Raw genomic sequence first — 72,089 nt, 5'->3', positions numbered from 1 at the left:
CGCCGGTGACCCCCTTTATCGCCACGACCCTCTCGACCACTGGGAGGACCACCCTGGACTGGCAGATCCATCCCTGCCCTCGGAATCCCGTGGGGAGCCACCGTTCGTCGGCGGCAATCAACGGAGCTGCGCCTCTGCTCGGCCAGAGGAGAAAGAAGGCGCGGGCGACTGGTCAAACCTGACCAGTGGGCCCGATGGACCCACTGTCAGTGACCCAACGACGACCCACGCTAGCTTTAGTGGAAGCATAAAACCCAGAGTATATGTCCTCCTGTTCGAAAATGTATTACTCCCCGAACCGTTTTCTTTTTCTGATTTTTATTAAAAATAGATTTTGACTAAATTTTACTCATTGTAACTTTTTAAATATAAGTCCAATTGATTTGATTCTTTTTCTGTTGTTTCTCAAATTTTGTCTAGTTTATTTTCATATTTATTTGAAAATTTTACAAACAACTTTTTTGTACTGTTTTGAAACTATGTGTTAATTTGAAATTTTCTTAAATAGGATTTTTGGAGAGGGAAGCAACTTTCGAAAAGTGCACCCCCACTTGCATACTCTTGAAGTCAAGCATTCTGAATCCCTGGCATAATATCGTTGTGTGTTGTTTGATACAAATACGTCACCACCTCGACGCGTATGTGGTGCGATGATCATATTCATGAGTGCATAATGATGATTCCTTGCTATTGGGATTTTTATATGCTTATGATAGTAATCGCCCTCGTACGCCTTTCATGCCTACCGGAAGGAATTCGGGAAAGTCTCTGTCTTGGGTAGACGCGAGCTGGTCCCTAATTCTTCGTCAAGATGGTTATGTCCGGTAAGGCATGGTGAGGTATGATGAGTGGTGATTTTGTCTGATTCGTGTGAAATACATTTCTTATGCTTATCATGCAGGAAATGCTTTAACCTCCTGAGTCGACCATAGATCGAGTCTTGTTCCAGTAACCCCCATACTTGTTTCGTACTACCACTTGTCCCTGCCATAGGTAGGGTACAGTTTAGTAAGTTTTCAACCCCTTCCTAGCACACACCGTACAGAGAGGCCATGGTGGAAGATACATGATGCATCCGGTAGGCATGCCACCTGGTCCGGGGGCATGGGTGCTTCCGGTTGGAGCCGAGGGGATAGCTCCCCTAGTTTGCGCGCGTTATAAATTTTGTGATCCCATGCTAATTGAGGTTGTAGCCTCCCCACTTAGAGTTTCGCTTAACGGGTGTCGTGGGTGATTCCAGACACCGGTAAGTTAGGCTGGTGTGTGTGGTCAGGTGTGTTTTCAATTAAAAGACCGTAGACGGAGTTAGTCCCGATGGACTAAAGGAATCCGTTACTCATGGGTAAAGAGTACACCCTCTGCAGAGATTATATCTATTCGAATAGCCGTGTCCATGGTTAAGGACTACAGTCCGGGATGGGTCAAGTGTCGGTCTTAGTGTCGGCCTTCGGAGGAAAAGTTGCTAAACCAGAACATGGATCATGACTTGTGACTCATGATGATTATGATTACTATTATTATGAACTAACCATTTACATTACTTGAAATATTGAATATCCCAGGGACGGTCCTACCTCCTGGATATTCACTTTGATTACTCTCTTATAAGCCCTTTATGTGGTGTCGCTCAGACGCCCGACTGTGGCATGCTTGTTATTTGAATTACTTATAAGCCCTTTATGTGGTCTCGCTCAGACGCCTGACTGCAGATGCTTGTTATTTAAATTATTTATAAGGCCTTTATGTGGTGTCGCTCAGACGCCCGACTGTGCCCTGCTTGTTATTTAAATTATTTATAAGCCCTTTATGTGGTGTCACACAGACGCCCGACTGTGGCATGCTAGTTATTTCTTTTATTTATAAGCCCTTTATGTGGTGTCGATCAGATGCCCGACTGAGGCATGCTTTATATTATTATCCTGTCGAGGCGTCGCTTCAGACACCCGATCGGTGCATTCTATTTCTACTCCCTTATTGCTAATTCATCTGGTATATGAATAACCTGCTTGCGTGCATCATGAATTTTTATCTTGTGACTGACGTTGTGATCATAGAATATTTTAGAGCACGATTATCATTTTTATATTATACCCGTGTTCATAATGTTTGCGAGTACATTCAAAGTACTCACTGGCGTGTCCCAGGCTATTGTCTTGGCCAGATTTCTTGCATGGAGAGGAGCGTTGCGATGACAGCCCCGGAACCTACGCAATGGTGATAGCAGCCTCACGAAGATAGGAGTTATTATCCAGGTCAGCTGTTCCTGTGGGAAATGGAGTCCCATAGACGCTGATGAACCGCAAACCGCTTCCGCCGTCAACCACTAGAAACCATTTGTTGTACTCATAGCCCAGAATGGTCTTGTACTACACATTTTGTATTTTTCTTAGAGTTTTTGTATCAAGTTGGTGTCTCATTAGCTAACAGTAATCCTGGGGCTGGTGAGCACAAGGGCCATTTTCTTGGAAACTAATATCCCGAAAATCCGGTCGCTACATAAGGAGGAGATATGCATATCCGTATTGCCTAGATTGCCTTCCACGCCAAGTAGAGTCCCATCCGGACATGGGACAAAGTCTTCAATCTCGTATCTTCATAGTCCAATAGTCCGGCCAAAGGATATAGTCCGGCTGTGTAACACCCCGGATGTAATTTACCTTATCTGTACTCCAACTCTTGCTGTTTCCGGCACTAAGTTATTCTATTTCCACGTTGTCGGGTTTTTGTCTCCGTGTGTTGTTCTCTTTGTCATGCATCTTATATCATGTCATCATGTGCATTGCATTTGCATACGTGTTCGTCTCATGCATCCGAGCATTTTCCCCGTTGTCCGTTTTGCATTCCGGCACTCTTATGTCACCGGTGGTCCTTTCTACCTCTTTTCGTGTGTGGGTGTTAAACTTTTCCGGATTGGACCGAGACTTGTCATGTGGCCTTGGTTTACTACCGGTAGACCGCCTGTCAAGTTTCGTGCCATTTGGACTTTGTTTGATACTCCAACGGTTAACCGAGGGACCGAAAAGGCCTCGTGTGTGTTGCAGCCCAACACCCTTCCAAACTGGCCCAAAACCCACCAAAAACCCCATCCATCGTCTATAGCGTCCAATCACGATCGCATGGCCGAAAACCGCACCTCATTTGGAGCTTCCTAGCTCCCTCTACCTCTATAAATAGGTCCCCTTCCGAAATCCCGGGTCTCCCCTCCCCCTAAACCCTAAAAATCCGCTCTGCCGCCGGCCGGACATGTTCGTCGTCCGCCGAACGAACTGCGCCACCGCCCCGCACCAATAGGAGGGCGCCACGTGTCCCCGCCGGGCCTATCTCTCCTCCGGCCCGGAGAGCCCGGATCGGGCCCTCCCGGCCCGCGCGCCGCCGCCGCCCGGTTCCCTCGTCCGCGCCGCCTGCGCCCGCTCGCGCCGCCCGCCTCCTGGCATCGCCACTCGCTGCTACTCCGGCGCCAGCCGCCGTCTTCGCCCACCGCCGCCTCGTCGTTGCGGCAAGTCCGCGCCGCCACCGCCCGGCGCCGGCGACCGCGCCGGCGAGTGCCTCCTCACCGCCCGGCGCCGACCTCGTCCATGTTCGACTCCCCTCCATCTCCGGCGAGCTTCCTCCAGCTCCGGCCGCCGTCCGCGCTGATTCCGGCGAGTTCCGGTCATCCTCGAAGAACGTGCCGACCCAGATCTGAAAATCTCGAGGGTTGACCTAATTTTGCCCTAAGTCCCAGTTATTTTTAGCATTTTTCCACATGCCATAACTCTGCATCCGTAGCTCCGATTCATGCGTGTAGCATATCAAAATGTTCGTCTCGACGAGTACATCATTTCATCTCATTTCATCATTTTCATTTGAGCTCATCGTGATGCCCGAAATGTCGTTGGAAGAGGGCTATGTGATGAATTTGTCAGATCTGTTTCAGCAATTAGCCTTTTGTCATTTTTGCCATGATTTATGTGTGCATGCTATGATCCTGAGCTCTACATGTGTTTTGTAGAATGCCATGCCATCCTTACAGGGGTGCTTCCCATGTATTTTTGTGATCTATGTGGTGACTAGCACAAGTTTGCAAAGTAGCGTAATCGTTGATGCTGATTTCAGGGACTTAGAATTTCACTAAGTCCTTGTCCTGATTTTATTCTTATGCCATATGTTCATGTTGTTTCCTAGTGATCCGTGCCTCTTTTGACGATAACCAGTGAGGATGTTTTGTTAATATTATGGTGCTCTATCCATCCATGTCTTTGTTCGCAATTATGGAGCATCCTAGCTTGAGTCAATCGAGCTCTACTTTTGCTATAAAATGTTCCTGGCAGATTGTTGACATGTTTAGCGATTTTGCCGATGATGTTGCTATTGATCCGTGCATGCTATGTTGTTGTTCTTGACATGTCTAGCTTCTATGCCATGTCTTCTTCATGGGTGTATGCTTAGTTTTTCATGCCATGCTCTATAGTGAGTGCATCGAGCTTGTAAACATGCCTACTCGCTAACTGTTTTGCATGCTCCAGTTTTTCACAAAGTCTGAATCTATTTATGTTTTTGCTATGTTCACATGTTTGCAATTGTATTTTCTGATCCCTTTTGGCTCAAGGTCAGTAAGGGACTTTTGTTAAGTGCTTAGAGTAGCTTCATGCCATGCCTTGATTTGCCATGCTAAGTTCCTTTAGCATGTAGTTTTCATGCTCTAAAGATTGCTTCCTAATGATAAATTCCAGAGTTTTATTAATTTCACCAAGTCTGAAACCTATTATCATTTGCACTTTTGCCATGCTTGTTTGAATCTGTTAATGGATGAATTAGCCGTAGCTCAGTGTTCATCTTTTGTCAAGCTTCATGAGTGGATCCCTGCCATGTATTTTGTTGCCATGTTTGAGTGCTGTAGAATATTTATCTTGATGCATTTAGATGGCTACTTGCTGATTATCGCAGACCGGTGCCATATTTGTTTTGCTTGCCATTTCCAACCCGTGCATCCGATTCTGACGATCTTTATATCGGTTTCAACCGAAATCACCTCACCTTTCCAGTGGCACTCTTGGATTTCTATGTTGAGTCCAGGTTCAATCATTCCTTTGCAACTCATGCATATGCATCACATATCGCATCCCGCATATCATACCTTGTTTGCATCAGGTTGCTTGAGCATTGCACGTGGTTGATTGTGTTCCTTTTGCTTGTTGTACTTGCTTGGGTAGAGCCGGGAGATGAGTTCGTGAACGAGGATCCCGTTGAGTTCGCTTACGAGGATCAACTCTACTCTGAAAGCTTTGCAGGCAAGATGATCATACCACCGAAATCACTTCTATCTTTGCTTGCTAGATGCTCGCTCTTTTGATATGCCTATGCCATAGTACCTACCACTTGCTTATCATGCCTCCCAAATTTCCATGTCAAACCTCTAACCCACCATGTCCTAGCAAACTATTGTTTGGCTATGTTACCACTTTGCTCAGCCCCTCTTATAGCGTTGCTAGTTGCAGGTGAAGATTGGAGATCGTTCCTTATTGGAACATGTTTATTGTTGTGATATCACCATATTATCTTGTTTATCTTAATGCACCTATATACTTGGTAAAGGGTGGAAGGCTCGGCCTTATTCCTGGTGTTTTGTTCCACTCTTGCCGCCCTAGTTTTCGTCATAACGGTGTTATGTTCCCGAATTTTGCGTTCCTTACATGGTTTGGTTATAATGGGAACCCCTTGACAGTTCGTCTTGAATAAAACTCCTCCAGCAATGCCCAACCTTGGTTTTACCATTTTCCACCTAGCCTTTTTTTCCTTGGGTTTCCGGAACCCAAGGGTCATCTTTATTTACCCTCCCCCCCCCGGGCCAGTGCTCCTCTGAGTGTTGGTCCACCTCGTCAGCCGCCGGTGTCCACCAGGGGCAACTCTGGGCTGGCCTACCGGAAGTTGGGACAATCTGAGTGTGCCCTGAGAATGAGATATGTGCAGCTCCTATCGGGATTTGTCGGCACATTCGGTTGGTGTTGCTGGACTTGTTTTACCATTGTGAGGATGTCTTGTAACCGGGATGCCGTGTCTGATCGAATTGTCTTGGGAGAAGGAATATCCTTCGTTGACCATGAGAGCTTGTGATGGGCTAAGTTGGGACTCCCCTGTAGGGATTTGAACTTTCAAAAGACGTGCCCGAGGTTTTGGGCAGATGGGAATTTGTTAATGTCCAGTTGTAGATAATATGGAACTTAACTTTTAAAATGCACCAACCGCGTGTGTTACCGTGATGATCTCTTCTCGGCGGAGTCTGGGAAGTGAACACAGTGTTGGAGTAATGCTTGACGTAGGTTGTTCTAGGATCACTTCTTGATCATAGTTGTTCAACCGTGCTTTTGCCTTCTCTTCTCGCTCTCTTTTGCGAATAGGTTAGCCACCAAACATGCTAGTCGCTTGCTGCAGCTCCACGTTATACCTTACCTTACCTATAAGCTTAAATAGTCTTGATCGCAAGGGTGTGAGATTGCTGAGTCCCCATGACTCACAGTTTACTTCCAAAACCAGATGCAGGGACCGATGATACCGTTCCAGATGACATGACCGAGCTCAAGTGGGAGTTCGATGAAGACTCTCGCTGTTACTATGTGCCTTTCACAGATGATCAGTAGTGGTGCCCAGTTGGGGCGATCGGGGACTTTGTTGCATTTGGGGTTGATCTTTATTTTGGTACCGTAGTCGGACCATGAGTGTATTGGATGAATGTAATGTCTTATTTATGTATTTGTGTGACGTGGCGAGTGTAAGCCAACTATGTACCTTTCCCCTTTATTTATTTACATGGGTTGTTGTGAAGATTACCTCACTTGCGACATTGCTTTCAATGCGGTTATGCATCTAAGTGTTGCTTCGACATGTAGGAGATATAGCCGCATCGAGGGCGTTACAAGTTGGTAATCAGAGCCTTCCCCGACCTTAGGATCCCCCCTACTTGATCGAATCATTGGCGTTGTTGAGTCTAGAAAAATGTGTCGAGTCATCTAGGATTATATATATCGGAGAGTTCAGGAATTCTTTTTACTCCCCAGTCCCTTTGTCGCTCTGGTGAGGCAAGCTAACGTAGAGTTTTGACTCTTCTCTTCTCAAATTTCACTAAAAAAAATTTTAGGATCATGCAGGTATCTTGGAATCGTTCCGATGGTTTTGTGACGAGAACATTGTTCTTGGTGCCTCATGTCATTTAGGGGTTGTGGCAGTGTCCCGGGGAGTTGAGCTCCGAGGTGTTGTCGCCACAATTTTATCGTTGAGATTCTGGAATACCTGAGTTTCACCGACATCAAAAATCTGTTTTATGCAGTTGTTGGTGAGATAACCTCAACGCCACCCAGTACTGGGGCGGGAGTTCGGGAGTATTGTCTTAACTTGTATAACGGATGCTTTTCGAAGGTTGAGGTAAATGATTTCCGAAGGTTTCTCGGTTATGTGTTGAAGGACGGATACAGCTGGATGTAGGATTTGCTAGATTTGGGTGAGATATTATGCTTCCCCTGTATCCCCAACACCTGATTGCATAACCGAAAAGGTTCGGGAGTTTCATAGGTGGGAATTCTTGTAGCTCTAGTTCTTCTTCTGCGGATATTTGGTTTGGGATTTGGGTAATCCTCACCAATTATTCGTTCTTGTCCGTACCTTGTTTTTATTCTTCTATCTCAATTCTAAGTGGCTTCTCAATTTATGGAAATGTGACCATTTCAATTGGAATGCATTCGTTCATTTTGTTCGGATGTGAAGACTTTAGGTTGCAATTTCAACCTTTTGATTCAGCTTCATATTTGCCTGTCAATATGCTAACGGATGTTTCCCTCTTCAGGATGGCTCCTGCTAAGGGCAACAATCAGAATCAGGATCCGCCACCACCACCTCCGGAGGCATGGCAAGCTGTGATGGCCGCTACCAATGGAAACACGCAGCTGATCATGCAAATTCTTCAAGAGCGCAACCAATGGAATCATGGCCATGGCAAAAATCAGAATCAGTTTGCTACACTCAACCAGTTCCTTGCTAACCAGCCAAAGACCTTCAGCAATTGTGTTGAGGCAACAGACGCTGATGATTGGCTCGTGGACATATGCAAGCATTATGAGTGCAGTAACGTCAGGCCTGAGGACTTTGTAAAGTTTGCCTCATTCCAACTCAAAGACCAAGCTGCAGAATGGTTCCAGCAATACAAAGATTCTAGAGGAGGCCGTGCGATTACCTGGGATGAATTCCGTCAAGACTTCAAAGCTCATCATATTCCTCAGAGTGTGGTTGGAAGCAAGCGTGAGGAATTCCGCAACCTGAAGCAAGGCACTATGTCTGTTTACCAGTACAACATCATGTTCCAGAAGCTCGCCCGTTTCGCTAAGCATGACGTCCCTGACGAGAAGAGCATGATATACCAGTTCAGGGGTGGTCTCAGAGAACAACTCCAGCTAGCTCTCGTCCTTTTTGAGCCCAAGAAGTACCATGAGTTTTACAACATGGCAATGAAGCAAGAGGCTTCCCAACTGAAGTGCGATGCTTCCAAGAAGCGAGTCAGAGATGCAACTCCTTCTTCATCAACTCAAGTGGCTAAGAAGCAAAAGTATTGGCTTCCTCCTCCTTCAGCCTTATCAGTGGAAGAGCAAAGGTGGCAGGGGATCTTCCCACCCACCCAACCCTGGCTTTCAGAACAAGACTTCGTCTCAAGCTCCAAGATCAAGTGCTCCGTATCACCGTCCGCTCTCGGAGGTCACGTGCAACAAGTGCCAACAGAAGGGTCACTATGCCAACAAATGCTTCAATCAGAGGCGTCTTCCTCCTCCTCCTCCTCCTGTGAGATCTGCAAGTACAGCTGTGGTCAAGCATAACAACAAGCACGCCAAGGTCAACTTGATGAATGCAGCCCAGGCAGAGGACTCGTCAGATGTCATCATGGGTAACCTTCCTCTTAACGATGTTCCTGCAAAAGTACTTTTTGACACGGGTGCATCGCATTGTTTCATCTCGAGACCTTTTGAATCTAAGCATGAGTTGTCTTCTCAAGTTTTGCATAAACCGTTAGCAGTTGTATCACCGGGTAAATGTTTGCTCGCAAACTATGAGGTTCCGGATATTTCTATCATGATGGGTGATTTCAAGTTTCTGGCTTCTCTAATGGTCCTTGGTAACTCGGATATTGATCTTATTCTCGGAATGGACTGGCTTTCTAAGCACAAGGCTCAGCTTGATTGTGCCTCCAGGCAGATTCAATTGACTCATTCGTCTGAGGATGTAATTGTCTTTGCCGCTCAGGATAATACCATCCTTCTGTTTTCTCTCAATGAGAAGGGTGAGTTGGATGCCATCTCTCAAATTCCGGTCGTTTGCGAATATCAAGACGTCTTTCCATAAGAGCTTCCAGGAATGCCTCCGCACCGGCCAGTTGAATTCGTCATCGATCTTGAGCCTGGCACGGAACCTGTTTGCAAACGTCCTTACAAGCTTGGACCTGAAGAGTTGAAGGAGCTGAAGAAACAACTCGATATTCAAGAGCGACTGGGTCTCATCCGACCTAGTTCTTCTCCGTGGGGTTGTGGAGTTCTTTTTGTGAAGAAGAAGGATGGAACGGACCGACTTTGTGTTGACTACCGTCCATTGAACAAGAAGACTATAAAGAACAAGTACCCACTTCCCAACATCAACGAGCAGTTTGAACAACTCAAAGGTGCTCAAGTATTCTCCAAGCCTGATCTCCGTATGGGCTATCACGAGATTCGAATTCTTGAGAAAGATATCCCCAAGATAGCATTCAGAACAAGCTATGGTTCATATGAATACACTGTCATGTCTTTTGGCCTCATCAATGCTCCGCCAACATTCTCTCGCATGATGAACTTCATCTTCAACCCCTACACAAATGACTTCGTCTTGGTCTACCTCGATGACATTTTGGTCTTTCCAAGAACAACGAAGATCATGCCAGGAACTTGCGTTTGGTGCTGGATAAGCTCAGAGAACATAAGTTCTATGCCAAGTTTTCAAAGTGCGAGTTTTGGCTCGATGAGGTTCTCTACCTTGGACATATCATCTCTTCCAAGGGCATAGGGGTTAACCCTGAGAAGGTGTCTGCAATTGTGAATTGGGAACCACCTCAGAACGTGAAGCAACTCCGCAGCTTCCTTGGTCTCGCAAGCTATTGTCGAAGGTTCATCGAGAACTTCTCAAAGATCATGAAGCCGCTTTCCAACCTTCTCCACAAGCATGTCAAGTACGTTTGGTCTCCTAAATGTGACATCACTTTCAACACCCTGAAAGAGAAGTTAGTCACTGCTCCAGTTCTGACTCCTCCTGATGAATCCAAACCGTTCGAGGTCTTCTGTGATGCCTCTCTTCAAGGTCTTGGTGCAGTGTTGATGCAAGAGAAGAAAGTTGTGGCTTATACCTCTCGCCAGTTGAAGCCCAATGAAAAGAACTACCCCACTCATGACCTCGAGTTGGCGGCAGTTGTCCATGCTATTTTGACTTAGAGACATCTCTTATTGGGAACAAAAGTGGACATCTTCACTGACTGCAAGAGTCTCAAATACATCTTCACTCAGCCTAATCTCAACCTCAGGCAGACTCGTTGGGTCGAAATGATTCAAGAGTATAATCCGAGCATCGAATATACTCCAGGCAAGGTCAATGTAATTGCTGACGCATTGAGCAGGAAGGCTTACTGCAATAGTTTGATTGTCAAGCCTTACCAACCCGAGCTTTGTGAAGCTTTCCACAAACTCAATCTGCAAGTTGTTCCTCAAGGATTTCTCACAAACCTCCAAGTCTCTCCTACTTTGGAAGATCAGATTCGCGAGGCTCAACTTCTTGATGCTATGGTGAAGAAGGTGAAGATTGGGATTGCTAAGAGTCAACCCAAGTACAAGTGCTATCGTCTTGATGACAAGGATACTCTATTCTTCGAGGATCGCATTGTTGTGCCTAAAGGTGACCTTCATAAAGTCATTATGAACGGAGCTCACAATTCACTCCTCTCTATCCACCCTGGAAGTACAAAGATATACCATGACCTCAAGCAGTCATATTGGTGCACTCGAATGAAGCGTGAGATTGCTCAGTTCGTGAATGAATGTGATGTCTGCAGAAGAGTGAAGGCAGAACACCAACGACCAGCTGGCCTCCTCCAACCTTTTGCCATTCTAGAATGGAAGTTTGACCACACTGAGATGGACTTCGTGACGGGATTTCCAAAGTCCAAGCGTGGCAATGATGCTATATTCGTTGTCATCGACAAACTCACTAAAGTGGCTCATTTCCTTCCTATCAAAGAATCCATCACAGCAGCTCAATTGGCAGAGCTATATACCTCCCGGATTGTCTCTCTGCACAGCATTCCGCAGTTGATTTCTTCATATCGTGGCAGCATCTTTACCTCCAAGTTTTGGGATTCTTTTCAGAAGGCCATGGGCACCAATATCCATTTCAGCACAGCTTTTCATCCCCAAACTAGTAGCCAAGTCGAGCGTGTCAATCAGATTCTTGAAGATATGCTCAGGGCTTGCATTATCTCTTTCGGTATGAAGTGGGAAGATTGTCTTCCATATGCCGAGTTCTCCTACAACAACAGCTTTCAAGCGAGTTCGGGCAAGGCCCCATTTGAAATTCTCTATGGCAGGAAGTGTCATACTCCTCTTAACTGGTCAGAGATTGGTGAACGTCAACTTCTTGGAAATGACTTGATCACAGAGGCAGAAGAGATGTGCAAAGTCATTCGTGATAATCTCAAAGCTGCACAATTGCGCCAGAAGAGCTACTATGATAGTAAGCATCATGATTTGGCTTTCGAGATCGGAGACCATGTTTACCTCCGCGTCGCTCCAATGAAAGGTACTCGTCACTTCGGTATCAGAGGGAAGCTTGCCCCTAGATACGTGGGTCCTTTCAAGATCATCAGCAAGAGAGGCGATCTCGCCTATCAACTTGAGCTTCCCTCCAACTTTGCAAACGTGCACGACGTGTTTCACGTGTCGCAACTCCGCAAGTGCTTAAAGACACCTCACCGCACCGTCAACTTCGAAGACATTGATCTCCAAGAAGACCTTTCTTATCGTGAGCACCCAGTTGCTATTCTTGAAGAAACTGAGCGCAAGACTCGCAACAAGTCAATCAAATTCCTCAAAGTCAAGTGGTCACACCATTCCGACCGTGAAGCCACCTGGGAACGCGAGGACCACCTCCGTTCTGAGTACCCGGAGTTTTTACTGTCCTAGATCTCAGGATGAGATCCTTTCGTAGTGGTGGAGTGTTGTAACACCCCGGATGTAATTTACCTTATCTGTACTCCAACTCTTGCCGTTTCTGGCACTAAGTTATTCTATTTCCTTGTTGTCGGGTTTTTGTCTCTGTGTGTTGTTGTCTTTGTCATGCATCTCATATCATGTCATCATGTGCATTGCATTTGCATACGTGTTTGTCTCATGCATTCGGGCATTTTCCCCGTTGCCCGTTTTGCATTCTGGCGCTCCTATGTCACCCGGTGGTCCTTTCTACCTCTTTTCGTGTTCGGGTGCTAAATGTTTCCGGATTGGACCGAGACTTGTCATGCGGCGTTGGTTTACTACCGGTAGACCGCCTGTCAAGTTTCGTGCCATTCAGACTTCGTTTGATACTCCAACGGTTAACCGAGGGACCGAAAAGGCCTCGTGTGTGTTGCAGCCCAACACCCTTCCAAACTGGCCCAACACCCGCAAAAAACCCCTCCATCGTTTAGAATGTTCGATCACGATCGCGTGGCCGAAAACCGCACCTCATTTGGAGCTTCCTAGCTCCCTCTAGCTCTAGAAATTGGTCCCCTTCCGAAATCCCGGGTCTCCCCTCCCCCTAAACCCTAAAAATCTGCTCCACCGCCGGCCGGACATGTCCGTCGTCCGTCAGACGAACCGTGCCGCCGCCCCGCACCAATAGGAGGGCGCCACGTGTCCCCATCGGCCCTCTCTCCTCCGGCCCGGAGAACCCGGATCGGGCCCTCCCGGCCCGCGCGCCGCCGCCGCTCGGTTCCCTCGTCCGCGCCACCCGTCGCCCGGTGTTGCCCCTCGCTGCTACTCTGGCACCGGCCGCCGCCTTCGCCCACCGCTGCCTCGTCGTTCCAGCAAATCCGCGCCGCCACCTCCCGGCGCCGGCGACCGCGCCGGCGAGCGCCTCCTCATCGCCCGGCGCCGACCCCGTCCAAGTCCGGCTCCCCTCCATCTCCGGTGAGCTTCCTCCAACTCCGGCCGCCGTCCGCGCTGATTCCGGCGAGTTCCGGTCATCCTCGAAGAACGTGCCGACCCAGATCTGAAAATCTCGAGGGTTGACCTAATTTTGCCCCATGTCCCAGTTATTTTTAGCATTTTTCCGCGTGCCATAACTCTGCGCCCGTAGCTCCGATTCGTGCGTGTAGCATATCAAAATGTTCGTCTCGACGAGTACATCCTTTCATCTCATTGCATCATTTTCATTTGAGCTCATCGTGATGCCCGAAATGTTGTTGGAAGAGGGCTATGTGATGAATTTGTCAGATCTGTTTCAGTAATTAGCCTTTTGTCATTTTTCCATGATTTATGTGTGCATGCTATGATCCTGAGCTCTACATGTGTTTTGTAGAATGCCATGCCATCTTTACAGGGGTGCTTGCCATGTATTTTTGTGATCTATGTGGTGACTAGCACAAGCTTGCTAAGTAGCGTAATCGTTGATGCTGATTTCAGGGACTTCGAATTTCACTAAGTCCTTGTCCTGATTTTGTTCTTATGCCATATGTTCATGTTGTTTCCTAGTGATACGTGCCTCTTTTGAGGATAATCAGTAAGGATGTTTTGTTAATATTATGGTGCTCTATCCATCCATGTCTTTGTTTGCAATTATGGAGCAGCCTAAATTGAGTCAATCGAGCTCTACTTTTGCTATAAAATGTTCCTGGCAGATTGTTGACATGTTTAGTGAATTTGCCGAGGATGTTGCTATTGATCCGTGCATACTATGTTGTTGTTCTTGACATGTCTAGCTTATATGCCATGTCTTCTTCATGGGTGTATGCTTAGTTTGTCATGCCATGCTCTGTAGTGAGTGCATCGAGCTCGGAAACATGCCTACTCGCTAACTGTTTTGCGTGCTCCAGTTTTTCACTAAGTCTGAATCTGTTTATGTTTTTGCTATGTTCACATGCTTGCAATTGTATTATCTGTTCCCTTTTGGCTCAAGGACACTAAGGAACTTTTGTTAAGTGCTTAGAGTAGCTTCATGCCATGCCTTGAGTTGCCATTTTAAGTTCCTGTAGCATGTAGTTTTCATGCTCTAAAGATTGCTTCCTGATGATAAATTCCAGACTTGTGTTAATTTCACTAAGTCTGAAACCTGTTATCATTTGCACTTTTGCCATGCTTGTTTGAATATGTTAATGGATGAATTAGCCGTAGCTCAGTGTTCATCTTTTGTCAAGATTCATGAGTGGATCCCTGCCATTTATTTTGTTGCCATGTTTGAGTGATGTAGCATATTTATCTTCATGCATTTAGATGGCTACTTGCTGATTATCGCAGACCGGTGCCATATTTGTTTTGCTTGCCATTTCCAAACCGTGCATCCGATTCCGGTGATCTTTATATCGATTTCAACCGAAATCACCTCACCTTTCTAGTGGCACTCTTGGATTTACAAGTTGAGGCCAGGTTCAATCATTCCTTTGCAAATCATGCATATGCATCACATATCGCATCCTGCATATCATACCTTGTTTGCATCATGTTGCTTGAGCATTGCACGTGGTTGATTGTGTTCCTTTTGCTTGTTGTTCTTGCTTGGGTAGGGACGGGAGACGAGTTCGTGAACGAGGATCCCATTGAGTTCGCTTATGAGGATCAAGTTTACTCTGAAAGCTTTGCAGGCAAGATGACCATACCCCCGAAATCATGTCTATCTTTTCTTGCTATATGCTCGCTCTTTTGCTATGCCTATGCTACGGTACCTACCACTTGCTTATCATGCCTCCCAAATTTCCATGTCAAACCTCTAACCCACCATGTCCTAGCTGTTGGGGAACGTAGCATAAATTCAAAATTTTCCTACGTGTCACCAAGATCTATCTATGGAGTCATCTAGCAACGAGGGAGGAGTGGATCTACATAGCCTTGTAGATCGCGCGCGGAAGCGTTCAAGAGAACGGGGTTGATGGAGTCGTACTCGTCGTGATCCAAATCACCGATGATCCTAGCGCCGAACGGACGGCACCTCCGCGTTCAACACACGTACGGAGCAGCGACGTGTCCTCCTTCTTGATCCAGCAAGGGGGAAGGAGAGGTTGATGGAGATCCAACAGCACGACGGCGTGGTGGTGGAAGTAGCGGGATTCCAACAGGGCTTCGCCAAGCGCTGCGGGAGGAGGGAGATGTGTCATGGGAGGGAGAGGGAGGCGCCAGGGCTTAGGTTTTTGGTTGCCCTCCCTTTCCCCCACTATATATAGGGCCAAGGGAGAGGGGGAGGGCGCAGCCTTGCCCCTTCCTCCAAGGAAGGGTGCGGCCAAGGGGGGGAGGAGTCCATCCTCCCCAAGGCACCTTGGAGGTGCCTTCCCCCTTTCGGACTCTACCCTTTTTCTCTTCTCTTGGCGCATGGGCCTCTTGGGGCTGGTGCCCTTGACCCATATAGGCCAAGGCGCACCCCCTACAGCCCATGTGGCCCCCCGGGGCAGGTGGCCCCACCCGGTGGACCCCCGGGACCCTTCCGGTGGTCCCGGTACAATACCGGTGACCCCGAAACTTGTCCCGATGGCCGAAATAGCACTTCCTATATATAAATCTTTACCTCCGGACCATTCCGGAACTCCTCGTGACATCCCGCATCTCATCTGGGACTCCGAGCAACTTTCGGGTTACCGCATACTTATATCTCTATAACCCTAGCGTCACCGAACCTTAAGTGTGTAGACCCTACGGGTTCGGGAGACATGCAGACATGACCGAGATGACTCTCCGGTCAATAACCAACAGCGGGATCTGGATACCCATGTTGGCTCCCACATGTTCCACGATGATCTCATCGGATGAACCACGATGTCAAGGACTTAATCAATCCCGTATACAATTCCCTTTGTCTAGCGGTACGATACTTGCCCGAGATTCGATCATCGGTATCCCGATACCTTGTTCAATCTCGTTACCGGCAAGTCTCTTTACTCGTTCCGTAACACATCATCCCGTGATCAACTCCTTGATCACATTGTGCACATTATGATGATGTCCTACCAAATGGGCCCAGAGATACCTCTCCGCTTACACGGAGTGACAAATCCCAGTCTCGATTCGTCCTAACCCAACAGACACTTTCGGAGATACCTGTAGTGCACCTTTATAGTCACCCAGTTACGTTGTGACGTTTGGTACACCCAAAGCATTCCTACGGTATCCGGGAGTTGCACAATCTCATGGTCTAAGGAAATGATACTTGACATTAGAAAAGCTTTAGCATACGAACTACACGATCTTTGTGCTAGGCTTAGGATTGGGTCTTGTCCATCACATCATTCTCCTAATGATGTGATCCCGTTATCAATGACATCCAATGTCCATGGTCAGGAAACCGTAACCATCTATTAATCAACGAGCTAGTCAACTAGAGGCTTACTAGGGACATGGTGTTGTCTATGTATCCACACATGTATCTGAGTTTCCTATCAATACAATTATAGCATGGATAATAAACGATTATCACGAACAAGGAAATATAATAATAACTAATTTATTATTGCCTCTAGGGCATATTTCCAACAGTCTCCCACTTGCACTAGAGTCAATAATCTAGTTCACATCGCCATGTGATTAACACTCACAGGTCACATCGCCATGTAACCAACATCCAAAGAGTTTACTAGAGTCAATAATCTAGTTCACATCACTATGTGATTAACACTCAATGAGTTCTAGGTTTGATCATGTTGCTTGTGAGAGAGGTTTTAGTCAACGGGTCTGAACCTTTCAGATCCGTGTGTGCTTTACAAATCTTTATGTCATCTTCTAGATGCAGCTACCACGCTCTATTTGGAGCCATTTCAAATAACTGTTCTACTTGGAGTTATTCTAAATTGTTGCTCCATTATATGTATCCGGTATCTCTACTCAGAGCTATCCAGATAGGTGTTAAGCTTGCATCGTCGTAACTCTTTACGTCGAACTCTTCATCACCTCCATAACCAAGAAAATTCCTTAGTCCACTAGTTACTAAGGATAACTTTGACCGCTGTACTGTGATCCATTCTTGGATCACTCTTGTACCCCTTGACTGACTCATGGCAAGGCACACTTCAGGTGCGGTACACAGCATAGCATACTGTAGAGCCTATGTCTTAAGCATAGGGGACGACCTTCGTCCTTTCTCTCTATTCTGCCGTGGTCGAGCTTTAAGTCTTATCTTCATACCTTACAACTCAGGCAAGAACTCCTTCTTTGACTGATCCATCTTGAACACCTTCAAGATCATGTCAAGGTATGTGCTCATTTGAAAGTACCATTAAGTGTTTTGATCTATCCTTGTAGATCTTGATGCTCAATGTTCAAGTAGCTTAATCCAGGCTTTCCATTGAAAAACACTTTCCAAATAACCCTATATGCTTTCCAGAAATTCGACATCATTTCTGATCCATAACATATACTCATCAGAAATTCTATAGTGCTCCCACTCACTTCTTTGGAAATACAAGTTTCTCATAAACTTTGTATAAACCCAAAATCTTTGATCATCTCATCAAAGCATACATTCCAACTCCGAGATGCTTACTCCAGTCCTTAGAAGGATTGCTGGAGCTTTGCATACTTATTAGCATCTTTCAGGATTGACAAAACCTTCCGGTTGTATCACATACAACCTTTCCTCAAGAAAATCGTCGAGGAAACAATGTTTTTGACATCCTATCTGCAAGATTTCATAAATAATGCAGTAATCGCTAATATAATTCCAACAGACTCTTAGCATCGCTATGAGTGAGAAAGTCTCATCGTAGTCAACCCCTTGAACTTGTCGGAAAACATCTTAACGACAAGTCGAGCCTTTTTAATGGTGATACTTACCATCATTGTCCATCTTCCTTTTTAAAATCCATATGTACCTAACAGCCTTACGACCATCAAGTAGTTCTTCCAAAGTCTACACTTTGTTTTCATACATGGATCCTATCTCGGATTTTATGGCTTCAAGCCATTTATCGGAATCCGGGCCCACCATCGCTTCTCCATAGCTCGTAGGTTCATTATTGTCTAGCAACATGACTTCCAAGACAGGATTATGTACCACTCTGAAGCAGTACACATCCTTGTCATCCCACGAGATTAGGTAGTGACTTGATCTGAAGTTTCATGATCACTATCATAAGCTTCCACTTCAATTGGTGTAGGTGCCACAGGAACAACTCCCTGTGCCCTGCCACACACTAGTTGAAGAGACGGTTCAATAACCTCATCAAGTCTCCACCATCCTCCCACTCAATTCTTTCGAGAGAAACTTTTCCTCGAGAAAGGACCCGATTCTAGAAACAATCCCTTATTGCTTTAGAATATGAGACAGGAGGTATACCCAACTGTTTTGGGTGTCCTATGAAGATGCATTTATCCGCTTCAGGTTCGAGCTTATCAGCCTGAAACTTTTCCACATAAGCGTCGCTGCCCCAAACTTCTAAGAAATGACAGCTTAGGTTTCTCTAAACCATAGTTCATACGGTGTCATCTCATCGGAATTACGTGGTGCCCTATTTAAAGTGAATGTGGTTGTCTCTAATGCCTAACCCATAAACTATCGTGGTAATTCGATAAGAGACATCATGGTATGCATCACATCTAATAGGGTGCAGTTATGATGTTCGGACACACCATCACACTATGGTGTTCCAGGCTGTATTAGTTGTGAAACAATTTCCACAATGTCTTAATTCTGTGCCAAACTCATAATTTAGATATTCATCTCTATGATCATATCATAGATATTTTATCCTCTTGTCACGACGATCTTTCAACTTCACCCTGAAATTACTTGAACCTTTCAATAATTCAGACTCGTGATTTATCAAATAAATGTACTCAACATCTACTCAAATCATCTGTGAAGTAAGAACATAACGATATCCACTACACGCCTCAGCACTCATTGGTCTGCACACATCAAAATGTATTACTTCCAACAAGTTGCTTTCTAGTTCCATTTTATTGAAAACGAGGCTTTCAGTCATCTTGCCCATGTGGTATGATTTGCATGTCTCAAGTGATTCAAAATCAAGTGAGTCCAAATGGTCCATTTGCATGGAGTTTCTTCATGCATATACACCAATAGACATGGTTCGCATGCCTCAAACTTTTCAAAAACGAGTGAGCCCAAAGAACCATCAACATGGAGCTTCTTCATGCGTTTTATACCGATATGACTTACGTGGCAGTGCCACAAGTAGGTGGTACTATCATTACTATCTTTTGGCATGAACATGTGTATCACTACGATCGAGATTCAATGAACCATTCATTTTAGGTGCAAGACCATTGAAGGTATTATTCAAATAAACAGAGTAACCATTATTCTCTTTAAATGAATAACCGTATTGCGATAGACATAATCCAATCATGTCTATGCTCAACGCAAACACCAAATAACAATTATTTAGGTTTTAATACCAATCTCGATGGTAGAGGGAGCGTGCGATGCTTGATCATATCAACCCTGGAAACACTTCCAACACATATCGTCAGCTCACCTTTAGCTAGTCTCCGTTTATCCCGTAGCCTTTTGTTTCGAGTTACTAACACTTAGCAACTGAACCGGTATCTAATACCCTGGTGCTACTAGGAGTACTAGTAAAGTACACATTAACACAATGTGTATCCAATATACTTCTATCGACCTTGCCAGCCTTCTCATCTACCAAGTATCTAGGGTAATTCTGCTCCAGTGGCTATTCCCCTTATTACAGAAGCACTCAGTCTCGGGTTTGGGTTCAACCTTGGGTTTCTTCACTAGAGCAGCAGCTGAATTGCCGTTTCATGAAGTATCCCTTTGTTCCCTTGCCCTTCTTGAAACTTGTGGTTTCACCAACCATCAACAATTGATGCTCCTTCTTGATTTCTACTTTCGCGGTGTCAAACATCGCGAATATCTCAAGGATCATCATATATGTCCCTGATATATCATAGTTCATCACGAAGCTCTAGCAGCTTGGTGGTAATGACTTCGGAGAAACATCACTATCTCATCTGGAAGATCAACTCCAACTCGATTCAAATGATTTTTGTACTCAGACAATCTGAGCACAAGCTCAACAATTGAGCTTTTCTCCCTTAGTTTGTAGGCTAAGAAAATCGTCGGAGGTCTCATACCTCTTGACGTGGGCACGAGCCTAAAATCCCAATTTCAGTCCTTGGAACATCTCATATGTTCTGCGATGTTTCAAAAACGTCTTTGGTGCCTCAATCCCAAACCATTTAGCATTACGCACTGAACTATCATGTAGTCATCAAAATGTGTATGTCAGATGTTTCGTAACATCTACAGACGACGCTCGAGGTTCAGCACACCAAGCGGTGCATTAAGGACATAAGCCTTCTGTGCAGCAATGAGGACAATCCTCAGTTTACGGACCTAGTCCGCATAATTGCTACTATCAACTTTCAACTAAATTTTCTCTAGGAACATATCTAAACAGTAGAACTGAAGCGCGAGCTACGACATAATTTGCAAAGATCTTTTGACTATGTTCAGGATAATTAAGTTCATCTTATGAACTCCCACTCAGATAGACATCCCTCTAGTCATCTAAGTGATTACATGATCCGAGTCAACTAGGCCGTGTCCGATCATCACGTGAGACGGACTAGTCATCATCGGTGAACATCTTCATGTTGATCGTATCTACCATACGACTCATGCTCGACCTTTCGGTCTCTTGTGTTCCGAGGCCATGTCTGTACATGCTAGGCTCGTCAAGTTAACCCTAAGTGTTTTGCATGTGTAAAACTGTCTTACACCCGTTGTATGTGAACGTAAGGATCTATCACACCTGATCATCACGTGGTGCTTCGAAACGACGAACTTTAGCAACGATGCACAGTTAGGGGAGAACACATTCTTGAAATTGTAATGAGGGATCATCTTATTTACTACCGTCGTTCTAAGAAAATAAGATGTATAAACATGATAAACATCACATGCAATCAAATAGTGACATGATATGGCCATCATCACTTTGCTCCTCTAGATCTCCATCTTCGGGGCTCCATGATCATCATCGTCACCGGCATGACACCATGATCTCCATCATCATGATCTCCATCATCGTGTCTTTATGAAGTTGTCTCGCCAACTATTACTTCTACTACTACAGCTAACGGTTAGCAATAAAGTAAAGTAATTACATGGCGTTTATGTTGACACGCAGGTCATAAATAAAAAAAGACAACTCCTATGGCTCCTGCCGGTTGTCATACTCATCGACATGCAAGTCGTGATTCCTATTACAAGAACATGATCAATCTCATACATCACATATATCATTCCTCACATCCTTTTGGCCATATCACATCACATAGCACACCCTGCAAAAACAAGTTAGACGTCCTCTAATTGTTGTTTGCATGTTTTACGTGGCTGCTATGGATTTCTAGCAAGAACGTTTCTTACCTACGCAAAAACCACAACGTGATATGCCAATTGCTATTTACCCTTCATAAGGACCCTTTTCATCGAATCCGATCTGACTAAAGTGCGAGAGACAGACACCCGCTAACCACCTTATGCAACTAGTGCATGTCAGTCGGTGGAACCAGTCTCACGTAATTGTACGTGTAAGGTCGGTCCGGGCCGCTTCATCCCACGATGCTGCCGAATCAAGATAAGACTAGTAACGACAAGCATATTGAACAAAATCAACGCCCACAACTACTTTGTGTTCTACTCGTGCATAGAAACTACTCATAGACCTAGCTCATGATGCCACTGTTGGGGAACGTAGCATAAATTCAAAATTTTCCTACGTGTCACCAAGAACTATCTATGGAGTCATCTAGCAACGAGGGAGGAGTGGATCTACATACCCTTGTAGATCGCGCGCGGAAGCGTTCAAGAGAACGGGGTTGATGGAGTCGTACTCGTCGTGATCCAAATCACCGATGATCCTAGCGCCGAACGGACGGCACCTCCGCGTTCAACACACGTACGGAGCAGTGACGTCTCCTCCTTCTTGATCCAGCAAGGGGGAAGGAGAGGTTGATAGAGATCCAACAGCACGACGGCGTGGTGGTGGAAGTAGCGGGATTCCAACAGGGCTTCGCCAAGCACTGCGGGAGGAGGGAGATGTGTCATGGGAGGGAGAGGGAGGCGCCAGGGCTTAGGTTTTTGGTAGCCCTCCCTTTCCCCCACTATATATAGGGCCAAGGGAGAGGGGGAGGGCGCAGCCTTGCCCCTTCCTCCAAGGAAGGGTGCGGCCAAGGGGGGGAGGAGTCCATCCTCCCCAAGGCACCTTGGAGGTGCCTTCCCCCTTTAGGACTCTACCCTTTTTCTCTTCTCTTGGCGCATGGGCCTCTTGGGGCTGGTGCCCTTGACCCATATAGGCCAAGGCGCACCCCCTACAGCCCATGTGGCCCCCCGGGGCAGGTGGCCCCACCCGGTGGACCCCCGGGACCCTTCCGGTGGTCCCGGTATAATACCGGTGACCCCGAAACTTGTCCCGATGGCCGAAATAGCACTTCCTATATATAAATATTTACCTCCGGACCATTCCGGAACTCCTCGTGACGTCCGGGATCTCATCCGGGACTCGGAACAACTTTCGGGTTACCGCATACTTATCTCTATAACCCTAGTGTCACCGAACCTTAAGTGTGTAGACCCTACGGGTTCGGGAGACATGCAGACATGACCGAGATGACTCTCCGGTCAATAACCAACAGCGGGATCTGGATACCCATGTTGGCTCCCACATGTTCCACGATGATCTCATCGGATGAACCACGATGTCAAGGACTTAATCAATCCTGTATACAATTCCCTTTGTCTAGCGGTAGGATACTTGCCCGAGATTCGATTGTCGGTATCCCGATACCTTGTTCAATCTCGTTACCGGCAAGTCTCTTTACTCGTTCCGTAACACATCATCCCGTGATCAACTCCTTGATCACATTGTGCACATTATGATGATGTCCTACCAAATGGGCCCAGAGATACCTCTCCGCTTACACGGAGTGACAAATCCCAGTCTCGATTCGTCCTAACCCAACAGACACTTTCGGAGATACCTGTAGTGCACCTTTATAGTCACCCAGTTACGTTGTGACGTTTGGTACACCCAAAGCATTCCTACGGTATCCGGGAGTTGCACAATCTCATGGTCTAAGGAAATGATACTTGACATTAGAAAAGCTTTAGCATACGAACTACACGATCTTTGTGCTAGGCTTAGGATTGGGTCTTGTCCATCACATCATTCTCCTAATGATGTGATCCCGTTATCAATGACATCCAATGTCCATGGTCAGGAAACCGTAACCATCTATTGATCAACGAGCTAGTCAACTAGAGGCTTACTAGGGACATGGTGTTGTCTATGTATCCACACATGTATCTGAGTTTCCTATCAATACAATTATAGCATGGATAATAAACGATTATCATGAACAAGGAAATATAATAATAACTAATTTATTATTGCCTCTAGGGCATATTTCCAACACTAGCAAACCGTTCTTTGGCTATGTTACCGCTTTGCTCAGCCCCTCTTATAGCGTTGGTAGTTGCAGGTGAAGATTGGAGATCGTTCCTTATTGGAACATGTTTATTGTTGGGATATCACCATATTATCTTGTTTATATTAATGCACCTATATACCTGGTAAAGGGTGGAAGGCTCGGCCTTATGCCTGGTGTTTTGTTCCACTCTTGCCGCCCTAGTTTCCGTCATATCGGTGTTATGTTCCTGGATTTTGCGTTCCTTACACGGTTGGGTTATAATGGGAACCCCTTGACAGTTCGATTTGAATAAAACTCCTCCAGCAATGCCCAACCTTGGTTTTACCATTTGCCACCTAGACTTTTTTCCTTGGGTTTCCGGAGCCCAAGGGTCATCTTTGAGTGTTGGTCCACCTCCTCAGCCGCCGGTGGCCACCAGGGGCAACTCTGGGCTGGCCTACCGGAAGTTTGGACAGTCTGAGTGTGCCTGAGAACGAGATATGTGCAGCTCCTATCAGGATTTGTCGGCACATTCGGGCGGTGCTGCTGGACTTGTTTTATCATTGTCGAGGATGTCTTGTAACCGGGATGCCGAGTTTGATCGGATTGTCTTGGGAGAAGGAATATCCTTCGTTGACCGTGAGAGCTTGTGATGGGCTAAGTTGGGACTCCCCTGCAGGGATTTGAACTTTCGAAAGCCGTGTCCGCGGTTATGGGCAGATGGGAATTTGTTGATGTCCGGTTGTAGATAACATGGAACTTAACTTAATTAAAATGCACCAACCGCGTGTGTTACCATGTTGGTCTCTTCTCGGCGGAGTCCGGGAAGTGAACACAGTGTTGGAGTAATGCTTGACGTAGGTTGTTCTAGGATCACTTCTTGATCATAGTTGTTCGACCGTGCTTTTGCCTTCTCTTCTCGCTCTCTTTTGTGAATAGGATAGCCACCAAACATGCTACTCGCTTGCTGCAGCTCCACATCATACCTTTCCTTACCTATAAGCTTAAATAGTCTTGATCGCGAGGGTGTGAGATTGCTGAGTCCCCGTGACTCACAATTTACTTCCAAAACCAGATGCAGGGACCGATGATACCGTTCCAGATGACATGACCGAGCTCAAGTGGGATTTCGATGAAGACTCTCGCCGTTACTATGTGTCTTTCCCAGATGATCAGTAGTGGTGCCCAGTTGGGGCGATCGGGGACTTTGTCGCATTTGGGGGTTGATCTTTATTTTGGTGCCGTAGTCGGACCATGAGTGTATTGGATGAATGTAATGTCTTATTTATGTATTTGTGTGACATGGCGAGTGTAAGCCAACTATGTACCTTTCCCCTTCATTTATTTACATGGGTTGTTGTGAAGATTACCTCACTTGCGACATTGCTTTCAATGCGGTTATGCCTCTAAGTCGTGCTTCGACACGTAGTAGATATAGCCGCATCGAGGACGTTACAAGCTGTCCGGAGACCCCCTAATCCAGGACTCCCTCAATGGGGAAACTTGGGGAGATGCTAGATCCACTTGAAACCAAGCAAATCCATGGATCAAAATCAACAAAACTTCCTCAAACCAACAAATCACAAAAAAAAATTGGGGCTATTTTTGGTGGGGACTTTCGAACTTAGGGAAGAACATAACAAAATTAGGCTAGAAAACAAAGAGGGGAGGCTCCAAAATCGTGATCAACGTGGCTCATGATACCAAGATGTTGTAGGGTGGAACCCTATACGTCCGATCTTTCACGAAAGGAGCGGATCCAACTAAGAACACGAAGAACACGGGGAAGAACGGAGAGAAAACACAAGGGGAATGACTCAAGAACATGCTCAATCACACATCCACTAGACAATCAAACACACAAGATCCACAAGGTACCTGAACAACAAAAGGAAAGATACAAGGTAAAGTTCATCTCCATGAGGAGGTCTTGAAGGGGCACCCAAGAGGGAGTCTTGAATCCAACGTGGATCTTCTCCGAAGAGGTGTCGGTCCCTCGCAACGGAGTAGGTCCGGATGGATGAGCGAAGCTCTATCTCACATATGAGCTAACACAACGCTAACCCTAGAAAGGAGGTGGTGGTCTATTTATATTCTAAGCCACGAAGGGGTAAGTGCGAGAGGGATACAAGGCCAAAGGCCTAGCTGCACACAGGCAGTGTCGGACGTCCGGTCAGGGTCGGACTTTCGGTCGCTCGCGGGGGTCCGGTCGTCCGGAGGAGGCCGGACTTCCGACGTTTCGGCTCGGTTGAGGCGGGGCAGGATTTCCGGACGATGCCGGTCATCTGGTGGCTGATACTTGTCGGACGTCCGATGGTCATCGGTTGTATGGGCACTGTAGAGTGTCGGACGTCCGGTGGCACATCGGACGTCCGGCCGCTGTAGACTTTGCAGCTCCGTCTTCTTCCGTCTTCGCTTCCACGCTTCCCTTGCGGATGGTGTAATTGTACACTTGTGCTCGCACTCCTCCTCATCGTCCGTAGTGTTCCGACAATACCTATGCATGCACACGAGTGGAGCATCAAGTAGTATACCATCCTCGAAGGGGTCAAGTGGGCACGTGTAAAGGAGATGATTCACCTTTATGTATGTGAAGTAGATGTCGCATGTGTCACTTGCCAAACGAACTCTTGACATGGTCATGTCCACAAGATCCTCCGCATCATCGGTGCTTCAGATCAAAATGACGACAACTGCGCCTCCGGGGCATGTGCATGAAGAATTCTCGACAGTCATTGATGTGGTCAAGCCGGCTCCGGTAGACAAAAGAAAACTACTCCACTATATAGGCAGGAGCCTCCGCGCTTGCTTGCTAGTGTTGCTCTCTTCACACTGTCTCATCCTCTCCAGTTCTAACCACGACAGTTGTGGCCACACTCTCTCTCTCTACTCACCGGTGGTCACAGATCCAGCAGGATCCTCTCCGCCGGGGAAGGTGATAAGGTGCAACGTTCACGCGGTCATCCTCAGCGACGGCTCTTACCCACTGCTGGTGCATCCCGATCAGTGTGCCTTGTCCTTCTCTCCCAAGAACCGCTGGCTAGGGAGGGCCTCCAACCCCTTCTTCTTCGCTGTTGTAGTGTGGGCAGATCCGGCCTCCCGCCACCCACCTAGTGACATCCCGGCGACCCTCAGGTATAACTTCCTTCAAAACCGGACTTGCTCTACTTCCCGAGCTCCTGACGTCACTACATTTGTACCTTTTACTATTTCTCAGGCACCCTCATAGATAGGATCGATTGGTAGTTCGAAAGGCACCTAAATTTTTACTGTTAAGAGGTAAAACTAGTTCATGCACTCGAATCTAGTACTATTTGGTTCAAACAACGAAGAAAGGGGGTGGGGTGGGGGAAGATTTGTTATGTGAATCTAGGACTTCGTCCAAAGAGGAAATAATGGGGGCGAAAAGTAGTAGAGACTAGCTATCCAACTGGTCTCTTGGTCTAATAGGGAAATAAAGGGAAACGCAGTACAAACTCAATATAAACCTGGTCTATTGGTTGAAAAAGGAAAGAAAGTGGGGACTGGGGGCAAGTCAATAGAGTATGTCCAACACTAGATTTGCTAGCCTCACACAGTATAAGGTGGCTATACCGAACATAAATGGGACCAACCCATATATCCTGTTCTAATGTTTGTTGCCCCGAGCCACTCTTATGTAATGCCACTGGTAAAATGTAGCAGTCGCACTATTAAAAGTAAGGAAATGTTAAACCAATGTTGTTTCCAATTTAATGCCTCAAGTAATATGAATCTATGGCACTTTTTTTCATGTCCTGCTAAATTTCCCATTTAGATAAGTTGCTTCTTTTCGTTAGAAATGCAACTATCTTGGTCCGCCTACTCTCCCGTGCCCAAACACCAACTCTGTAGCAGGTGTTAATATAATGTTGCTAGTAAAATGAAGCAATGCCACCATTAAAGTAATGTTGTATTTAATGGTTCTCATAGTTAATCCTAATACCCACACTAATATCTAGCAATGCTGCTGCTTTAGAAATTGCTACTGCCCTTGTAGGATCACCATTCAGGTAAGGAACATGTTTCCTTTCATTTGATGTATGTTTCATCACTTGTTAGTCACCCTTCTTTCCACCTTTTTTGTGCAAATAGATATATACATTTCACGCTTGATCTTAGTTGAACTACACAAATTATATCCAAATTATAGTTGAACATTCCAGGAGCTTCACAACCAACCTTGGTGTTGCTCAATTTTATTGCAACTAATGAAGAAGAAGCTCTATTGGTTTCATTTTCTGATGGAAATGGAACCGGGGCTGGAGCCCTTTTCTTTAAAAAAATGAAGAAGAAGCTGCTAGCTCATGGGACATTGCTTCATTTTTGGTGAATTGCACCAAAAGGTCCCATAAATTGAATCATCCATGTTGGTGACTGGTGTCATCCCTTCTACGATGGCGTTGACTATAGATATGCTTCCCATCACGAGGTATGTTCCTTTTTGGTCTGACCCTTTGCCAAACATCCTGCATGTTGAGTCTGCTCTTGTGCTACTGTTTTGGTAGTGCCATGATAAAGCAGTAATGTTATTATTTTGCACCTAAATCTCGTGGCACTATTAATTTGAGGCAATGTTTTGGCACCTCTAGTGCCGCTGATTTTTTATATATATTTAAAGAGGGGGTTTCCTACGATTTCTTTAAAGTAACCCAACCATAGAGAACTATTTTCCGACAACATCTCAGTATAAATGGGCAGTTATGCTACTTCTACTTGAATGGACTGAGTACTAGCAGGAGACAAGTTCGCCATATAAGCTAGGCAGGTAGGGTGATGCAGCACCAGCTTGACCAGGTTTGGATTACAACCCAAATGCCACCACAGAAACATCAGGGGGGAAGATAGGGACTGAAAGACCCAGCTTCAACATCCCAATCTAAGCACCCTCGGCCTCCATCCTTGCGATGCATGGTACACCTTGTTTGCCACCTGTTCGACCCTAGTGCCACTGATAAAATGAAGTAATAATACAGTTAAAATAGAGCGAGTGTCCTCTCTATCATTTCATTTCCAATGTAGATAAAGAAAATGCTTCTCTTTGTTAGTATATGTTTCATCAGCTAGTCCCATTGTTAATGTTTAAGCGTTTCTGCAAACTGGGGTGCTTAATTTTAGTTGATCTGCACAAAAATAGAGATTGGAATGTCTCAGGGCCCCTCGTTATAATACCGTTGTACACTGATGTTCATCACAGGTAGAAGGTGTATCGGGGAGACTTGGGTCAATTTCCAGTATGAGGCCTACCATATGAGGCATCGCAGGACCCATCTCACCCTCGCACCATGGCATACTATGATACTTTCGCAATATTTTCTTCTATTTATTAGTGTATGTTTAATAAACTAGTGCTGCTATAATGTAATCACGCTTTTTCATTACCTGTGCAAATAGGGTTATTCAGCTGCATTTTGGTGGAACTGCTCAAATGTACAGATGGAACCGGCATATATGCAGAGTGCGAGGTGTGCCAAGTAAAAATTACCGATACCAATGATGCTTCATGTATGCATTGGCATCCACCACCACCAGTGGGATGTGTGGCACTCTCTGCGGATGGATCTTTCTCAGCAGCAAATCCTCTAACCAAATACTAGTAGCTTAAAATGGCAGTTTTCTAGGGAGTACTATTTTCTGAAAGAAGCACCAATCTATTTTTCGTTATTTGTACACAGTGTCACAACTTTGACCCAAAGGTCCAAAGCTATTTTAGGGTGATTGGCGTAGTACTCGGAGACTAATTGTGAGCCTGATTTTCATTAGGTGTCACACTGATTGTAAGCATGAGCAGATGGAAGATTAGGTTAGTGCGAAGCTTACCTTAAACCCTACCGCTGTAGTCAAAATGAGGCAAAGCGTCAAGGGAACTGTGGAGAACGGCGGGGAAGCGATGTCGTGCCATCCGGCCTCCTCTTGCTGTGGGAGAACGAATACTCCTATGGCTCCGACTGGCTCTGCACCCTCAAGAACGACACACCATACTCAATCGATTCGTTATCCTCTAGATGCTCGACCTTCGACCTGTACGCCCACCACCTGTGCCGGACTTCCGCCGCGGGCAAATCTGTGTGCTCCATCGCCCACAGGAGATACTTGATGAACTCGAAGGACTGCGTCGTGCCTGTCGCGGAGGACTACATCGCCGCCTTCATCATGTCTGTCTCGCTCTTTCACATACATTGCCACATGGCCCTCGCCGTCCTCGAAATCTCCCACTCATTGTCAAACAAGGTAAGGATCTCCTTTCAACCTGGCTAACTTTTCCTGGTCATCACCGGCGATCTGCCGGATTCGCTGCTGCATCCTCTCCATATATGCTCTTCTGAGAGGTCCGGTGCTAGCTTAGGAATATGGGAGGAGAGACGGTGGTCTTGCAATAGAGAAGAGGGAGAGGCGAGATGGTGATTTTGCAAATTGAGAAGATGGAGAGGATAGGGGTGGTTTTGCAATGGAGAAGAGGGAGAGGCGAGACGGTGGTTTTGGAATGGAGATGATGGAGAGGAGAGGAGGTGGTTTTGCAATGGAGAAGATGGAGAGGGGTGTGTGGCAGCGATTTAGGATTGGAAGAGAGGGCCCGTGCATTGTGACTGGATCAAAATCAAAATCAATTTACCCTTCAATTAAGAAAGCGACCCCACATTAACTAGTATCCATTTTATTATGGGTCATAATTGACCATGATTTTCACAAATAAAATATATATTATATGTTGCAAAAATAATATAATTTGAAAGTACATTCAGGTACAAACCAAATGATACAATTCTTGGTGACATGCATTCACATTTTTCTTTTCAAAGACAGTACCTGTTTAAACTTTGACCCAAAATACGCAAAACAAAAAAAATACTTCCAAGACCAGCACGACTCCTCTCCTCTTAAACCACCGCCACTCCTCTCATGTTCCAATCTAAATCCAGCACCGCTCCTCTCCCATTCTAATCCAAAACCAGCGCCTCTCCTCTCCTCTTCCATTCAAAAACCACTGCCAGTGAGTGAAGGTGTTGTGGAGAACTAGATCGATGGAGGAGTACAACTAATACATGAGGATCATAGATGATGACCCTGTGAAGCTAGCTATGATGGATATAGTCTTGGTTTGACAAGAAGGACCAACTAGCGGGGACGACGACATCCATGGCCAAATATCTGCAACAGAGCAAAAAGGCGGCGATACTCCCAAAGGGAGTCACGCCGGAGTACATAGAGCTGCTGCTCTGGGCCATGGAGCAAATAGATTCATCGAATCTGATCATGAGGCAGTGGTGGTGGGAGTATCGATCCTAGATGGAGCATCCACCAGAGATTGAAGGATCGAGCATCTACAGGGCGCCGTTTGAGAGGGTGCCGTGCCAGAGCGAGCCGGTGGAGTCTTCTTCGACCGAACCCAATTGCAAGAGGAGAAAAGCAGTTGGCTCGACGATGCTTCCCCGCCATCCTCTCCCTTGCCGTTCACATCGTCTCACGGGGCGGTTGTTTACCGCTGAGGAATAGGAGGGGACTGCCCCCAGCCCAATAGTTGAGCAGGTTTTGAATTGTCGGGAGGAGCTTAGGGTTGTCAGTATTTGTAGGTTGTGAATTGTGTTTTGTGTTGTGTATTTTGAGAGTACTTTCAGATATGAATGTCTTTTGAATTTCAGATGTGTAGTATTGAGCATGAAGTATTTTATGAATTCTAGAGATCTATCTTTAGCACTTAAGAAAATGTAGTTTCATAGGAGTATAAAAGTGCAGACAATGTGATTCTCAGTAAAGAAACTGCAAGTTTCAGTTTTAGGTAAGAAACTGCAAGTTCAGTTTTAGATAAGAAACTGCAACTTTCAGAGGCAGAGCATTTATATTAACACGGCCTTTTCAAACAGGGATAACATCATGTTGGAAGTTTTATTCATGGTCGTAAATGGAACTACCAGCCAGTTAACATCATGCTGCTCAACATTCATGCATAGCACATCTTCATATGATGCACAGTCAAAAAGATATGCTATTTTCAAAGTGCCCACACAATGTCTAGTGTGCGAAAAATAAAGCAAATGAGGGACGAAGTTTTTGCAAGTGTTGGACGTGGTGTACGTAGATGACAATGGGGACCCACATGTCAATAATGGGAGAGGCAAAAAATTTGGAGATATTTTCCCTGCATCAGGTGGAATCGAACTCGGGTGGAACAACGGTCAGGTAGTGTCACTTGGCCACTAGGCCAGTTCAGTAGGTTCGGTACAAATAAGGCACTGCACTTTTGTGCGCTCGCTGCGGCGCCACTGTCTGCTGTTGTGAACATGCTCAACAAACGAGAGGAATCTGGAGAGGACTGTACGTGGAGAGGCGGACAGTGAGGACACACTAGGTCTATGCCCGTACGCAAGCAAGTGCCACATCAAAAAAATACTTCCTTACGTTGGGGCCCACGGGTTTGTCAACATAGTTACATTTTCTTAGGTGCTTCAACGTAGTTACTAAAGGAGATAAATTTACAATGAAGTCAGGGAGCTGGCAGGTATCATTTATTATCACTGGGGCAGCAAGTATCAGCTAGGTTGTGGGCTGCCCCATCTAGGCTTTATTTTTTAACATGCACAACCCACGACATGCCGGTTTGTATTTTCTTGAGGGCCGTCATGTATCGACTAGCCTATGGATCTCCCATCCGAGGTTTTATTTTTCCTGAAACATCAGCAGACCAACTTATGTATTCTTTGAAGAAAACGGGTTCGTTCTATTTTACTATACTAGCGCATGTGCCCGTGTGTTGCAACGGGAGACAAAATTGATGGAGGATGCAGCGGGAGAGAAAATTCATGGAGCGGCTTATTCATTTTCCATATAACTTGCAAACATATATAAACTAATGAACTTTAGTGTAAAAAATGAGAAGCGGTTATTTAATTTGATAACTAAACAAACCCTCTCATCTCGATTTAAAGCGCCCGAGGGCCAAAACTCTACGGCCAAGAGACAACCTCGTGTGAAGATTAAATGCATCTAACTGTAGTCAGTAACCACGTGAAGAAGCAATTTCCATGTACATTACATTTTAGCTGCCACGTGGGATAATTGGCCTGGAAACAATGCACCAATTGGAGGAAAGAAAACGCATCACATGCATTGGCTGGTGCTCTATAACGATCTGTTGGACAGAATAAATCAAGCATTTTTATCGAACGAACCAAAAATAATGGACGTACTCATTGTACCTGGCTTAATAATGATGGATGGAGGTAATAGAGAGAAGTACGAGCTAGTCCAATTTACTCACTCAAGGTTTTTTTTCTTTTTTCAATAAATGTTCGGACTCTTAAAAATTGTTTACATTTTTCAAAATTAGTTCATTTTTTTTAAAAAAAATAATCATGTTTTCAAATTTGTCCATAAATTCAAAAATAGTTTAGTATTCCAAAATTTGTTCACTTCTTTTAAAAAAATGTGTGAAAACTTTAAAAAGTTTAAATCTTTCGCTGCAATTTTTAGAAAAATAAAATAAAAAAACTACAGTGGCTAGGGACGTTGTTAACTCATGGGAGGTTATGTGATTGGTCCCATTCCATGCACAACTTTTTGCTAACTGTTGTCGTGTTTTGCCACTGCCATTCTTTTCTTTAACAGCAGCGCTGCAAATTGTCCACTGAAGTTACCCTAGCGTACTGGCTATGTATGCGGTTGTTGCAGCTGTAGGTTGTGGGTTCGAGTCCCACCTTGGCACTTTGTTTTTTTGATTTTTTCATCGGACGAAAAGCAAACTCGCATGAGAGGATTTGTGATAGATGATAATAAACATTAATTGCACGACGGACGAAAAAACATGTGAGTCCCATAGCAAACCAAAAAAAGTGGAGAAACAATCCTCCCTTTAATATTAGGTAAAGATAAGAATAGGAACGCCTCGTCCAACTTATGTTTCCCTTCTAACTATATTATATATATCTAAATTATTTCATATATTATTATATATTATTATTATTGTCATCATATATTTAACAGATACATACGTATGTAAGAAAACAATATCCCACATCTTATTAACTTATAAAATAATTTCTTAACAATGAAATGCTGGATTTCTTTGGCAACGAAAATCCTGGTGATTGTTTACAAAAGCTTGGTAAGATTTAAGAAACAATGTAATAATAAATCACTTATTATTTAAATATATTTATAACATAATGCTCAGCCCCTGTTTATTTTTTGATAACATTGCTGCGCCCAACCCAACATTATAATTAGAATTAGCCCAGCAAAATCGTGTATTTCGAGAAAGTGTAAATGGCCTGTAATTTTTTAGGAAAAAAATAAATGAGACGCATGGACGCTACATTATTTGTCCACTCAACCTAGCAAATGGACTGTAATTCTTAAAAAAAAGATCAAATTGACTATAAATTCTGAAAAAATGGGTTGACTATGTGCCACATTTTTGGAGGCTGAAATCTGGGCCAATAGTTCGAAGCCAACGCAAGTCGTTGTCAACTTTGTCAACAAATGATTCTAACATCGTTAGCCGTTGGATTTACATCCAACGACCGGCATCCATCTTCAATCTCTCTTCTCCTTCCTCCAGCACCAAGGGACCACCTGCTCTCGCCTCGTGCTGCTAGCAGCTCAACTTAGCACGCTTTGCTGTGAAGTGCTACCCCACTGCCGATCAGGCCATCCCTCCACCCCTCCACACCTCCTGTTCTTCTCCACCGACTGCTGAACCACACCGGACCAGAACCAGTTAACCCTCATACACCTCTCCGTCTGCGACTCCACTCTCGCGTCTTCCCATCTACGGCTCGTTGCTGTCCGGGGCCTCGATGTCGTCCACCAGCTTGGATGCACTCGGCTCGGCATGGTCAACGTGGTCAACAAACGACATCCATTGGAAGTGGACAATATGTGGAGAGGCTGACAGCTAGGACCACGGCCACACCCAAGGAAATGCTTCCTTATTACGCACAAAATAATGATTCCTCCACCTGACAGCTAGGACCCAACGGATGGGCCTCTGTATTTCAGGAAAAAAATGTCCCCCCCGCTGACAGCTTGGACCCACCAGCTATATCTTCGAACGCAAGGAAGTGCCTCCTTATTACGCACAAAAAAATGAATACTCCCCCTGCTAGCTAGGACCCACCATAGTGGGTGGCTGAGTTGTGGGCCTACTAAGTTGACCCGGATGAAGGGCTTTGTCAACTTAGTCAATATGAACGATTCTAGCTCCAGTGACCGTACGATGTCCATCCAACGGCCGTAGTGCTTCTTCAACCTCTGGTCTTCTTGCTCCAGCCGCCCAAACTAAGGCTAGTCGTGCCACCTGCTCCTGCCTCCCATGGCCGGTTGAGTTGTCGTGGAGGCCTCACCGCCCTCTACTATTCCCACTGCTGGCCAGGCCCTACGGCGACGGCAGCCTAACACCGCAGCCAAACCAGTGACCCCTTGTACTCCTCTCTGTGTGGGCACCCACTGTCGCGTCTTCCCAGCTCTGCGTTGTCCCCTTCCTAGGCCTCGCCATCGTCCACCGCCTTGGTGCTCTCAGCGCGGCATGGTCAATGTGGTCAACGAACGACTTCAATCGGAAGAGTACTATACGTGGAGAGGCTGACAGCTGGGTCTACTACCGCAGCAAGGAAGTGCCTCCTTATTATGCGGAAATAATGATCCCTCCACCTGACAGTAGGGATCCACCAGAAGGACAACCATATTTCACGAAAAAAGGATCCCCCTTACTGCTGGGACCCACCAGCTACATCTTCACATGCAAGGAAGAGCCTGAGAGTCGGGACCCACCTGGTCGAAGCGTACGTAGTGTTGTCATTGTGGTCGCGAACGTGTGCGTACATACGACCGGTCTGTCTACAGGCTGCAGCGATGAACCGTGGCCGTGTAAGGAGGGCACGTGTCATAATATAGACGCACACGTGTCTAAGTAGAGGTGAGCACGTAGCATGTCACGCAGTCTCGTTAATATCGTGTACACATATGTACAGCCAGGGTGCAATAAAGTAAATAGAGCCATGTACGTACATACGGGCGGGGTCTCAATGCCTACTCGCGCATACGTATGGCCAGGGCTCGTGTACATGGCTGGGTCGGAATAGAGAAACTGTGTCGTCATCGTGTTCATCGGGAGCCAACCGACTTCAATGGAACAGCCGATCGAAAGAATGCCTGGCGTACCGCTGAACAGGGGAAACGGCCTTGTGTTCGAACGGCCATGGTCGAAACGGGAGGGGTCTGGCGTACTGCAAAATGGAGGAAACAGACTTCTCTTGGACCTCCTACGGTCAAAACGGGGTCCTGTTGATCGGGAGGGGTGTGGCGTACCGCAAAATGGAGGAAACAGACTTGTGTTGGAGCGCTAGGTCAAAACGAGGGTCGTGTTCATCGGGAGGAGTGTGGCGTACCGTAAAACGGGACTCCACAAGATACTGTTCATCTCCACCGATGACTGCCTCCACTGGCTAATGTTCATCCACCGTCGACCTCCTCCAGCCTCCACCTGTGACTGTTCATGCACGAGCTCCTGTTCATCCAGCCTCCATCACTCCTCCACCGGCTACTTTTCAACCAGCCCTCTTCACGGGGCCATGTTCAACCACCCCTCCATGGGCTACTGTTCATCCAGCCCTCTGCCAGCTAGTGTTCAATCAGCCCTCTACGGGGTCATGTTCATCCACCCCAACCGGCTCGATCGGGGTCCTGTTCATCTAGCGACAACGGCCTCTACTACCACGGGGTCCTATTCATCCACCCCCCATCAGGAACTGTTCATCCACCCCCAACAATGCTCACTGTTCATCAACAGGCAGCATCGATCGGCTTTAGTTAGCAGCAGTTGCAAAGGAATCACTCGGTTTCAGTTAACAGTAAGGGATCGATCAGGGTTTAGTAATGTAGCTAGTGCAATCGCTCGGGTTTAGTTAGAGCCCAATGCCACGCTCGGGTTCAGTTAGAGCGCAATGCCTCATGCACACGCGCGTACGTGTACGAGAGAAACGCGCAAACCTCCGTGCATCACTCGGCCCCGACCACCCACCGTAACCGGGAACTCCCCGATATTTTCCTCGCACTCGCTTCTAGCATGTTTTTTTCGTCATGGATGGCCCAAAGAATGTCATGCAGCTGCGTCTCCAGCCCACCCAGGACGAAAAGCCCATTTTCTGGCATGATTTTTTGTCATAGAGGTAGCATCCCACCACATCTATGATGATGCCGAGTTTTGTCACAATTATTGTCATAGAAGTGTCATAAGCATGACAAAAAAATTTTGTTCGGCCCAAAATATGACGGATGTGTCTTTTTTTTGTAGTGGCGGTGGAGAGCATGCCCTTGAGATCCCGGAAAGCTTCATCCGCCCTATCGTTCCACTTGACCGACGATGTCTTCTTCATCATCTGAACCAGGGGAAAGGCCCTCTCACCCAGGCTGAGAAACCGGCTGAGAGAGGACAAGCAGCCTGTAAACATATGTACATCGCGCAGCCGGGTCGGCTTGCGCATGCGCTCGATGGCTAGATTTTTTTATGGGGTTGCTTCAGTGCCGCGCTCTGCGAAGAGGAAGACGAGTAACCTTCCAGCTGGCACGCCGAATACACACTTCTTCGGGTCGAGCTTGATCTTGTACCTGCGCAGGTTGGTGAAAGTTTCCTTGAGGTTGGCTAGGAGTGTGAGGTGCTGCTTGGTCTTCACCACTATGTCGTCGACGTAGGCATGCGTGTTGTGACTGAGTTGTTGTAGCAGGCACTTTTTCATGCAGCGCTTGAAGGTGGCATCAGTGTACTTCAAGCCGAACGACATGGTGATGTAGCAGCAGGCCCTAAAGGGCGTGATAAAGGATGTCTTTACGGCATCAGCCGGGTCCAGCTCGATCTAGTGGTAGCTAGAGTAAGCGTCTTGAAAGCACAAGAGCTCGCAGCCGGCCATGGAGTCGATCACCTGATCTATCTGCGGCAGGGCAAAAGGATCCTCGGGGCATGCTTTGTTGAGGCTGGTGTACTCGATACACATGCGCCAAGTGTCATTCTTCTTCAGGACGGGGAGTGGATTCACCAGCCACACGGGGTGAAAAACTTCCATGATGAAGCCGATGCCGAGCGGCCGGGCAACCTCTTCACCAATGGTTCTTTGCTTCTCCTCAGGAAAGCAACACAGTGGTTGATGGACAGGATTGGCATCCTTTTGGACATGTAGTTTGTGCTCAGCCTACTTCCTCGGAACACCCGACATGTCCTTTGGGGACCATGCAAAGATAATCCCGATTCACATGGAGGAAGTCGACGAGCTTGCAATGCTATTTGCTATTGGTCGGGTCGGTCTGGTTGCGCGAGATCTTCTTGGTGTCCTTGGACGGCTAGAATGAGGCCTCGCCAGCTGACTCCTTGGCCAGAGCCGGCACAACCGGATGCTCGCCGGCCAGCGCCACAATCCGGTCGAGATGGCGCCGCTCCTCGGCATTACCGGCTACTCTACCAGCTTGGCGCTGGCTCGGGCAGACTCCAAGGATTTCTTGTAGTCGTCAGAAATAGTGATGAGGCCCTTGGGACCCGGCATCTTCATCTTCAAGGAGGCGTAGTGGGGTACCACCATGAACTTCACCAGTGTGGGCCGGCCTAGAAATGCATGGTAGGGGCTAGATAGGTCCACCTCCTCGAACCAGATGGGCTAGCGTCGGAAGTGGTCACTAGTGCCGAACAGAATGTCGGGCCGGACCGGCCGATTGGGGAGCAGGAGAGACTCGACACGATGCTGTGGAAAACTGTCTGGGTTGGCTCTAGCTGCCTTGCCTCGATGCTGAGCTGGGTCATGGTGTTGCGGTAGAGGATGTTGATGCTTCTGCCGCCATTGATGAGGACTTGTGAGAACTTGCAGGTGCGCTTTTCAGCGGTTATGGTGGGGTCGAGGACGTGGGCGTAGGCATGATGGCCGGATGATCCTCCCGGGTCCAGCTGACCGAACGCCCCGACTAGTGCATGTATTCAGGCACAACCGGGACGACGGTGTTCACCTGCTGTCAAAGGAGGCGCTGATTGTGCTTGTTGCCACCCATGCTGGTGAAGACGACGTAGCAGTCATTTGTGTTGGGGAAGGCTTCATCACGCATGGCGCCGACTGTCAGGGGTGGAGGCGGCGGCGGGGCGACTGCCCAACACCCGGTGCCGGAGGAGGAGGAAGATGGATGTCGCCCCTCATGATGCGCTTGGGTGATGGCGCACTGCCGGAGCGTGTGCGTAGACGGCCTTGCGCCGCTGTGCTGTTTGCAGGGGCATCGAGCATCTCTTCAAAACTCATGGCGGGTTGCCAGGTGGTCTTGGCGGTTCGCTGATGCTGGTTGCCGGCCGGCTCAGCCCGGGGTGCCATGATGAGGCGGTTGTCATATCGGGGACCTAGCTCCTCAGCCTTGCGCTTGTTGTTCTGCTAGTTGTTCTGGTTGTGGCTGCTCTTGTTAGCCGGCTTGGAGGGCGGTGCCATCAACACCTTGCTGGTGTCGTCCAACACAACTTGAATCTTCATGGAGGTGTCGGCCGTGGCATACTTGTCCGCCGTGTCCATGAGCGTGGCCATGGTGGTCGGCTTGGAGCGCAGGAGCTTGTGCTTCAGGAGGGTGCCATCTCTGTAGCCACTCACAAAGTACTCAATGGCCTGGACCTCTTGGACTCCCTCGTAGTTGTTCAGGAGCTTGGTCCATCGTGCGATGTACTGGCGTCCAGTCTCATCCGGCCATTGGACGCACATGGCGAGCTAGCGAGGCCGGTCAAGCCTCTTGTAGGTGCCGGTGAAGTTGTGCACAAAGGCTTGCTCAAAGTTGAGCCACGAGTTGACGTTGTCTGCCGACAGGCTATTTAGCCACGTCCAGGTTGAGTCCTGCAGCATGAGCGGGGCATAACGCATGGCCAGGCACTTGTTGCCGCCCATGATGTCGATGGCGGTGGTGTAGTCGGTGAGCCAATCCTCCGGCTTGGCAGTCCCGTTGTACTTGGGGGTGTCCCGGGGGAGCATGAACCCCTTGGTGAAGGGTTCGTCTCGGATGCATGGCCCGAAGCAAGCCATGCCGACTATATTCTCCTCCAGCTGGAGGGAGAGAGCCAGCTGCTCGATGCGGAGGCTGGCGTTGTCGTTGTCGATGTCGCATAGGCCCAGCTGGCTGGCAACCGGGTCGCGGGGATCCGGCCCGGCGGAAGCTAGGCGGGCACGCCGGCCGGATGGCGGGGGGAGATCTTGCCGGCAACACTCGTCTGGAGCCGGCTTGTTGCCCAGGTCGTCGCCAGCTGTCACGGTGTGGTCACGTCGGGTTCGTCTGCTCTGGGTTTTCCCAGACTGGGCCTCGTTGGGGCGTGGAGAAGATGCATGCTGGGTGTCCCGGGGCTCATGGTCTCGGGCGCGATGCGAACCGGATGCCGTGGGAGTACTGAGGTGGTTCTCCTGCGTGTTCACAGCGGCGAGAAGCTCGTGCATGCACTCCTGCAACTCCTCACCTTATAGGAGCTTTAAGCCATCGGCGGTCGCCTCTGTGGCGCGCTTGTTCTTGACGGGGGTCTCATAGATGGGCGGGACCATGCCAACTTTTGGTTGATGGCGCCGCCATGCGTCCACACCTCGGCGACCTGGCTGGGCTCGACCGCGGCCGGCATGAAGCTGTACGTGCGTCGCGCTCCCACTGGGCAGACTCCAGTCGGCGCTGTGTAGCAACAAGCACCGTGGCCTCGTCCTGCAGGAGCACGTGCTCCTTGTCGAGCCAGGCCCTGGCCTGGGTTGCATCAATGTCAGTGGTGACGAGGATGCTAAGATTCTGCAGCGTCGCGTGTAGCGGATCGGTCGGGCTGGCGTCAGTGGCTATGGCCTTGGCCACGTCGGCCTTCTTCGCGGTGCTGTTCGAAGAAGAAGTGGAGCCAGTGGTGAGCGCCACCACGCGGGTGCAAACATCCGCCACGTCACTGGAGATGTTGTAGTCGAGGGGGACGGGCGAGTCGGCCACGTAAAGCACCCCGCTTGGGTACTCATTGGGACGAGCGCGACGTAGACACGCAGCACGCCGAAGGGCACGACGGACGAGCCGGCGAAGTACCGAGCGCGGGGACCAAGCCATGCATGATACGCTCGCCGGATTCGATGAAGGGCCTCGTCTGAAAGGTGACGCCACTTGGTGCCGCGAGCTGCCCCACGATGGGAGCCAACTATCGTGGTGATCTCATGGCAGATGCCATCAGATGGTTAAAAGACGGGACAGACACATGGGCACCAGTGGGTTCCAGAGGCAAGGTTCGCACGACAAATGCGTGACACGAGACGTACCCAGGTTCGAGGCTCTTTAGAGAGATAACACCCCTAGTCCTGCCGAGTATGTTTATATGAAGTGGATACATGTTTTCTCCTAGAGCTGTTCGAGGGGAGGAAGACAGACCAGTGCATGCGCTGCTTCTCCGGTGTGGGATGGATGTGTGTGCACGTGAGTGTTCTAACGAAGGACTCAGCTGAACCCCTCTGCATGGAGGGGCACCAGGAGGTCTTTTAGGCTGGCGCCTGGGGTTACAATTGTAATGTTACATGTGCCCAAGGCCCTGGTGTCAACTCTGGGAGCCGGCAGTGGGTGCTGCCGGGTCTGCCGGGCACGGGTGTCGCCGGGACCTATCGGATCACGGGTTCCGGCAAAACCCTTAGGTTCGAACACTTGGGTGCGCATGAAGGTCTCCCCCCTATCGATCCGCGTCCTAACTTAGCCTAGATCTCACGAACTAACTCGACGAACTCGCAACACAAAGGACACAAGATTTATACTGGTTCAGGCCACCGTTATGGTGTAATACCCTACTCCAGTGTGATGGTGGATTGCCTCTTGGGCTGAGGATGAACAGTACAAGGGGAAGAACAACCTCCTCAGGTTGAGGTGTTCTTGTGCTTGGTGCACTTGTGCGGCTGTGGATGAACTCAATGATCTATCTCCCTGCCTATGGTGGTGGCCAGTTCTATTTATAGAGGCCCAGGTCCTCTCCCCAAATATTGAGCGGGAAGGGAGCCAACAACGGCCAATTTGAAAGGGGACAGCTACTACAAGCTATCCTGACAAAAGGTGGTCTTCACGTGCCAAAGGTTCTGGTGGTGATGCCGTCCTGGGCTCCATGGTGACCTCCATCTTGCCGTCCTTCTAGTCTTGGTCTCATTACACCAATATGGAAACCTTTGCTTGATGCCTCTGTACTCCGCGCCTACGCTTGCCCCCTTAGCACTAAAGTTGAGACAAGGACGCTACGCGCGCTGGCGCCCACCTAGTCTCGATCGTCATGGCTTACGTCACGAGAATCTCGCAAGGTTTGCCCTACCTTGAATTCTCGGCCTGTCACGAGCCGGCATGGCGAGGCCGCTCCTGAGGAGGTCTTGTGTCGTCTGCCTCACGAGGCTCGGCCCCTCGTGAGGGTCTTGATTCCTTGTTGATGAAGATGGGCCGTATAGGCCTGCTAGCAAAGCCACATCGTGGGCCGCAGGCAGGCAAGTCTGGGGACACCAAAAGTTGCCCCCGGGCCCAAGGCGCGCTCGGGCTTGGCGTCGAGGCGAAGCCAAGGGTCAAGTGCGGAGTGCCGCAGGCCCCAATAGCCTGCGGCTTCGATCGACGCGTGGTGGTTGATTGGACGTGGGCATCTCCGCTTCCCCACGCTACCTCGGCAGCCACCCGACGTGACAAGTCCCTGCGACATGTAAGGAAGACCATCATTACCTGTGATCGTGGGGGGTGCTGGTTGGCCTTCTCCTGGTATAAATGGGAGGGGGCGGAGCCCCCGTTGCCCATCTTTCCTCTGCCTCTCCTACTTCTTCTTCCTAGCTCCACTTCTTGCTTGTGTAGGCATGGCGCCGATCCAGAGGTTCTCAGCCGCAGAGCAAGGCAAGGCTCCCCTCAACGTGCCCGAGCTGCTCCCATCGAAGAAAAGAAGGTCTCGTCGCCGCGATATGGTCGCGAGGCCGGTGGTGTCGAGGCCCTGGTATGAGAGTTCGCCTCCTGGGTAACCGCTGCCCTTGTACGCCCATGCTAGCGACTCCAGAGGGAGGAGCGGTGAGCGGCGCTGCCCGCGCTAGGGCCATGGTCGCCATGCCGCGGAGGCGCACGCCGTCGCCCCAGGGGTCCATGGTGCGGACTCTTTGCGCGAGTTCATGCTGTGGGCGGTGATGCCCCCGAGCACCTAGATATGCCTCCCGCCGTTCTTCGCTACCGAGATGCCGCCAAGGGGCCTTCGCGAACTTTGGCTGCAGCATGCCGACTGCGATGCCCCAGCGACTGGTGCGGAGATTGGAACCGTCGCCTCCAGGAAGATCTTCATGACCCGAGGCTGGGGTGAGATTGCCCGAGTCTGCCGCGCGGAGGGCACCCTCGCGATCCACTTCAAGTACGACGGCGCCTCCGTGTTCTTCTTCAAGGTCTTCGATGAGGAAGGCCACCGCCTGGAGTGCTGCCCTGAAGGAGGACGATGCTGGGGCGGGTGCGGGGCCCGCCACCTGTCTCGACTACAGCTGCTCCAGCGACAGCGGTGACTCTTGGTGGTCCAGCGACTCTCCTGAGCTCTTGGAGTCTCCGGAGACGAGCGACGACAGCTACGTTCCCCCGAGCTCCCGCCGAGCCTGGAGCAGGGCCGCGGCATCCAGCCACCGCCGCCGCTGACCTGGATCGGGCTGGCGCCGGCCTCACGTGGCCCACTGTTGATGATGGCTTCGGCGACACCTGGTGCGCATAGATAGAACCCCTAGGAATTCCTTCCCTTTTGTTCCCTGCAAGGAATTAAGAAACGGACCGTGTGGGGGTGTGTAAAGCATCTGTAATTCCTTTTGTCAATATAGCCCTTGTTATGAAGATTTGTGTGCGCTTATCCTGCCGAGGCTCAGCCTCCCCTTTCCAATCATGGGGCAACTTGGTGCTCTACGCTGACAGGTCCCGGTCCCCAGGCAGGCTACAGCCGTCGCTGGTATGCCAGGTCGAATGCCGTGGTCAAGGCCAGTAGGTGAGCGGCCCGAGGTCCAGTAAGAGCTCCTGAGGCTAGATGCTCAAGAGGTCCCCTTTAGCGTGCAAGCAGCTGTCTTAGGATGGGAAAGGAAGAAAACGTTGCCGCAGGAAGGCATCGAAGGAAATGAGCGAGGGTCTCGTGCCACAAACAACGCAAAGCATCCTGAAGAAAGACGGCCGGCGCTCGGCTCCCACGGTGAGTGATATTCAAGCAGACGATAGTCATAGATAGATTAAGCATGGAAAGCAAGCTAGCTCAGGTAAGTGCAGGGAAGATGCATGCCACCGGGTCCGGACCGAGCGGCTAGGGGATGATGCAACCCGAGGGGCGCCCCCAACAGGGTAAGCTAAAGACATAAAAGGAAAGATACATGCCACATGGACGGACCCACGCGGCCTGGGGATGATGCTTCCCTGCGGGCGCTCCCAGCTGAATGAACTTGGGAAAATGTCACCTGGTTCTATTGTCGAAGGAGAGTTGGGGTAGTTGAAGGTGTGCGGCAAGAGGGCTGCCCCTCACGAGCCACCGGGGCCCTGAGGCTCGGGAGGCCCTGGGGGTCCAGGGGGTCCCTCGAGGACCGTCTTCATCTCCGCCAGCACCGCCTGGTGCCTAGCCTCTAGAGCCGCTAGGATGCTCCGCAGGTTGCACTGATAGGCAGCTGCCACACTCGGCAGACCAAATGGCATGCGAACGTAGCTGTCAGGTGGGCCCTCGCAGCGCCCCACGCGCGAAGGCCAGAGAAGCTCCTGAGAGGCGGCCGAATTGAGCCCTAGGACATCGATGCAGACGCGCAGCCCCACATCCTTGCCTGGATGGGGAGCTACGCCTCATGAGCGGCGGCTGCCACGCATGGGCCTCGCGTCTTGCAGTTCCTGAGTGGTCTTGGTGATGAACTCCTGACAGTGGGCACTCCTTGCCCTGTGTTCTCCTGAGGGAAACGTGCCGCGAAGCACGCCTCCATGTGGTGCCCAAGTGCCTCCCTTGTGATGCTGGCAAGGTCTGAGGCCCTCCAGAAGAGAGCCCCCGAGCCCTTCCCAAGAGGGGCGCTAGGCGCGCTTCCCTATGCGATGGAGGGAGGCGCCCCAGGCACGGACGCCAATCCTGACAAGGCGCCGCTTGCCTGAGGCCCTGTGTCATGCAGCAGATTCTTCTTCTTAGGGGTGGCCTCAAGAGGGTGCTCACCCTGACTGTCAGGGTTGTCGATTGCTGCAACTTGGAAGGCAGGGTCGAGGGAGCACAGCGCATCTCTTTCTTCGCATGGGACTGTGATGATTCCGCCGCTTCCCGCCATCTTGAGGACATTGTAGCCGTGATGGGTCACCGCCATGAACTTGGCCAGGGCTGGATACCCGAGGATGGCGTTGTATGACAGCTGGATGTGGGCGACATCGAAGTCGATGAGTTCGGTGCGGTAGTTGTTGTGTTCTCCGAAGGTAATGGGGAGGCGGACCTAACCGATCAGGGTAGTAGAGCCGTCGGTCACTCCTGAGAAAGCCTTGGTAGGATGAAGCTGGTCATATGGCACTAGGAGGTTGTCGAACGTGTCGACGGACAGGACATTGAGCCCTGCGCCGCCGTCAATGAGGGTCTTGGTAACTTGCACATTGCAGATGACTGGCGAACAGAGCATTGGGAGGACGCCAGCAGTAGCCGCGCACTTGAGCTGATCTGCCGAACTGAACGTGATGGGGCACCTGGTCCATCTGAGCGGGCGCGTGGCCTCGAGCTTGGGGATAACTGCATTCACTTCACAGGCAAATTGTTTGAAGATACACTGCATGGCTGGGGCTTCAGCTCCACCCAAGATACAGGCAATAGCGCGTGGTTCTTAGAAGCCCCCTCGTCTTGATGGTGGTCGTCATTCCTTCTGGGTGGTGGCGGTAGTGGAGGAAGGCATGTGTTGCCTTGAGGACGAGCCTCATGAGGCTGGTCCCACCAGGCGCCCTCGCGAGGCTGATCCTGCCGGTGATCCTCACAAGGCCGGCCATGCCACTCCTGGCGCGGGCCACATTCGTCCCAGCGTCCGCCACCACGTCCTCCTCCTCGGCCGTAGCCCCGGTCGCTGCGCTCAGGGCATCGACCGAAGCGTCCTTCTCGAATGGCTCTGAGCTCTTGACAGTCGCTGGTGTTGTGGGTATGCAGGTTATGGAAAGCGCAGAATGGGCGGCTGCCCTTGGATGACTCGGGCTGGTCTCTGCCGCGCTTGGTGTCTAGCTCCGCCATGAGCACGGCTGCTCCCTTGCGCTTCACATCCTTGGCCTTGGTCTTCTTCTCCTATGGGTCCACAACAGGGAGCTCGAGGAGGGAGAGGCGCCCCTCCTCAACTCTTGCACACTTGGCCGCGATGTTGAATAGCTCCAGGGTCGTGCACAGCTCCTCATGGATGGAGAGCTCCTCCTTCATCTTGACGTTGCGGACACCGTCGAAGAACGCTGAGATGATGGCCTCGTCGGTCACCTTGGGGATCTTGATCCGCGCGCTGTTGAAGCGCTGGATGTACTTTTGTAGGGTCTTTCCTATTTGTTGCCTGATGCGGCGCAAGTCACCCGCGACCGGCGGGCGGTCGCGAGTTCCCTGGAAGTTGGCGATGAAGTGGTTACGCATCTCGTCCTAGGAGGAAATTGAGCCTGGAGGCAGGTTCAGGAGCCAGGAGTAGGGGCCATCCTTCAGAGCCATGGGAAACTAGTTCGCCATGACTTTCTCGGTGCCATTGGCCGCCTCGATGCTCATCTAGTAGAGCTGCAGGAACTCCGCGGGGTCGGGGGTGCCGTCGTAGCAAGGAGGTAGATCTGGCTTGAATTTTCCCGGCCAGGCGACGCTACGCAGCTCGGGGGTGAAGGCGCGGCAGCCGGCCGTGGTCACCGGTGCCCGCCTTGGAGGTGGAGCTTGGTCTTGGCGCCCGTGCACTACTACGGCAAGCGGTGCGGGGCCTTGCCGCAGCAAACGATCCAGGCACGGCAAAGCGAGGAGTGCCGGAGCGTTCGCTTGCGGTCGTGGGACTTCTTGGCAGCTTCTTTCTTCACGTGCGGGCGCCGTACGCGGTGGGTCGCGCCATGGAATCGCGTGCCTTGGCGCTAGGGCGCCGTCTTGGGGAAGAGGTGGTGGAGGTGCTTCACGAGCCGTGTCGCCCATGGCCGGCGGAGGGCGAGGCAGAGAGTGGGACAGCACAGGGGAGCCCCTTGCGGTGCGGACAAGCTCGGCGGTGCGGTCAAGCCAGTCCTCGTACAGGTCGTCGACTGGGTGGTAGCGCAGAAGCTCATGTGCCATGAGAAGCGCGGCCCATGCGTCCGTGGGAACGCGACGAGCATGGGACGATGAACCAGCGGGAGTCAGTGATGGAGTGGCGGTGTGGCCGTCTTGTCGCACCGAGGGGTGCAGCGAGGATGTTTGCTCCTCGTTTCCCCCGGGCCGGTGGCGGCGTTGGTGGCAGGCTACGGAGAGCGACGGGGTGGCGAGGGCAGCCCGGCGCTCGGCACCGGCACAACGCGCGTCCGCCATGGAGACGATGAAGCGACGTGACGCGGAGCAACGGAAGGGAAGCTTTGGTGCACCCTTACCTGGCGCACCAAATGTCGGATCACGGGTTCTGGAAAAAACCCTTAAGGTTCGAACACTGGGGTGCGCGTGAAGGTCTCCCCCCTATCAATCTGCGTCCTAACTTAGCCTAGATCTCACGAACTAACTCAACGAACTCGCAACACAAAGGACACAAGATTTATACTGGTCTGGGCCACCGTTCCGGTGTAATACCCTACTTCATTGTGGTGGTGGATTGCCTCTTGGGCTGAGGATGAACAGTACAAGCGGAAGAACAACCTCCTCAGGTTGAGGTGTTCTTGTGCTTGGTGCACTTGTGTGGTTGTGGATGAACTTGATGATCTCTCTCCCTGCCTATGGTGGTGGCTAGTTCTATTTATAGAGGCCCTGGTCCTCTCCCCAATTATTGAGTGGGAAGGGAGCCAACAACGGCCAATTTGAAAGGGGACATCTAGTACAAGCTATCCTAACAAAAGGTGGTCTACGCCTGCCAAAGGTTCTGGTGGTGACGCCGTCCTGGGCTCCATGGTGACCTCCATCTTGTCGTCCTTCTAGTCTTGTTCTCATTGCACCAATATGGAAAACCTTTGCTTGATGCCTTGGTACTCCGCACTTGCGCTTGCCCCCTTAGCACTAAAGAAGAAACAAGGATGTTGCACGCGCTGGCGCCCGCCTGGTCTCGATCGTCATGGCTTACGTCACGAGAACCTCGCGATGTTTGCCCTACCTTGAACTCTCTGCGCCTCACGAGCCGGCATTGCGAGGCCGCTCCTGTGGATGTCTTGTGTCTTCCGCCTTGCGAGGCTCGGCCCCTCGCGAGGGTCTTGACTCCTTGTTGATGAAGATGGGCCGTACAGGCCTGCTAGCAAAGCCACGTCGTGGGTCGCAGGCAGGCAAGACTGGGGACCCTTGTTCCTAGAACGCCGACAGGACCGCCAGGTGCGGGCCATACCGGGGACGCCTGGTGCGGGTACTGCCGGATGTTGGGTACTGTGGCACGCCTTACCGGGTGCTGGATGCTGGAACGGTCAACGCCGCCCTACTACAGGGCCGTGCCCCGAGGACACCGCCCTCCCCATGTGGGGGCATGGGGAGCGTCGTTGTCGCGCCCGCCGGGGCCGGCGTAAAGGAGGGAGCACTGTAGCCATGCTTACTTGTCGCCAGGATTGAATTCTCTTGGACGGCAGGCATGCGCTAGCCGACTGGTCGTGCTACGGCACCCTGCCGTCTCATGCTGGGGAGTCGGCCAGGGGTGAGTAGGATTGAGGGGCTTTGCCAGCCCCAATGTTTTTGAAAGAGATCCGGTTTCCATTGCGTGCCCGGGGGCCATCCCCCCGAAAGATATGCAAAGCAGTTCTAGACAGGAATCTGAGGAGACTCCTGGGGCTGCCAATCCCATTGAATATTATGAAAAAACACATGATGACAAATCCTGAGGAGGATGATGAGGAAACTCTTGGTAGGGGCAAGAGACAAAGGACTGCAAAGACCTTTGGTGATGATTTCTTAGTGTACCTCATGGATTATTTATAAACCACAAGTATAGGGGATCTTTTGTAGCCTTTTTCAATAAAGAAGAGTGTCGAACCCAACGAGGAGCTAAAGGTTGAACGAATATGAAATGGGAAGTTTTATCGACCACTGATACTACTCTACCCACACTTAACGTTTTCTTTACCTAAACAAGTATGAAATGGGAAGTACTTTGCGTGAATAAAACTATGAATAAATTGCAAGATAATAAATTTAGCAGTTTAGTAGAAAGCTTTTGTCACACAAGAAAGTTATTTGTCCCTAGGTGATCTAAAACTAAACTGGTAATCATTATTGCAATTTTATATGAGGGAGAGGCATGAGCTAACGTACTTTACGTACTTGGATCATATGCACTTATGATTGGAACTCTAGTAAGCATCCGCAACTACCAAAGATCATTAAGGTAAAACCAAACCATAACATTAAGTATGAAGTCCTCTTTATCCTATACGCACCAAGCCACCTATTCGGGTATGTGTTTCAGTCACTCATGCCACCGACCATAAGCGAATCATGAATGTATTACGACACCCTACAGCGGGGATCCCTCACATTTGCGCGACACGAAGGGCACCATAGGACAGCACCAAAATAAAATATACAACTCAAACAAATCATCATCATCAATCAACCCATGGGAGAAGACAGATCTACCCAAACATCATAGGATAACCACATATCACTGGATAATAATATATAGTGCTGAGCTCCATGTTTAAGTAGAGAATTGCAGCAGCAATAAAGAGGTTACACCGCTGAATAGAGGTGGGCAAAGTTGGTGTTTATGGTAGCAAGGTTATTGGTGTACATCGCCATCTCGATCCTTTGCCTCGGCGGCACTCTGGCGCCACCGAGAGAGAGGGGGAGAGAGCCCCCTCCTTCTTCTTCTTACTTGGCCTCCCACGTAGATGGGAGGAGGGTTTCCCCTTCAGTCTATGGCCTCCATGGCGGCGGAGGGGCAACAGACCCTCCTATCTTTCTGTTCTGTTCTCCTTCGTGTTCCTGTTTTGTGGCCCTTCACCGTTTCTTAAATTCCAGGAGATCCGTAACTCCGATTGCGCTGAAATTTCAACACGATTTTTTCTGGATATAAGCTTCCTTACGCCTGAAGAAGAGCCCCAACCGACTTACGGGGTGCCCACTAGGCACCACCACGCGCCAGGGGGTGTAGGCGCGCCCTGGTGGTTAGTGGAGGCTGTGGGCCTCCGTTTGTGTTGATTCCACCTCCCAAAAATCACATATATTCCAAAATAATTCTCCGCAAATTTTTATCGCGTTTGGAATTTGTTTGATATGGATATTCTATGAAGCGAAAAAACATGCAACAAATAGAAACTGGCACTGCGCATTGGATCAATATGTTAGTCCCAAAAAAATGTTGCCAAAAGTATATAAAAGTTGTATAATATTGGCATGGAACAATAAAAAAATATAGATATGACGGAGACATATCAGCATCCCTAAGCTTAATTCTTGCTCGTCCTCAAGTAGGTAAATGATAAAAAGTTAATTTTTGATGCGGAATGCTACCTAGCATAATCTTGATCATATAATCTAATCATGGCATGAATATTAAGACACAAGTGATTCAAAGCACTAGTCTATAATTTCACATAAAGACAGCAATACTCAGGCATCCCAACAAACAATCATGTCTTTCAAAATATCAATGCTAAAGACTGCTATCCCTACAAAATCATACAGGCTTGTCATGCTCCATGTTCTTCACTCAAACTATTTACAATGCATAACCCTGATGACAAGCTAAGCAATTGGTCCATACTTTTTAACATGCTTCAGATTTTTCAACCCTCATGCAATACATGAGCGCAAGCCATGGACATAGCTCTATGGATGGAATAGAGTATGATGATAGGGGTAAACATAGAGAAGACAAGAAGTAAGAAAGCCTCACATCAACACAACTAATCAACGGGCTATGGTGATGCCCATCAATTGATATCAATGCGAGGAGTAGGGATTTCCATGCAACAGATGCACTAAGACCTATAAGAGCATCTCCAGCCGCGCCCCCAACAGGCCCCCCACGTAGCGCCGGCGGGCGAAAATCGGCCCAGTCGCACCCCCAGGAGTTTGTTTTTCGTCGGGTTGGGCCGAAATAATAGTCGGCGCACCCAACCCGAACTCGGCACGCTGGGAGCGCCTGGGGGCACCGGTACAAGCGAAAAGGAGTGTGGGGGCGCCTGGGGGACCCTGGGGCTGCTCACCGTCGCCGGGCTATGCCGACGGGGGCGCGCACGGTGGGTTCAACCCCAACATCACCTTCCCCCATGGTCACCCGGCCCAGCGGACGCCCTCGCCCGCCCTCACCGGAGTGTAGTACCCTCCGTATAACTACTCACCGCCGGCCTACACATCCTCCTCGATGCCCCCTCTCTGCCGTGGCACGCTGCCCTTCTCCCATACCTCCACGTCGCACCTCGACGACACCGATGCGACCGAATCCGACATGGACGACATCATCACGGCAGGCTCGGCCGCCTCCGCCGTGTCCCAGGGGTTCACAGCGCAGGACGACACGGTAGACCTAGACGGCGACATGGACGGCGAGCTCGACTACGGCGAGGAGGAGTGGGATGAGGAAGAGGACGAGGACGAGGATAAGGAGGAGGAGCCGGCGCCGGCACTGGCATGGAAACGGAAAAAGAAGAAGCGGGCGGCCAGGACCGGCGAGCCGCACATCAAGTGGGAGTCCAAGGAGCGGGAGTGCCTCGCCGAAGCATGGAAAGTCATCTGCCTCAAACCGATCACCGGCATGAATGAGAGCATTGAGACGTATTGGGAGCACATCAAGGCCAAGTTCGACGAGCGCAAGCTCGTCGACCCCTACTTCAAAGGCGTCTACATGCAGCACAGGTCGAAGGCGATGGCGAACCATTGGGGGCTCATCCAGGTGGCGTGCAACAAATGGCAAGGCATCGTTGAGGAGATCGTGGCTCGCTCGAAGAGTGGCGCCAGCATTGAGGATGAGGTATGGTACGCCGGTTCCCCACTTCTTTTCCCCATGGTCGCCGGCCAACTGTTTGCTCCTCAGTGCAGCTGGTGCGGATGTTCTCCCTGTATCGCCAGGACATCAGCGACCAAGACTTCAAGTCCCTCCATGTCGTCAAGCGGATCGAGAAGTGCAAGAAGTGGGCGGAAGTCCGGCACACCCTCGCCAAGGCCAAGGAGACCTACAAGCCGGACGCACCAACGCCGGGCGCGGGCGACGGGCGCCCCGAACGTAACAAAGGGGTCATGAAGGGGAAGCACGCCGACTCAGCCTCCACATGAGTGCAAGAGTCCGTCGAGCATTGCCTCGCGGACACACAGGCCCGGGCCATCCTGCATGAAGAGAAGACCGAGGCGCACAGGTCGGCGTTGATGACGAACAACGTCGTCAAGCTCGACCTACTCCGCACCAACGTCGCCGCAAAGAATAGGAACACCAACCTGGCTTTTCTGATGGGCGGCGCAGACAGCTTCAGAGCAACAACGAGCAGCTCAAAGGTGTGGTACCTAGCGGAGCGCGGACTCATCCTGAACCAGCTACCATCAATGGCGTCTCCAACTCCCACGCCCATGCCGAAGATGCTGCCAAGCCCGAGTAAGGATGCCTCCATGACACCCAGCAGCACAAGCCGCACCAACGCTGCCCAGCACAGAAGGATATCCGACACCGTCAAGCCCGCGCACACCGACTCCGCCGACGCTGGAGGCCGGCCCCGCCATTTGATGCATTTCCCATGCGTCCTTTCATTTTTGTTATATGTCGAACTTTTCATCTGATCGCCGAACTTGGCCGCTGATCACCGAACTGGGCGTTTTTTTGTGAGCGGGAACGACGTAATTTGAATTTGCCGTGACTTGGGGGCAACACCTGGGGGCGTGGCTAGGAGCTAGATCGCCCCTAGGGGCCAATCTAGCGTCGGCTCGCCCCTGGGCGGCTCTTTTTCGGCTCCCTGGGGGGCCGAATGGCTAGAGATGCTCTAAGTGTATGAAAGCTAAACATGAAAACTAAGCGGGAGTGCATCCAACTTGCTTGATCATGAGGACCTCGGGCATTTGATGAAGCTCATCATCAGAATATACAAGCCATGTTCTATAATGAAAAGTTCCCACTAGTATATGAAAGTGACTACATAGGAGAGTCTCTATATGAAAAACATGGTGCTACTTTGAAGCACAAGTGTGGAATTAGCATGCCCCTTCTCTCTTCTTCCCTCATTTTTTCTTCGGTTCTTTTTGGCCTTACTTTTTTCTCCCTTTTTTATTTTTGTCCGGAGTCTCATACCGACTTGTGGGGGAATCATAGTCTCCATCATCCATTCCTCACTGGGACATGCTCTAATAATGAATAATGATGATAATCACACTTCTATTTACTTACAACTCAATATTACAACTCGATACCTAGAACAATGTCTCTATATGAATGCCTCTGGCAGTGTACTAGGATGTGCAATGATCTAGAGTAGCAAGGATACTAAAAAACGGACAAGCCATGAAAATATCATGCTAGCTATCTTACGATCATGCAAAACAATATGACAATGAATGATCAAGTCATGTATATGATGACGATGGAAGTTGCATGGCAATATATCTCGGAATGGCTATGGAAATGCCATAATAGGTAGGTATGGTGGCTGTTTTGAGGAAGATATAATGAGGCTTATGCATGATATAGCATATCATATCACGGGATTTGGATGCACCTGGGAAGTTTGCACCACATCTCGAGGTAATAAAGGGCAATGAACGGTACCGTAGAGGCTAGCAAATCGCGGAAAGGTAAGAGTGCGTACAATCCATGGACTCACATTAGTCATAAAGAACTCACATACTTATTGGAAAAGTTTATTAGCCCTCGAAGCAAAGTACTACTACGCCTGCCGCTAGGGGGATATATTGGTAGGAAAATACCATCGCTCGTCCCCGACCGCCACTCACAAGGAAGATAATCAATAATAAATCATGCTCCAACTTCATAGCATAACGAAAGACTATACGTGCATGCTTCGGGAATCACAAACCTTAACACCAACATTCTTACTAACAACAACCATTCACTAGTTCCTCCCACATATTACCATCTCTATATCGCAAAACTAATGCACGGAATCAAACATATCATATTCAGTGATCCACAAGTTTTATGTAGGATTTTATGACTAACCATGTGAATGACCAATTCATGTTGACTCTCTAAATATATATAAGTGAAATATGAGAGTTTAATTCTTTATACAAAAGACCATGCTCTAATAAATACAAGTGAAGCAAAAGAGCATTCTACAAATAATTGTTTTCTATATGTAGGGAAAGAGGCAATCCAAACTTCAAATGATATAAGTGAAACACATGAAGCCTTCTATAAAGCGACACTCAAAAGATATAAGTGAAGTGCAAAGAGCATTCTATAAAACCAAGGACTATCTCATACGAGCATGGTGCATTATTAAAAGAAAAATTAAAAGGCACAATCAAGGTTGTCATAATTGCGACTTTGAATCGGATCGGAGCACTGATGGTAGAATCATAAATCATAGAATCTTCACTAACAGGATCGTAGAAATGCAGATTTTATGAACTAAAATCGTAGAATTAGATGGGTAAGTTTGGATCGTAAAGTCGTAGAATCGTAGAACAGAATCGCGATTCTAACAACCTTGGGCACAATACACTCCAAGATCTACGTATATCAGGTGAACAAAACAAAAACCGAAACATACCGATAGTTGTTGAAGAAAGATGGGATGCCTTCTAGGGCACCCCCAAGTTTAGACGCTTGAGTCTCCTTCAATATTTACTTGGGGTGCCTCGGGCATACAGAAGCTTGAACTCTAGCCTCTCTTCTTTCTCCTCATATCGAGACCTCCTCGATCCTCGAACACTTCATCCACAGAAAACTTAACAAAACCCTCGTGAGATCAGTTAGTATAATAAAGCAAATCAGTACTTTAAGTACTATTGCAAACCCATTCATATTTTGTTCTTGCATTATCCCTATTGTATTCTAACTTCTCCATGACTTATACCACTCGATACATGCAATAGTTCCATCAAAACAAGCAAAACAATGCAGCAAAAACAGAATCTGTCAAAAACAGGAGAGTCTGTAGAAATCTGAACATTGCCCATACTTCTATAACTCCAAAAATTCTGAAAAATTAGGACAATTTTTTTTCATAGAAGTATTGTGTAAACATTTCAGAAAATTTTCACATTCCAGTAAAAAATGTAAATTCACGTACTACAGCCAAAGTTTTTGTTTTTGCACCGCACATACCAAACAAGCAATCTAATCGTCCTAAAGGCAAATCTTGGCACATTATTTTTATAATACAATGGATTTGTACAAGGTGATAATTATTTTTGTTGAAAAGTTTCTGTAATCAATGTTCACAAAGTTTCCATGGGCATGAACAAATTTCAAGGCTAGCTCCCACTTTAACAATGCTCGTCTATCTCACTTTCACTTTTATTTTTGAAAAAGTTTTAGGTTCCCCTCTATATTTTTGGTTTTTAAACTTTATAAAAGAACACAACGGAATAAAATGACTCTCTAAAACTTCCGGGTTGTCTCCCTGGTAGTGCTTTCTTTAAAGCCATTAAGCTAGGCATAAAGTGGTCAAGTAATCGATCCACCTGGATCGCAAGGTATATCAAAGCCAATTTTAATTATAAATGACTTATAATTTAGTAGTGAGCACAAAGAAACATATATCATGCAATAACGACGTCTAACTCTCTTCCTAGGCATCTCCATGTCATAAAAGAACAATTCATGCACATCAAGTAAAGGCCAATACGTAGCATAAGCAGTTTCTTGCAATTTTATCGTGTTGGAAACATAGAGAGGCGGATGTGTAGTTCCTCTCTCATAATAATTGCAAGTAGGAGCAGCAAGCACATGCATATTATATTCATCAAAATAATCATGTGTAATGGTAGAACGCAACCCATCTATATAATCCTTCATAAGAGGAAACTTCTCTAATATAGTGTAGTTGGGAGAATTCAGAAAGATAATAGGACTATCATGTGTGGGTGCAATAGCAACAATTTCATTCTTAATATAACGAACTATAGCAAGTTCATCTCCATAAGCATAATCCATATTGACATCTTGGCCACAAGCATAACAAGCATCAAGTTCATCAAAAAGGGATATTTCAAATGAATCCAAGGGATCATAGCAATCATCATAGCATTCATCCTTCGATAAGCATGAAGGGAAATTAAACAATGTATGGGATACAGAGTTACTCTCATTAGATGATGGGCACCGGTGATCAATCTGCTCTTCCTCCTTTTGTTCTTCGTTCTCCTCCTCATCTTTTTATCTAATTTGCTCACAGGTTCAGCAATTTCTTCCTCCATATTTTCCTGCAAAATATTAGTCTCTTCTTGGACAGGGATAATTTCTTAATAAATTCATCAATATCAAGATTGTATTTATAATTCTCATAAAAATATTTAAGTATAGCAAAATTTTCAGGTCTATAAATAGCATCATCATAATCTCCATACTTTTCAAACAAAGATTCAATTTCATAAGCACCTTTAAAAGTAATAAATTCTTCTATTCGTTCCACATCATAGTAATCATATCTACCATTAGTATAAGATACCAAGGTTTCATTATCATTAAATTCACATGAAAAAGGAAGGCGTGGAGCTTTCATCCTAGAGCAACAAGTATTATCATATCTCAAGCATAAATTTGAAGCATACCATTGCAAATATTCAATATGTTTTCATAAGAGTTTCCCTTTTTGAGTCAAGCGATAATGCCTAAAGTATTCAAGTTGATCCAACATGTCTCCCATTATCAAGTTGAATGGGGTTTTCTCGGGATACTCAAAGTAGTGTTTAATATTTTTCACATAACGAGTATCGAGGGTTTTAGGAGGTTTCCCATCTCCATGACTAGCAAGTACAACTATTTTTTTGGTATTTCGTGTTCCATATCCATAACTAAAGATAGAGAACAGGTTAGAATAGAAAATAAAGTCTACTTAGTGATTAAGCAAACAAGCACACATGAGAATATTCACCCCACACTATTGCTCCCCAGTAACGGCGCCAGAAAAAAGGACTTGATAACCCACAAGTATAGGGGATGGTTTGTAGCCTTTTTCGATAAAGAAGAGTGTCGAACCCAACGAGGAGCTAAAGGTAGAACAAATATTCCCTCAAGTTCTATCGACCACAGATACAACTATACGCACACTTAACGTTTGCTTTACCTAGAACAAGTATGAAACTAGAAGTACTTTGTGTGAATAAAACTATGAATATATTGCAAGATGATAAATTTTGTAGTTTGGTTGAAAGCTTTTGTCACACAAGAAAGTTATTTGTCCTAGGTGATCGATAACTAAACTGGTAATCATTATTGCAATTTTATATGAGGGAGAGGCATTAGCTAACATACTTTCCATACTTGGATCATATGCACTTTTGATTGGAACTCTAGCAAGCATCCACAACTACCAAAGATTATTAAGGTAACACCCAACCATATAATTAAGTACGAAGTCCTCTTTATCCCATACGCAACAACCCACCTACTCGGGTATGTGTTTCAGTCACTCACGCCACCCACCATAAGTGAATCATGAACGTATTGCAACACCCTACAACGGGGATCCCTCAAGTTTGCACGACACAGAGGGCACCGTAGGACAACACCAAAAAATAAACAACTCAAACCAATCATGACCATCAATCAACCCATAGGACAAAACATATCTACTCAACATCATAGGATAACCACATATCATTTGGTAAAAATATATACTATTGAGTGCCATGTTTAAGTAGAGAATTGCAGTGGTTATAGAGAGGTTACACCGCTGCATAGAGGGAGGGGAGGTTGGTTTTGATGATAGCGAGGTTGTTGGTGTAGATCACCGTCACGATTCTTGCCCCGACGGAACTCCGGCGACACCGGGAGACGGGGAGAAAGCCCCTTCTTCTTCTTCTTCTTCTTCTTCCTTGGCCTCCCCCTAGATGGGAGGAGGGTTTCCCCTCTGGTCCATGGCCTCCATGGCGACGGAGGGGCAAGAGCCCCTCCGAGATTGGAGATATCTCTCTGTTCTCTTCCGTTTTGCGTTCCTGTTTTCTGGCCCTTCACCGTTTCTTAAATTCCCGGAGATCCTAATTCCAATTGCACTAAATTTTAACACGATTTTTTTCATATATAAGCTTCATTGCACCAGAATAAGATCCCCAACCGACTTACGGGGTGCCCACTAGACACCATCATGCGCCAGGGGGAGGCAGGCATACCCTGGTGGTTAGTGGAGGTCGTGGGCCTCCATTTGCGTTGGTTCCATCACACAAAAATCACATATATTACAAAATAATTCTCCATAAATTTTTATCGCGTATGGAATTTGTTTGATATGGATATTCTGTGAAACAAAAAACATGAAAAACAGGAACTGGCACGGGGCACTGGATCAATATGTTAGTCCCAAAAATATATTAAATGTTGCCAACAGTATATAAAAGTTATATAATATTGTCGACGTTCTAGGCCCGGGGGTACCCAGAATTGCTTGCCCGCGGGCTTGAGCGTGGCTGCACCAATGGACTGCTACGGCCCATCTTCAGTAGCAGCCACTTAAGACCCTCGCGAGGGGCCAAGCCTCGCGAGGCGGACAACACCAAGACCTCCCTTGGGGCAACCTCACTAGGCTGGCTCCCGAGGAGAGGAGATCTCTATGCAAGGGGCACCTCGCGAGGTTCACGTGACGTGAGCCACGACGACCAAGGCCAAGCGGGCGCCAGCGGGTGCAGTGTGCCAGTTTCCCCTTTCATGCTAAAGAGGCAGGCGCATGCGAGGAGTCCTGAGGCATCAGGCAAAGGTTTCCATAATGGTGCAACAAGACCAAGACCAGCAGGATGGCAGGACGGAGGTCACCACGGAGCCCACTACAACGTCACCACGAGAGCCTTTAGCAGGCGAAGACCACCTTTTGTTAGGACATCTTGTACTAGTTGTCCCCCTTCAAACTTGGCCATTGTGGGATCCCTTCCCGCCTAATATTTGGGAAGAAGACCAAGGCCACTATAAATAGGACCAGCCACCACCATAGGTAGGGATCGACTCAACTTGGATCGGATCCATTCCATCCTCACATCCACAGGTCGCCGAGCTCAAGAACACCTCTCCTCCTGAGGCTGTTCGTCCATTGCACGGTATTGCGAGACGCGCGGGCCTACTACCCCATGCCGCAGAAGCTTCTGCTCACGCTCCTCGTGGCCTCGCGCATGTTACACCACTACTTTCAGGGCCACCCAATCAAGGTCGTCTCATCTTACCCGCTAGAGAGGGTGCTTCGAGGCCCCAATGCAACGGGAAGGGTCGCTGAGTGGAACATCGAGTTGCAGGCCTTCTAGTTGGAGTTCAGCACCACCAGGGTCATCAGGGGAGCCGTGCTCACCGACTTCGTGGCGGAATGGACTGACGCTCCAGAACCCGAAGCATGCGAAGATCGGCCTCTCTCTCCATGGAGCGAAGCACCAGATGACTGGGTCATGTACTTCGATGGCGCCTTCGCGCGCCAGGCGTGGGGGTTGGAGCCGTACTCATCTCGCCCACCCGGGACAAGCTCGACTATGTCGTGCAGGTCTGCTTCCAGCGGGGTGAGAAGGTCTCCAACAACATCATAGAGTACGAAGGTTTGATCGCCGGCCTCAAGGCTGCGGCGGCCTTGGGAGTGAAGCGCCTCACCATCAAGGGCGACTCTCAGCTCCTCGTCAACTTCTCCAACAAGGTGTACGAGCCAAAGGACGAGCACATGGAGGCATACCTCACGGAGGTACGCAAAATGGACAAGCAATTCTTGGGCCTAGAACTGCAGCTTGTGCCCCGCGGCACAAACAGGGAAGCCGATGACATTGCCAAGAGGGCGTCAAGGCTTCAGCCTCAGGAACCTGGCGTCTTCGAGGAGTGGCTCTTTAAGCCTTCAGAGCCTATGCCGCTAGAGGAGGAGCTCCACCCCCCCCCCCCCCCCCCCCCCCCCCCCCCCCCCCCCCCGCCACCGGCCTCAGGAGCTCCCGCTTGCGGCCCGACCTCAGGAGCACGCCTGCTCCTTACGATTGAACCCCAGGAGGGGTACTGGACTGAAGAATTTAAGGCATACTTGCTGCAAGGGACCCTTCCAGAGAAGGAGGAGGACACGGAGTGCGAAGCTTGACAGGCTACAACTTAGTGCATCCGGGAAGGTGAGCTATACCGAAAATGACCAAATGATGTTCTCTTGCGATGCATCTCCAGGGAGCAGGGGAATGAACTACTAGCTGACATACACGGTGGAGATTGCAGGCATCATTCGTTGTCACGCACCTTGGTGGGCAAGGCATTCTGCGGCGTATTCTACTGGCCCACGGCACTCAGCGACGCAACAGAGTTGGTGAAGTCCTGCGAGGCTTGCCAGTTCCATGCCAAGCAAATCCACCAACCAGCTCAGGGCCTCCAGACCATCCCACTCTCATGGCCATTTGAGGTCTGGGGGCTGGATATCCTGGGTCCATTCCCTCAAGCACCCGGGGGCTATCGCTACCTCAACGTCACCATTGACAAGTTCACCAAGTGGGCGGAGGTGGAAGCTATCCGCACCATCCCAGCCGGCTCCGCAGTCAAGTTCATCAAGGGCATCGTGAGCCAGTTCGGAGTCCCTAATCGCATCATCACCGACAATGGGTCGTAGTTCACTAGCAATCTCTTCAAAACATATTGTGCTAATCTTGGAACGCAGATATGCTACGCCTCGGTGGCGCATCCTAGAAGCAATGGCCAGACCGAGCGTGCAAACGTGGAGGTCCTGGGGGGCCTCAAGACAAGGTCCTTCAAAAAGAAGCTCAAGGCATGTGGCAAGGGCTGGTACGACGAGCTCCAGTCCGTGTTGTGCTCCATCCGCACCAACGCCACCAAGCCAACAGGCGAGACTCCGTTCTTCCTCGTCAATGAAGCTGAAGCGGTTCTCTCTCATGAGGTCAGGCATCTCTCCACGCGGTTCCTAGCGTTCGACGAGGCACTTCAGGACGCCATGCGGGGGATGGACCTCGTGCTGGGGGAGGAACGCCGCCGCCAAGCCTCGCTCCGTGCGGCGTGGTACCAGCAGGCGCTATGGCAGTATCACTGCCGCAGTGTCCGCTCCAGGACGCTTGAGGTGGGAGATCTCATCCTGAAGCAGGTGCTCTCCAGGGAAGGGCTGCATAAGCTCTCACCCATGTGGGAGGGCCCGTTTAGGATTGCCCGCATCTCCAGGCCTTGCGTTGTGCACATGGAGACGTAGGATGGGATGCCCATCCAGAACGCCTATGAAGGTCTCCGCTCGTGACACTCTCACGTAATAATCAGTGGGGATGTACACGCCTCGGAGTCTCCGGAGTGCCGCCCTCGGGCCTCGGGGGCTCCCTCCCACATCCTAGTGGAAGCACTTAGCTCCGCGCTGGTGAGAAGACTAAACTAGCTGTCAGACGCGGCTATTCATTTGCTTTCTATAGTTGGCTTGCAACCTTTGAATGGAATTTGAAGTTCTGGCGTTTCTCGATTGCTCAGTGGAGTCCTTTCTTTTCTCTACTTCTTCGCTCGGTTCTTTGTTTCGCGCCGGAGAGGACAGCAGTTTCCCGGCGCTCTCCCTCGTGTGCCTCGCATGGGGGCTGGGCAGGTTTGTGTGTACGCTGGGCTAGACTAAGCCACGGACGCACCTCTCCATAGCCCTGTCGCTCTAGTCTTCGGCTCCCCTAACCTTCGCGAGGCATCCTCGACTGAGCTCGCGATTGGCGCACAGTTCTAAGTCCGTGCCCCACGGGTACCGCGATGTGGTGTGCTAGGCCGTGGTTATCCCATGCCCGAGGCCTCGCACAGGGAAGGATAAGGAACCCAACAGACGTCCTAACAAATTTTGCAGCTTTGTTATGCCTCCCGAGGTCCACGGCACCTGAGCCAGCAGCAAGGAGGGCTCACCAGGGGTCGTAGGGCGCGCCCTCATGAGACAGGAAACTACCCGAGCGCATCCAGCTAAGTTACGGGAAAACTTTGTTTTTGCCACTCTAGTTTTTCCCACTTTGCTTATGCCACTCTCGAATTTGACATGTCACTTTTGCCACCCTTAGCTTTTGACCATTATCACAATTGCCATTCCGTGGCAAAAATAAAATTTTTAGAGTGGCAATTGTGATATATTTCAAAATCTAAGAGTGGCAAAAGTGATAGAAAAAATTATTGCTTTTGCCATCCAACGGCATTTGTGATGTATTGTCAAAAGGTAGGAGTGGCAAAAGTGAGATGTCAAATTCTAGAGTGGCATAAGCAAAATGGGCAAGAACTAGAGTGGCAACAACAAAGTTTTCCCCTAAGTTATGCCTCTATGTCTACATGAAGCACGAATGCCATAACACAACACAGGAACAATAAACGTAACACAATCGGCATGAAAATTACGGTTCATTACATGCCATCGCAGGGCCCCATACTCATTTCTTGGAATGCAGGAAGAAGGTTAAAGACGAGCAAAAGCGGCGCGTGCACCCGCAGCGGCTCCCGAGGGTCGTTTACCGATGCCCCCCCCCACGGGACTCAGCCGGAGTCCTCCTCGCACTTCACCGGAGTGCGGCGGCGGGACGACCCACCACCGTCCTCATAGCGAGCCCGGCGATGTGGCGGCTGGTCGTAGCCACCGCTGCTGGAGCTTTCGCTGGAGGAGAAGCTGCCGCCACCAGACGAGCCACGACCGTCGCCAAGGGCAAACTCGCCTCTCGTGTTGTCACGGCCATTGTCAAGGCCCGGACCATCATCGCCACCGTTGTCCTCGGGGTTGCACCCTGCGTAGCGGCCATCTTCGCCAAAAACCCTCAAGTAGAAGGCCGCGACGTCGTCGTACTTGAAGTGGAGGGTGCACCTCCGACTCAGGCCACACGCGCGGGCGAACGTCGGCCCGCCCCGAGCCAGGACCGCATTGCCCATGGCAGAGACCTCCACCACGGCCCATGAGGCCTTGCTGTGGGAACCGTCAGCTTGCAGCCAGAAGCAGTCGAGACCTGCGATCGGCAGCTCGCCGGCAAAGGAGTGCGGGAGCTGGAGCCAAGTGCCGGCCGGCTGCTCCGAACACATGATGAACTCCTGGAGCACCTCCGCCAAATGGAAGCGCGGCCGAGGAGGCCGAGCGACCACGGTGCGCCTCCCCTCGGCGCTAGGGCTGCTCCGCCTAGAGTGGCCTCCGCCACGGGAGGGGGAGCACTGCGGCCACCAAGGACGGCGCCGGTTCCCGAAGGAGTGCGTCCGTTCCCCCAAGGGGCCACGACAGGGGTCACATCATGCTTGCGGGGGCGGCCACGCCCCCTCTTAGGCGGTGGTGAGCCAGGCCCCTCCTGGCGTGCCTTCCCGTTCTTCGCGGCCGAGAACCTCTTCATCGGTGCCATAGGCATCACAGCGAGACGGCGAAGCAAAGAAGAAGAAACAGGCGAAGTGGGGAAGGAGATGAGCAACGGGGGCTCCGCCCCTCTCCTCATTTATAGCCCTAGGGAGGCCAACCGCCTGCCTCCACGATCACATGTAATGATTATCTTTCTTTTGCGTGCAGGAGGGACTCGTCAAGGCCAACGGTTGCCAAGGCAGCATGGGGAAGCGGAGACACCCACGTCCCGTCAATCGCCACGCGTCAATCAAGGCCGCAGGTGGTTGGGGCTCCTGGGGCTCCGCACTTGCCCTTTGTCTTCACCCCGAAGCCAAGTCCGAGCGTGCCTTGGGCCCAGGGGCTACTAAAGGCATTCTAGGCCCGGGGGTGCCCAGACTTGCCTACCTGCGGGCTTGAGCGTAGCTCCACCGACGGACAGTTATGGCCCATCTTCAGTAGTAGCCATATATGACCCTCGGGAGGGGCCAAGCCTTGCGAGGCGGACGACACCAAGACCTCCCTAGGGACAGCCTCACTAGGCTGGCTCCCAAGGAGGGGAGATCTCTATGCAGGGGGCACCTCACGAGGTTCACATGACGTGAGCCATCATGACCAAAGCCACATGGGCGCCGGCGGGCAGATCGTGCCAGTTTCCCCTTTCATGCTAAAGAGGCAGGTGCAGGCGAGGAGTCCCGAGGCATCAGCCAAAGGTTTCCATGTCGGTGAAACAAGACCAAGACCCTTTGGATGGTAGGATGGAGGTCACCATGGAGCCCACCGGAGTGTCACCACCAGAGCCTTTGGCAGGCAAAGACCACCTTTTGTCAGGACAACTTGTACTAGTTGTCCCCCTTCAGACGTGCATGTTGTGGGATCCCTTCCCGCCTAACATTTGGGAAGAGAACCAGGCCACTATAAATAGGACCAGCCACCACCATAGGTAGGGATCAACTCATCATGGATCGGATCCATTCCATCCTCACATCGATAGCTCACTGAGCTCAAGAACACCTCTCATCCTGAGGCTGTCGTCCATTGTACTCGTTCATCCTTAGCCCGCGAGGCAATCCACCAACACCACACTGGAGTAGGGTATTACACCGCAAGGTGGCCCGAACCAGTATAAACCCTTGTGTCTCTTGTTCCTTGGGTTCGTCGAGCTAGGCCGTAAGATCGTTGAGCGAGCGAACTAGGGAGAGAGTGTTCTTTGTGCGCACCCCAGATTTCGAACCTCAAGGGTTAGATGGAATCCACAATCCAAACAATATTGGAATGGAACAATCAATAATTATATATACGACGGAGACATATCAATGATACTCTAACTTCTATTTCAGAAGCATATGCCTCTACAGAAGCTGATAATTGGAAGGATGCAGTCTATAGTGATATAGATTCCATCATGGCTAACGGGACATGGGAGATCACTGAACGTCCCTATGGTTGCAAACTATTGGGATGTAAGTGGGTGTTCAAATAGAACCTTAGGCCCGATGGTACGATTGAAAAGTACAAGGCGAGGCTTGTGGCCAAGGTCTATGACTAGAAAGAAGAGGAAGATTTCTTTGATATTTATTCACCTATGGCCAGATTGACCACCATTCGAGTATTACTCTCGTTGGCAGCCTTGCATGGTCTTCTCGTCCACCAGATGGATGTTAAAACGGCTTTCCTGAATGGAGAGTTATACGAGGAAATCTACATGCAACAGGCAGATGGCTTTGTGATAGACGGCTAGGAAGGAAAGGTGTGTAGGCTACTGAAATCTTTATATGGCCTGAAACAAGCACCTAAGCAATGGCGTGACAGTTTAATACAACTTTGACATTTGTTGGCTTCGTTGTTAATGAAGCTAACAAAAGTGTATACTATTGCCATGGTGGGGGCTAAGGAGTTATAATGTGCTTGTATGTTGATGACATACTGATATTTGGAACCAACCTCAAAGTGATTGAGGAGGTTAAGTCATTTTTATCACATAACTTTGAGATGAAAGGACCTTGGTGTGGCTGATGTTATCTTGTACATCAAGCTACTGAGAGATAATGAGAGTGGGATTACACTTCTGCAATTTCATTATGTTGAGACGGTGTTGAGTCGTTTTGGATATTCGAACTGCAAACCATCTCAAACACCATATGATCCTAGTGTGTTGATTCAAAAGTTCGAAGGCACAGCTAAGGATCAATTGAGATACTCTCAAATTATTGGTTAACTCATGTACCTAGCGAGCGCAACGAGGCCTGACATAATGTTAGTTGTGAGCAAATTGAGCCGGTTTGTTTCCAAACCGGGTGATGTACGTTTGTATGCTATTGAAAGAGTTATGCGCTATCTTAAAGGTACTATGAACTATGGACTTCACTATACGGGATACCAGTCGGTACTTGAAGGGTATAGTGATGCGAATTGGATCTCTGATGCTGATGAGATGAAGGCCACGACTAGGTATATGTTTACTCTTAGAGGTGGTGTTGTTTCCAAGAAGTCTTGCAAGCAAACAAGCTTAACGAGATTGACAATGGAAGCAGAATTAACAGTGTTAGACACATCTGGTGTCGAAGCAGGATGGCTTCGAGATCTTGATCTTTTGATGGACTTCCATTGGTTGAAAAGCCGGTTCCGGCTATCCTTATGAACTGTGACAATCAGGTAGTTATCACCAAGGTGAAGAGTTCAGAGGACAACTTGAAGTCCAACAAACACATACAAATGAGATTTAAATTAAGCTATCAGAAAATTAAGAAACTCTCGAGTGATAGCGTTGGACTATGTACAAATGGCTAAGAATCTGGCAGATCCCTTTACGAAAGGGAGATGGGTATGAGACCCACATTAGTTGCCATGATGGTAATCCAACCTATGTGATCGGCGATCCCATGAAAGAGGAATTGGGAAAACAAGCCAGTGGTGAACCGAGGAGAGTAACGATACTAACCCACTCCGTTGGAGATGCAATAATGTTGGATGCTGTATGGTAGGATGACTACTATCTTAATGTGTTCCAAAGATGTTGTCCTACAAAGCGATCTTTGGAGGAACACAACTATATGAGCCCGACTGCTACTCTCAGCCTATGAGATTGGGGCGATTTCTAGTAAGCTCATGAATAGGCCAACAGTGTAACTAATATGCTCCACCCGACAGGTCAGCCTTGAGCAGCCTAGTACTAGTAAGACATGTGGTAAAACTTCTTTATGCGAAACTGAAAAGGCATAGTCCATTCACTACTACATGATGCTGCTAACACGACACTACGATGAGGGACCCTTCGACGAAACTATGTGTGATGCATTAATGGCAAACGGGGATGTAAAAAACCATCAAAAAAGATGCAAAATATTTGCGATGGCGGAGACATCAAACACGGTTCAGATTTTAGTTACGTGTGCGATGAGGGGCATACACTTGATCCATACGAACTATTTGCGATTAGACAGAACAACATAAACGAGCAGCCATATCAATGTGTGTGTGATCCATACAAACTATTTTCGATTAGGGAACACAACAGAAACGGTTCAACTTAACAAGATGTATGTGATATGCGGCAGACAGTTCACATAGATGAGTTGTTTGCAATGAGCCAATAAAACACAAACAATTCATGTAAACAAGATGTGTGTGATACGCGGCAAACAGCCCACTCGGATGAACTATTTGTGATGAAAAAAATATAAAATAAATGGTTACTATAGTTAATTCGTGTGCGATTATGTGTACACTAGAGTTAATTATTGCATATAGCGCATGAACATACTCGGGAACAACCATCCAACACTATTATTTTCGATGACATGCATTAATATATTTTTAGTTAAATCTAAGGTCAAAGTTTGGTAGTAGAAAATACGAAGGGGGCCAATAAAGAATAAACCACAACAGAGGTAGTACCTATAGGAACACAGACACCCAGTGTGAAAGAAAATGTGGGTCAAACCCTAGTTGAAAAGGGCCACAATGTCTAACTCCAGCTTACAAAAGGTACAAAAGCACGAGGATTAATTGTTCATCAGGTTTACACATAACCCGGATTGAACAGGACATCTAACTCAACCAAAGTTTTCGGCAGTTACAATCAAATGGACCAGTCCGATCCATAAAATCAAGATCCCAGTACAATAATTCTACTACTCCATGATGACCACAAGCTGTTCTAAATAGAAGCCAAACACAATCATAAGCCCTTAGGTCCACCTGAAACTTCTTTTTATGCTCTTCAACACTTGCAGCCGTGAGTAATTTCTTGTTGAAAAACTTAATCCTCATGGACAATAGTGCCCTCGCATTCAACATGAAGAATGTGACAAATCTAGTGTTTGCACTATTGTATGAATATCGTTCCAGTGTTACTGTCTTCAAACGAATGTCATGAGATCTGAGAAAATCCCCATGCTTCATCAACCATCGATTGGTTATACCTTTTCCTCCAAGTGTTGTTTCCTAAATAGAGATGAAGATTGAAAACAGTTAATGTCTAAAAAGGATTATGTTGAAAGAGTGATAGTTGGACGATTAATTACAGTACATTATATATGGGCTTTCAATGTGCGTGAAATCATCACCTTTGTATACAAATTCTCTAGACATGGAAAACATTGCAGTAAAGCAATAATGATGTTGTGATCAAAACACCACCTACTGATATATATGGTCTTGACAGAATCCACCACCACTGATAGGATGGACAAGTGCTTCATTGAGCATAGAACATAATATTAGCACTGAAAGTATACTCCAAGATGATACTTAACTTATGCGCACAAATGAAAAATGCAAATTACAAAAGTGTAAGTGAATAATATGCAGTACCTCAATAGGTGTGGAGGCAAACACCATCTCGAACAATTTAAACGGATCACGAATTGCACCCAAGGTCTCCAGTTTAGGCACAGAGACCATAGTTATCTGCGAAGGTTTATAACAACAATCAAGAACCAACCTTTGAAGTGAAGGGGCATCTTGGATGATGAGCTCCTATCCTTCAAAACTATTTCCAATTCTTACAAGGTGGGGCGACATTATTTTGAGACAAGGCATATTGATTCCTGCTCCCAAAACAAGCACCAAACGCTCCAGTGTAGGGCAGCTGGAGTGGATGGTGCTGTGTAGTGAGGCCTCCGACAGATGAACCAACACAAGTGCATGTTTTTTCAGAAGTGGCGGTTAAAGCATTTGTACCAGATTGTCTGCTAGATGGCACCGGGTCAAGGTGGAGGTGTGGATAGAGAAGGAAAACCGTGAGATGGGAATTGGTGATGAGGGCACAGATGCAGCTATTGGTGGTAACCTATCGCTATAGTAATGGTAGAACTCAAGCTGCTGGAGTTTATCGAATAGACGGGATGTCAGCTAGGCGGCCACCGCGCAGGGTATGTCCAGCAAGTAGCATGCTGAGATGCAGATGCGTTGAACGGAGCCCTGGTGGGAGGAGATGATGGCTCCGGGGAGTTCAGAATCATCATTGATAGATAGCTGACACAGTCAAGATTAAGAGGCGCGGCGCGCCATAGAGTGCGCCACCGAGATGCAAGGACTTGTGTGTGGAAGCCATCCTTGGTGGGGAGAAGGGAAATGATCTCCCCAAGGATGTCGTTCGGGAGATCGCTGATGCGGTCCGCCGGAGATTCTACTGGTTACTTAGGTCCAGGGGGGCGCTTCTGGCCGCATAGCCGGGTCCAAGATCTAAATCATCCGGCGACACTGGCTGGAGCCTCATCTATGTACGTACCAATCTGAAAGAAAAAATGGCATAAACTTACATGTCGGACATTCAAAATCAATTCTCAAGATCTAGAAGAAAAAAGGCACAAACATACATGTAGGACATTCAAAATCAATTCTCAAGATCTGGCCACGAAATATTAGCACGCAAGCTAACCCTAGTCGGATTATTAGCAAAAAAACTTTTGTAAAGAACAACCAATTAATCACTAAGGATATACGGATAACATTCAAACAATCAATACACTACGTGCATCTAACGGATCTTAATTGCTTGATTTCATGGACTGAGAGAACCTAACCATAGGATTTGTATTACAGAAAAATTATAGAGGGTGGGTGTTGTTGACCTCCGGCTCTGGCTAGGGGGTGCACGACAGCGCCGATGAAGTCAAGGTCGTGCTGCTGCCCGCGCAAGACCTCGTCGGCAGCGAAGACAACCTCTATGCCCAGCTTCACGCGTTGCGCGGGTGGTTCACCAGCCCCGGCGTCGCTACTCCCTCCGATGGTGCGCTTCGGCGGCATCCTCATACACTCCAGAGTCCAGACGTTGGTGACCACTGTGGACTGGGGATGCGACCTCCTATTATGGCCGGTGGCTCGGGCGCGCAATTAATACGGACCAGTGGGAGCGAGGCAGACTGCGGTCAAAAGCTGTCTCACCTCCCGGTGAGCCTACGCGGCGGACTTCTGCCATTCCTACCATCATTTCACACAGTTACTCGCACGCCTCCCATCAATACGCACACCTGCACGCACGCCTCTTGGTATGCCTGCGCGGCAAACTGCTCGCATGCATCCCGTCAACTCATGCCTACTCCCATGGCACACGGGACGTGTGGCAGCACATATATTTTTTGGTTTATTGATGATTCATTTTGTCGCTTTACTGCTTAACTGAAGCATGGGACGGTCTAATGCTCATGGTCCGAATAAATAATCCGTATGAGATATTGGTTGCCAGGTTTTAATAATCTCCCATTTGTAAGAAGATTATTTCAAAAAGGGGTGTCATTGACAAAAAGATACATTGTCGCAGTCTACTCGTGTCCATATATGACACCACGATAAGTTTCATGAATTTGAACTAAGTTTTAAATTTACTGAATTTTAAAAATATATATTCTCCATATTTTGAAATCTCTTGCATAGGGAAACATGCACCCAGGACACATATGATTTTGCAACCCATTTTGGTGCACATGTAGCTCAAATTTGATTTTTGCACATTAAATCCCTAGGAAAATGATCAGTGTATAAAAAAAGTCGAATGAGGTCTATTTTTCTAAAAAAATAACACGACACTCCGCCTTTCATCACATGTTCACTGCAGAAAAAGTTTGGCATGCCTCAGAGTGGCTATGGTGGTGCGGGGTGTGTGTGTCTGTGTGTGGGGGGGGTGCGGGGGGGGGGGGCCGGCAGTACACTATGAGTCGTGAACCTCCGTGTGGGATTATTAATCATTTTTTGAGTCATATATGCCACATCAAAGTCGTGAATTGCTTATTTAAATAATTACACAACCCTTTCATACATAATGGTTGGGCCACATGCATGCATCGGTGGTCCTCTCGGACACTCTCCCTCGTGCGGTTATCAGCGACGTCCCATTCGTTAGCCCGCAAAGGTTTTCAGTTTCCAATGATAACGAGAGGCATTTAACCAAAAGGTGGATTCATCTTGGCTTGTGTGTGGTGTGGATGATGGTGGTATTCCATATCAAAGTTTGAGCACGTGCGTACACACTCCCACCGCTTTGAAGTGAGGGGGTTACACGCATCGTGGTGTAGTGCGTTTCTGGTTTGCGAAGCATGTGCCACGTCAAAGTTTTGCCTTGGGTATTCAAACATCACATAACACACGGGCGCATGCAGGCGGTGGTTTTGTCCTATGACATCTGTCATGTGTGCCTCTGTCTGTGGGCCCACGTGGTCGTCATCAACCAGTTGAACATACAACGGGAGAGAGGTTAATTTGACCAACAAGGATGGTTCTTTTTTGGTTTGTGTTACGTATATGCACGGTATAGGAGTATGTACATGTCAAAGAGGGGGCAACATGAATACTCTCTCTCTCTATATATATATATATGTGTGTGTGTGTTGCATAACCTCGCTCCATGTGGGGACTTTTCGGTTCCCGAGGCAGGTACCACATAGAAGTTGTACATTATATTGGTATTCAAACATCATGCAATACCATGCAGATGGTGGTTGCCCTATATATAGGAACTCACTGGCATGTGGCGCTTCCATCCGTGGGCATGCGAGGTTGTCCTCCATCACTTTGACCCAATGAGAGAGAGGTTAATTTGATCATCAAGGAATGATTCTTTTTTGGTTTGTGCTATAAATTAAAAGTACATATACCACGCGTCGAATGGGGCTTACATATAGCACATACCACGCGTCATGAACCTCGTGCTCTCTGTGGGGACTTTTTGGTTTCCTATATACGTGGTGCCACATCAAAGTTGTGCATTGCGTATTCAAACATCACACAAACAGCTCTTTAGGCCACATGCAGACGGTAGTACGTAGTCCTATATAGGATGATCACTCGCATGCGACGTACGCTTCGCTCCCGTGTTGGGCCTGCGAGTTCATCGTCCATCACTTTGACCCAGCGAGAGAGAGGTACGCATTTGACAAACAAGGAGGCTTAATTCTTTTAGGCCTATGTTATTAGGTGTATATACAGTACGTGTCGAGGGGTGGTGGTGACCAGCTTAGTCCATCACTTTCACCGACAGCGCGAGAGAAGTTCACTAATTTGACTTAGGAGGGGATTAATTTTTCTTTTGTCTGGATATAGATCATGATGTGAGATTACATATATATAGTAGTGCATCTGTACACATGAATCCATCCCGCTAGATCGAAGGGGGGCAAGCACACGACATGTCATGGAAAACCTCTTGCTCTATGTGGCGACCTCTTTGAATTTCAACGCATGCACCACACTAATGTTGTGCATTGGGTCGGGTATTCAACACATATGCATGCATAGTACACCTCCATAAATATGTTCAGGACACACACATGCAATAATGGTTGTCTTTGGACGCACTCTCACTCGCTTGGTTATGGGCGGCAAGCCTATATATGCGTGGGCCCACGTGGACGTCCATCATTTCGACCAACGACGAGAAAAGTTACCAGGGTGGATATATTATTCTTCTTTGCTTCGAGTTAGCGTATAGTAGGTCGACCCATTACAAGCATAATT

This window comes from Triticum urartu, chromosome 6 (genome assembly GCF_003073215.2).
Source record: "Triticum urartu cultivar G1812 chromosome 6, Tu2.1, whole genome shotgun sequence".
Lineage (NCBI taxonomy): Eukaryota > Viridiplantae > Streptophyta > Magnoliopsida > Poales > Poaceae > Triticum > Triticum urartu.
This window is presented reverse-complemented; position numbering follows the sequence as displayed.